The sequence below is a fragment of the Excalfactoria chinensis genome, unplaced genomic scaffold (assembly GCF_039878825.1).
Source record: "Excalfactoria chinensis isolate bCotChi1 unplaced genomic scaffold, bCotChi1.hap2 Scaffold_347, whole genome shotgun sequence".
NCBI classification, from domain to species: Eukaryota; Metazoa; Chordata; class Aves; order Galliformes; family Phasianidae; genus Excalfactoria; species Excalfactoria chinensis.
The window spans coordinates 1-70,213 of record NW_027315635.1 but is presented as its reverse complement, the minus strand read 5'-3'; the positions used below and the strand labels follow the sequence as shown (position 1 = coordinate 70,213).

Sequence of the window (70,213 nt, the reverse complement as noted above, 5' to 3'; positions counted from 1 at the left end):
TGACACTGAATATCCTGGCATGACGGCTGGACATGGACACATTGAGGCCAACCATCTCTTATCCTACACGATGTCCCTTTAGGACACTGCATGTCCCTGCAAGAAGGCTGCCTTGGGGCCACCTTTTGTTGCAAACATTGAGGCCAGCCATTCACCATCTGACACATCATACCTTTGGAACACTGGACATCACTGCAGGAAGGTCTCCTGATGGAGGTCTTTGTCTGGACACACTGAGGCCAACCATTGACCATCTGACACTCTGTTCCTTTCTGACATTGCACATCATGGCAGGAAGGCTGGTTCTGCACACATTGAGGCCAACCATCTGTCATCCTACACGATGTCCCTTTGGGACAATAGATGTCCTTGCAAGTAGGTGGACTTGGGGCCACCTTGGTCTGAACACATTGAGGCCAACCATCCACCATCTCACACACTGAACCTTTGGAGCATTGGATATCACTACAGCTGGGTCTCCTGACGGAGGTCTTGATTTGGACACACTGCGGCCAACCATTGACCATCTGACACTCCGTTCCCTTCTGACACTGAATATCCTGGCAGGAGGGCTGGACATGGACACATTGAGGCCAACCATCTCTTATCCTACACGATGTCCCTTTGGGACACTGCATGTCCCTGCAGGAAGGCTGCCTTGGGGCCACCTTGGTCTGAACACACTGAGGCCAACCATCCACCAACTGGCACACTGAATCCTTGGAGCAGTGAACGTCATTGCAGGAGGGTCTCCTAATGGAGGTCTTTGTCTGGACACATTGAGGCCAACCATTGACCATCTGACACTCCGTTCCCTTCTGGCAGTGGATGTCATGGCAGGAAGGCTGGTTTTGGACACACTGAGGCCAACCATCTCTTATCCTACACGATGTCCCTTTGGGACACTGCATGTCCTTGCAGGAAGGCTGCCTTGGGGCCACCTTGGGTTGGACACACTGAGGCCAACCATTGACCATCTCACACACTGAACCTTTGGAACACTGCACATCACTGCAGGAGGGTCTCCTGATGGAGGTCTTTGTCTGAACACACTGAGGCCAACCATTGACCATCTGACACTCTGTTCCCTTCTGACACTGAATATCCTGGCAGGAAGGCTGGTTCTGCACACACTGAGGCCAACCATCACTTATCCTGCATGATGTCCCTTTGGGACAATGGATGTCCTTGCAGGAAGGCTGCCTTGGGGCCACCTTGGCTTGCAAACATTGTGGCCAACCATCCAACATCTCACACACTGAACCTTTGGAACACTGGACATCACTGCATGTGGGTCTCCTGATGGAGGTCTTGATTTGGACACACTGAGGCCAACCATTGACCATCTGACACTCCGTTCCCTTCTGACACTGAACATCATGACATGAGGGTTGGTTATGGACACAATGAGGCCAACCATCTCTTATCCTGCATGATGTCCCTTTGGGACACTGCATGTCCCTGCAAGAAGGCTGCCTTGGTGCTACCTTGGGTTGGACACACTGCGGCCAACCATCCACCATCTCACACACTGTCCCCTTGGAGCAATGAATGTCACTACAGCTGGGTCTCCTGATGGAGGTCTTTGTCAGGACACACTGAGGCCAACCATTGACCATCTGACACTGCGTTCCCTTCTGACACTGAATATCCTGGCATGACGGCTGGTTGTGGACACATTGAGGCCAACCATCTCTCATCCTGCATGATGTCCCTTTGGGACACTGCATGTTCCTGCAGGACGGCTGCCGTGGGGCCACCTTGGGTTGGACACACTGTGGCCAACCATCCACAATCTGACACACTGTCCCCTTGGCACACTGGACATCACTGCAGGAGGGTCTCCTGATGGAGGTCTTTGCCTGGACACACTGAGGCCAACCATTGACCATCTGACACTCCGTTCCCTTCTGACATTGGACATCATGGCAAGAGGGCTGGTTCTGCACACATTGGGGCCACCCATCTCTTATCCTACACGATGTCCCTTTGGGACAATGCATGTCCCTGCAGGAAGGCTGCCTTGGGGCCACGTTGGGTTGGACACACTGCGGCCAACCATCCACCAACTGGCACACTAACTCTTTGGAGCACTGGACATCATTGCAGGAGGGTCTCCTGATGGAGGTCTTTGTCTGGACACACTGAGGCCAACCATTGACCATCTGACACTCCGTTCCCTTCTGGCAGTGGATGTCATGGCAGGAAGGCTGGTTCTGCACACATTGGGGCCAACCATCTCTTATCCTACACGATGTCCCTTTAGGACACTGTATGTCCCTGCAGGAAGGCTGCCTTGGGGCCACCTTGGGTTGGACACATTCCGGCCAGCCATTGACCATCTGACACACTGTCCCCTTGGCACACTGGGCATCAATGCAGGAGGGTCTCCTGATGGAGGTCTTGAGTTGGACACACTGCGGCCAACCATTGACCATCTGACACTCTGTTTCCTTCTGACACTGAATATCCTGGCATGATGGCAGGTTCTGCACACATTGAGGCCAACCATCTCTTATCCTACACGATGTCCCTTTGGGACAATGCATATCCCTGCAAGAAGGCTGCCTTGGGGACACCTTGGGTTGGACACACTGAGGCCAACCATCCACCATCTGACACACTGAACCTTTGGAACACTGGACATCACTGCAGGAGGGTCTCCTGATGGAGGTCTTGATATGGACACACTGTGGCCAACCATTGACCATTTGGCACTCCGTTCCCTTCTGACACTGAACATCATGGCAGGAAGGCTGGTTCTGCACACATTGAGGCCACCCATCTCTTATCCTACACGATGTCCCTTTGGGACAATGGATGTCCTTGCAAGAAGGCTGCCTTGGAGCCACCTTGACCTGGACACACTGAGGCCAACCATCCACCAACTGGCACACTAACTCTTTGGAGCACTGGACATCATTGCAGGAGGGTCTCCTGATGGAGGTCTTGACTTGGACACACTGAGGCCAACCATTGACCATCTGACACTCCGTTCCCTTCTGGCAGTGGATGTCATGGCAGGAAGGCTGGTTATGGACACACTGAGGCCAACCATCTCTTATCCTGCATGATGTCCCTTCAGGACAATGGATGTCCTTGCAGGAAGGCTGCCTTGGGGCCACCTTGGGTTGGACACACTGAGGCCAACCATTCAACATCTCACACACTGTCCCCTTGGCACACTGGACGTCACTGCAGGAGGGTCTCCTGATGGAGGTCTTTGTCTGAACACACTGAGGCCAACCATTGACCATCTGACACTCCGTTCCCTTCTGACATTGAATATCCTGGCATGAGGGTTGGTTATGGACACACTGAGCCCAACCATCTCTTATCCTACATGATGTCCCTTTGGGACAATGGATGTCCTTACAGGAAGGCTGCCTTGGGGCCACCTTGGTCTGAACACACAGTGGCCAACCATCCACCAACTGACACACTGAACCTTTGGAGCATTGGACATCACTGCAGGAGGGTCTCCTGATGGAGGTCTTGAGTTGGACACACTGAGGCCAACCATTGACCATCTGACACTCCGTTCCCTTCTGACATTGAACATCATGACATGAGGGCTGGTTATGGACACACTGAGGCCAACCATCTCTTATCCTACACGATGTCCCTTTGGGACACTGCATGTCCCTGCAGGAAGGCTGCCTTGGGGCCACCTTGGTCTGAACACACTGAGGCCAACCATCCACCATCTGACACTCCGTTCCCTTCTGACACTGAACATCATGACAAGAGGGTTGGTTCTGCACACACTGGGGCCAACCATCTCTTATCCTACACGATGTCCCTTTGGGACACTGCATGTCCTTGCAAGAAGGCTGCCTTGGGGCCACTTTGGGTTGGACACACTGAGGCCAACCATCCAACATCTGACACACTGTCCCCTTGGCACACTGGACATCACTACAGCTGGGTCTCCTGATGGAGGTCTTGATCTGGACACACTGAGTCCAACCATTGACCATCTGACACTCTGTTCCCTTCTGACACTGAACATCATGACATGAGGGTTGGTTATGGACACACTGAGGCCAACCATCTCTCATCCTACAATATGTCCCTTTGGGACAATGCATATCCCTGCAGGACGGCTGCCTTGGGGCCACCTTGGGTTGCAAACATTGAGGCCATCCATCCACCATCTGACACATCATACCTTTGGAACACTGGATGTCATTGCAGGAGGGTCTCCTGATGGAGGTCTTTGTTTGGACACACCGTGGCCAACCATCCACCATCTGACATGTTGTCCCTTTAGAGCACTGGATGTCACTGCAGCTGGGCTGGTCATGGACACACTGGGGATGTCCATCCATCATCTTACACGTGGTCTCTTTAGGACAATGGATGTCACTGCATGATGGTTGCCTTGGGGCCACCTTGAGTTGGACACACCGTGGCCAACCATCCACCATCTGACACGTTGTCCCCTTCTGGCACTGGATGTCACTGCAGCTGGGCTGGTCATGGACACACTGGGGGTGTCCATCCATCATCTTACATGTGGTGCCTTTAGGACAGTGGATGTCACTGCATGAGGGTCTTCTTGGGACCACCTTGATTTGGACGCAACGTGGCCAACCATCCACCATCTGACACATGGTCCCCTTGGAGCACTGGATGTCACTGCAGCTGGGCTGGTTTTGGACACACTGTGGATGTCCATCCATCATCTTACACATGGTCCCTTTAGGACAGTGGATATCACTGCATGATGGTTGTCTTGGGGCCACCTTGATTTGGACACACCGTGGCCAACCATCCACCATGTGACACGTTGTCCCTTTGGAGCACTGGATGTCACTGCAGCTGGGCTGGTCTTGGACACATTGGGGATGTCCATCCATCATCTTACACGTGGTTCCCTTTGGGCAATGGATATCACTGCATGATGGTTGCCTTGGGGCCACCTTGAGTTGGATGCAGCGTGGCCAACCATCCACCATCTGACACGTTGTCCCTTTAGAGCACTGGATGTCACTGCAGCTGGGCTGGTCATGGGCACATTGGGGATGTCCATCCATCATCTTACATGTGGTCCCTTTAGGACAATGGATATCACTGCATGATGGTTGCCTTGGGGCCACCTTGAGTTGGACACACCGTGGCCAACCATCCACCATCTGACACGTTGTCCCCTTGGAGCACTGGATGTCACTGCAGCTGGGCTGGTCATGGGCACACTGTGGATGTCCATCCATCATCTTACACATGGTCCCTTTAGGACAGTGGATGTCACTGCATGAGGGTCTCCTTGGGGCCACCTTGAGTTGGACACACCGTGGCCAACCATCCACCATATGACAGGTTGTCCCTTTGGAGCACTGGATGTCACTGCAGCTGGGCTGGTCATGGACACACTGGGGGTGTCCATCCATCATCTTACATGTGGTGCCTTTAGGACAGTGGATGTCTCTGCATGAGGGTCTTCTTGGATGTACCTTGAGTTGGATGCAGCGTGGCCAACCATCCACCATCTGACACGTGGTCCCTTTAGAGCACTGGATGTCACTGCAGCTGGGCTGGTCATGGGCACATTGGGGATGTCCATCCATCATCTTACATGTGGTCCCTTTAGGACAATGGATATCACTGCATGATGGTTGCCTTGGGGCCACCTTGAGTTGGACACACCGTGGCCAACCATCCACCATCTGACACGTTGTCCCTTTGGAGCACTGGATGTCACTGCAGCTGGGCTGGTCATGGACACACTGGGGGTGTCCATCCATCATCTTACACGTGGTCCCTTTAGGACAATGGATATCACTGCATGAGGGTCTCCTTGGGACCACCTTGAGTTGGACACACCGTGGCCAACCATCCACCATCTGACACGTTGTCCCCTTGGAGCACTGGATGTCACTGCAGCTGGGCTGGTTTTGGACACACTGGGGGTGTCCATCCATCATCTTACACGTGGTTCCCTTTACACAATGGATGTCACTGCATGAAGGTCTTCTTGGATGTACCTTGAGTTGGACACACCGTGGCCAACCATCCACCATCTGACACGTTGTCCCCTTCTGGCACTGGATGTCACTGCAGCTGGGCTGGTCATGGACACACTGTGGATGTCCATCCATCATCTTACACGTGGTCCCTTTAGGACAGTGGATATCACTGCATGATGGTTGTCTTGGGACCACCTTGAGTTGGATGCAGCGTGGCCAACCATCCACCATCTGACACATGGTCCCCTTGGAGCACTGGATGTTGCTGCAGGTCAGAGGTTCGTGGGCACATTTTGGCCTTCCATTGACCATCTTGCACACTGTGCCCGGGGAGCAATGGATGTCCTCACACGACGGCATGGGGCCCACACATTTGGGCCAGCCCTCCAGCATTTTGCACACCATCCCCTTTTGGCAGCGGATGTCCTCGCAGGTGGGATTTTTATGGACACTTGGGGACACGTGGGGAGCCTTGGTGGGTCCACACCACGGCCAGTCGTTGATCATGTGGCACACGGTTCCCTTCTGGCACTGGATGTCATGGCAGGAGGGCGGGTTGTGGACGCAGTGGGGTTGGCCATCGGTCACCTTGCACGAGGTCCCTTTGGGACAGGGGAAATCCTGGCAAGGTTGTCCCTGTGCTGCCTTGCTTTGGACGCACCGTGGCCAACCGTTGACTATTTGGCACTCCGTTCCCTTCTGGCATTGGATGGAGCTGCAGGAGGGAGCGGGTTGGACGCAGTGGGGCCACCCATCTCTCATCTGGCACACGGTCCTTTTGGGGCAGTGCACCCTGCAAGAAGGCTGAGCCGGGGACGTCTTGCTTGGGACACACCGAGGTGAACCCCCTTCCATCTTGCACACCATCCCGGCCTCGCAGGGGACGTTGTTGCACGAGAGAGCTGGCGCCTCCCTGCGGAGCAGCAACTTGTGCACACACTTGGGCCACCCCTCCACCATTTGGCAGCGGGTCCCTTTCTGGCACCGGATCTCCCTGCAGCTTGGCTTGACGTGGACGCAACGCGGCCAGTCGTCCACCATCTTGCACCTAGTGCCCTCCCTGCAGCTGAGGTGACGGCATGAAGGTCTGGGGACACAGCGTGGTTTCCCAGCCACCATCTGGCACCGAGTCCCTTCCTTGCAGGGGAACGTCCTACATGATGGGATGGGGACGCACTGCGGCCACCCGCCCACCATCCTGCACCGCGTCCCGGCCTTGCACTGCAAGTTCTTGCATGAAGGCAATGGGACGCATTTGGGGATCCCATCCACCATCTGGCATCGAGTTCCTTCTCCACAACGGGTGTTCTTGCATGAAGGCAATGGGACGCATTGGGGAGATCCAAGGATCATCTTGCATTCTGTTCCTGCTCTGCAACGGGTGTTCTTGCATGAAGGCAATGGGACGCATTGTGGCCACCCGCCCACCATCCTGCAGGCCGTTCCCGTATCGCAGTGGAAGTTCTTGCATGAAGGCAATGGGATGCATTGTGGCCATCCACCCACCATCTTGCAGGCTGTTCCTGTATCACAGTGGAAGTTCTTGCATGAAGGCAATGGGACGCATTTGGGGATCCCATCCACCATCTGGCATCGAGTTCCTGCTCCACAACGGGTGTTCTTGCATGAAGGCAATGGGATGCATTGGGGTGATCCATGCACCATCTTGCACTCGGTTCCTGCTTCACAGTGGGTGTTCTTGCATGAAGGAAGAGGAACACATTGGGGTGATCCATGGATCATCTTGCACTCGGTTCCTGCTTCACAACGGGTGTTCTTGCATGAAGGCAATGGGACGCATTGGGGAGATCCAAGGATCATCTTGCATTCTGTTCCTGCTCTGCAACGGGTGTTCTTGCATGAAGGCAATGGGATGCATTGTGGCCATCCGCCCACCATCCTGCAGGCTGTTCCCGTATCGCAGTGGAAGTTCTTGCATGAAGGCAATGGGACGCATTTGGGGATCCCATCCACCATCTGGCATCGAGTTCCTGCTCCGCAACGGGTGTTCTTACAGGAAGGCAAAGGGATGCATTGGGGTGATCCATGGATCATCTTGCATTCTGTTCCTGCTTTACAATGGGTGTTCTTGCATGAAGGCAATGGGATGCATTGGGGTGATCCATGGATCATCTTGCATTCTGTTCCCTCATCACAGTGGGTGTTCTTGCAGGAAGGAAGAGGAACACATTGGGGTGATCCATGGATCATCTTGCACTCGGTTCCTTCTCCACAGCGGGTGTTCTTGCATGAAGGCAATGGGACGCATTGGGGAGATCCAAGGATCATCTTGCATTCTGTTCCTGCTCTGCAACGGGTGTTCTTGCATGAAGGCAATGGGATGCATTGGGGTGACCCATGGATCATCTTGCATTCTGTTCCTATTTCACAACGGGTGTTCTTGCATGAAGGCAATGGGATGCACTGGGGTGACCCATGGATCATCTTGCACTCAGTTCCTGCTTCACAACGGGTGTTCTTGCAGGAAGGCAATGGGATGCATTGGGGTGACCCATGGATCATCTTGCATTCTGTTCCCTCATCACAGTGGGTGTTCTTGCATGAAGGAAGAGGAACACATTGGGGTGATCCATGTATCATCTTGCACTCAGTTCCTGCTTCACAACGGGTGTTCTTGCATGAAGGCAATGGGATGCATTGGGGCCATCCGCCCACCATCCTGCAGGCCGTTCCTGTATTGCAGTGGAAGTTCTTGCATGAAGGCAATGGGACGCATTTGGGGATCCCATCCACCATCTGGCATCGTGTTCCTTCTCCACAACGGGTGTTCTTGCATGAAGGCAATGGGACGCATTGGGGAGATCCAAGGATCATCTTGCATTCTGTTCCTGCTCTGCAACGGGTGTTCTTGCATGAAGGCAATGGGATGCATTGTGGCCATCCGCCCACCATCCTGCAGGCTGTTCCCGTATCGCAGTGGAAGTTCTTGCATGAAGGCAATGGGACACATTTGGGGATCCCATCCACCATCTGGCATCGAGTTCCTGCTCCGCAACGGGTGTTCTTACATGAAGGCAATGGGATGCACTGGGGTGTGCCATGGATCATCTTGCATTCTGTTCCTATTTCACAACGGGTGTTCTTGCATGAAGGCAATGGGATGCACTGAGGTGATCCATGCACCATCTTGCATTCTGTTCCTGCTCCACAACGGGTGTTCTTGCATGAAGGCAATGGGATGCATTGGGGTGATCCAAGGATCATCTTGCACTCGGTTCCTGCTTCACAACGGGTGTTCTTGCATGAAGGCAATGGGACACATTGGGGTGACCCATGCACCATCTTGCATTCTGTTCCTGCTCCACAACGGGTGTTCTTGCATGAAGGCAATGGGATGCATTGGGGTGACCCATGGACCATCTTGCATTCTGTTCCTGCTTCACAACGGGTGTTCTTGCATGAAGGAAGAGGAACACATTGGGGTGATCCATGGATCATCTTGCACTCTGTTCCTGCTTTGCAATGGAAATCCTTGCATCAGTACAACAGGACACACGTGGGACATCCCATCCTCCATCCCACTGTGATCCCAAATCACAACCAGCCTTACCATGGGATGGCAATGGGGTGAACTGGGACATCCCACCCACCATCCCATATCACAGCTGGTGTTCCCAAAGGATGGCAATGGGATGAACTGGGACATCCCACCCACCATCCCAAACCAACCCCTTATCACAGCACGTGATCCCAAAGGATGGCAATGGAGTGAATTGGGACATCCCACCCACCATCATATCATATCATCATAGTATCATAGTATCATAGTATCATAGTACCCATAGTATCACCATCCCACACACTGATCCCATTCACAGCTGCTGATCCCATATCACAGCATGTGATCCCAAAGGATGGCAATGGGATGAACTGGGACATCCCATCCTCCTTCCCATCCCAATCCCATATCACAGCTGCTGATCCCAAAGGATGGCAATGGGATGAACTGGGACCTCTCCTCCCTGCCCCCACCCCAACCCCCCACCCCATTCCCATATCCCAATGGATGCCCTTATGGGAATGAAACGTACCACCCCAACATACCCTTTGGGCACGGGAAGTTCTTGCACGAGGGCACCGTGATACATTTGGGTCCATCATCTGTAACCCTACAAACCATTCCAGGTCCACAATGGACCCCGGAGCACAGTTTGGTGTGGGCCTGTGGGTCCGCACCTGGGAACAACAACAGCGGCCTCAATCCCATATCAGACAGCGGAGAATCCCAAACTTTTCCCCTCTCTTCCCTCTAAAAACTCCCATTTCTCCCCTTCGGTGCATAATCCCAAAAGAAATATAGGGCGGGGATTCTCTAGGGGCTTGTATAGGGGTTGGGTTGCTGTGCACCGCTGGGGAAAAAAAGGGATGGTGCAGTTATAGGGGCTGAGTGGTTTTGGGGCTAAAAACAGCGAATCTGGGCACTGGGGATGAAAAGGGAGAACTGTGAGGAAAGGGAGGATGGGATCTGGGGCTGGATATGGTAGATTTGGGGTCAAGAAGGCAAAGCAAGGAAAGGGTGGATGGATTTTGGGGTTATAAATGTTGAATTTGGGATCAAAACGGAAAGGGCGGATGGATTTTGGGGTTGGAAAGGGCAGATTTGGGGCTGAAAAGGAAAGAGTAGATGGGTTTTTGGGTTAGAAATGGCAGATTTGGGGCTGAAAAGGAAAGAGTAGGTGGATTTTGGGGGTCAGAAATGGCAGATTTGGGATCGGAAGCATAAAGCAAGAGAAAGGGTCGATGGATTTTGGGGTTGGAGATGGCGAATTTGGGGTTTAAAGTAGAAAGGAAGAGAAAATATGTATGGATTTTGGGGTTGGAAATGGTGGTTTTGGAGTTGGAAGAGGAAAGTAAGAGATACGAGGAAGGGGTGGATGGATTTTGGGGCTGGAAATGGCAGATTTGGGGCTGGAGGTGGAAAGTGAAGGAAAGGGTGGAAGGATTTTGGGGCTGGAAATGCCGGATATGGGGTTGAAGGGGTGAAAGAAGAGTTGCTGTGAAAGGCTGGATGGGTTTTGGGGTCAGAAATGGCAGATTTGGGGCTGGAGGTGGAAAGGAAGAATCGGAAGGAAAGGCTGGTTGGATTTTGGGGTGGGAAATGTCAGATTTGGGGCTGAAAGGGTAAAGGAAGAGTAGAAGAGAAAGGGTGGGTGGATCTGGAGACTGGAAGTGCAAATAGTGGGGGGATGGAGGTGGAAGGTGGGAGGAGGGAAGTGGGGAAGGAGGACCCTGTAGGGGATAAAGATGGGGAGGGATTGGGGTGGGATTTTGGGTTAAAAACCCAGCAATTTTGGCCCAATGGGACTCACCGCATCGCAGCAGGAACCAAGTCCAGAGGAAAACCAGGCCGTGAAGCACCATCTTCACCACCCCTCAGAGAGGACACTAGGAAGGTTTGGGGTTGGGATGGTTGTTACCCCATTGACCCCACAGAGGGAAGGGCAAGGAAGGGACCCCCCCCCGGCTCCACCCCATTTTGGGTCCATTCCCGCCTTAAATGGGGCATCTGATGGAAGGGATCCCACCCTCCCCCATGGTACCCCATAAACCCTCCATGGGTGGGCAATGGAGCCCATTCTTCTTCACAGAACCCATTCCCACCTATCAGGAGGGAAACCCTACAGCAAGAACCCATCTCGCCCCCATTATGGGGGGGATGAGGGACCACCATACCCAGCGTGCACTACAGACCCCATAACCCCCACCCCAAAAGGAGGGGACCCCAGGGCTCCATCACTCACCATGCCGGAGCTGCAGAGCTCAGCCCTCCTCAGAAGGCTCCCAGTTTTTGTAGCAGCCAAAGGGGGTGGCTCCAGCCAATGGGATGTGGGTTCCACCCCCTTATTCCCACTCCCACCCCCCCCCCCCCCACAATAAGCCACCCCCACTGGTCCCCATGGAGGGGGTGGGTCCTGGGGGCACGTTGGTCTTTGGGGCAGAGATAAGATCTGGGGCTGGGTGGGTTTGGGTCAGAGCTGGCGCCAGTGGGGCGGTTGGGGGGGGGGGGAAGGTGTTGGTGGCTGGTCTGTGGTCTGTCCATCCATCTGTCCATCCATCCGTCCACCCATCCGTCTGTCCATCCATCCGTCTGTCTGTCCATCCATCCGTCTGTATGTCCATCCACCCGTCTGTATGTCCATCCACCCGTCTGCCCATCATGTCCATCTGTCCGTCCGTCCATCCATCCCTTCATCCACCCACCTGACCATCCCCCCATCCCTCCCACAAGCCTTTCCTCTGCTGACCCCTCCGTCCTTATATCCACCCGTCCCACCATCCCCCACCCCATCCCCCCTTCTCCCACCCCCCTCCCATCCACCCCATGACCCCTCCATCCATCTCTCCCCCCTTTTCACTCTCATTCCCTTTGTAGATCCTCTTTGCCACCCATCCCTCCACGCATCTTCCCATCCATTGACCATCACATCTCTCCAGTGACCCCTCACTCCATCTTTCCATCTATCCTTCTCTCTGTCCAATCAGCTCTCCAACAATCCATTCCTCTGCTGACCCCTCTGTCCATCTATTCCTCCATCCACCCTCCTACTCACTGAGCCCTTCTTCCAACCTTCCATCCATCCATCCATCCATCCATCCATCCATCCATCCATCCATCCATCCATCCATCCATCCATCCATCCATCATCCATCCATCCATCCATCATCCATCCATCCATCCATCCATCATCCATCCATCCATCCATCCTCATCCATCCATCCATCCATCATCCATCCATCCATCCATCCATCCATCCATCCTCATCCATCCATCCATCCATCCATCCATCCATCCATCCATCCATCCATCATCCATCCATCCTCATCCAACTTCATCCATCCATCCATCCATTATCCATCCATCCATCCTCATACAACCTCATCCATCCTCATCCATCCTCATCCATCCATCCATCCATCATCCATCCATCATCCATCCATCATCCATCCATCCATCCATCCATCCATCCATCCATCATCCATCCATCATCCATCCATCATCCATCCATCCATCCATCCATCATCCATCCATCCATCCATCCATCCATCCATCCATCCATCCATCCATCCATCCTCATCCATCCTCATCCATCTTCATCCATCCTCATCCATCCATCCCCATCCAACCTCATCCATCCATCCATCCATCCATCCGTCCGTCCGTCCGTCCGTCCGTCCATCCATCCATCCATCCATCCAACCTCATCCATCCATCCATCCCCATCCATCATCCATCCATCATCCATCATCCATCCATCATCCATCCATCCATCCATCCATCCATCCATCCATCCATCCATCCATCCATCCATCCATCATCCATCCATCCATCCTCATCCATCCATCCATCCATCCATCCATCCATCCATCCATCCATCCATCCATCCATCCTCATCCATCCATCCATCCATCCATCCTCATCCATCCATCCATCCATCCATCCATCCATCCATCCATCCATCCATCCTCATCCATCCATCCATCCATCCATCCTCATCCATCCATCCATCCATCCATCCATCCATCCTCATCCATCCATCCATCCATCCATCATCCATCCATCCATCATCCATCCATCCATCCTCATCCATCCATCCATCCATCCATCCTCATCCATCCATCCATCCATCCATCATCCATCCATCCATCATCCATCCATCCATCCTCATCCATCCATCCATCCATCCATCCTCATCCATCCATCCATCCATCCATCCATCCATCCATCCATCCATCCATCCATCCTCATCCATCCATCCATCCATCCATCCTCATCCATCCATCCATCCATCCATCCATCCATCCATCCATCCATCCATCCATCCTCATCCATCCATCCATCCATCCATCCTCATCCATCCATCCATCCATCCATCCATCCATCCATCCATCCATCCTCATCCATCCATCCATCCATCCATCCTCATCCATCCATCCATCCATCCATCCATCCATCCATCCATCCATCCATCCTCATCCATCCATCCATCCATCCATCCTCATCCATCCATCCATCCATCCATCCATCCATCCATCCATCCATCCATCCATCCATCCATCCATCCATCATCCATCCATCCATCCATCCATCCATCCATCATCCATCCATCCATCCATCCATCCATCATTCATCCATCCATCCATCATCCATCCATCATCCATCCATCCCCATCCATCCTCATACAACCTCATCCATCCTCATCCATCCATCCATCATCCATCCATCCATCCATCCATCCATCATCCATCCATCCATCCATCCATCATCCCTCCCTCCCTCCCTCCCTCCCTCCATCCCCTCACCCCAACATCCCCCCCCTCCCTCCCTCCCTCCCTCCCTCTCCCCACCACCCCCTCTCCACTCCCTTCCCTCTCCCTCCACCCCCATCCCCCTCCCCATCCACCCCCATAGACCCCTTTTCTCCCCCTCCCACCCCCCTTCATTTGGCTGGACCCGATGTGGGGCAGGGCCGTGTTTGGGGACGTTTGGGTCCCTCTGCTCTCCTGCTCCAGATAATTGGGGACTCGAGGGAGCCTTTTGTTCTCTGGAACAATAGATATGGAGGAAGGGGGGGGTGGGAGGGGGGGGTGGGGAGAGGACCCAGTTGTAAGGGGGGGGGGGGGGGGGGTCCAAATCTTTATGGGCCTATCAGCTGCATGGCAATGGGGGGAGCCTGGCTGCATCCAGGAAGGACCCCCCCCTCAACCCAAAGGAAACCCCTGAATGACCTCCTCAAGGACCCCCCCCCCCACCCATCACCCCATAGGGACCCATATGTGAGGTCACCCCTTCCTGCTCCCCCTCTTTCCCCCCCCCTCCCCCCCATAATCACACCCATGTGTCACCCCCTCCCCAAATCAATATATCCTTTATGGAAGGGGAGGGTCCTGTCCTCTATCTTCTTCTACCTTTGGGGACCCCAATATGGGGGGAGGTCCTTCCCACCCCCTTTGGGTACCCCCCCCCCCATGTTCCCAAAGGGAAGACCCTCCCCATCCAGAGACATGGGGACCCCCCCCCTCCTCACACCCCCATTCATTCTTAGGACCTAAGAACTGGGGGGGGGGGGGGGAGGGGAGGGGAATGTGATGGGGGGGGGGGAGGGGAGGGGAATGTGATGGGGGGTGGGGAGGGGGTTAAGGACAACCCCCCCCCCCCCCTCCCACCCCCCCTCCCACTCCCCAAGGTGTCCCCAAGAGTCTATGGGTCAGCCCCACCTTCGTCAGCGTTAATTGCTGTGCAAATGAACAGAGCAGCACCGGGGCATGATGGCCCAGAGATCCCTTAACGAGAGGGGGGTCCAGGTGCTGGGATCCCCCCCCTCCCCTTTATCCCTATAGAGGGGTTGGGGTGTTATGGGGGGGGGGCGTGTAAGGGGAATTTTAGGGGTCCCTGGTGGAGGTTGGGTCTTCATGAAGTGGTTTGGGGGGATCCTGGGGTGATTTGGGGGGGGGGGTCCTGGGGTCATTTTGGGGGGGCTGATGTGGTTTTGGGGGCTCATGGGGAGGGTTGGGGGGTCCTAAAGAGGTTGGGAGGGTTGCTGGGCCTGATGTGGTTATGGGGGTCCTAAAGAGGTTGGGTGGGGGTCCCTGGGATGATCTATGGGGGGTCCTGATGTGGTTTTGGGGGCTCATATGGGGGGGGTTGGGGGGTCCCAAAGAGGTTGGGAGGGTTGCTGGGATGGTTTTGGGGGTCCTGATGTAGTTATGGGGCTCATGGGGAGGGTTGGGGGGTCCTAAAGAGGTTGGTTGGGGGTCCCTGGGATGGTTTTGGGGGTCCTAATGTGGTTCCAGGGGCTCATGGGGGGGGGGGGGGTTGGGGGGTCCTAAAGAGGTTGGGTGGGGGTCCCTGGGATGATCTATGGGGGGTTCTAATATGGTTTTGGGGGCTCATAGGGGGGGGGGGGGGGGTTGGGGGTCCTAAAGAGGTTGGTTGGGGGTCCCTGGGATGGTTTTGGGGGTCCTGATGTGGTTTGGGGGCTCATAGGGGGGGTTGGGGGGTCCTAAAGAGGTTGGGTGGGGGTCCCTGGGATGGGGTCTCTAGGGGGGATGCTGGGGGTCTCAAGGGGGCTTGAGGGGGTCCCAAGGGTGGTTTGGAGGCGGGGGGAGGGGGGGCTTGTTGGGATCTGGGGGCTCTTAAGGGTGGGGGGGGTCAGTGGGGTGTTTGGGGGGGGGGTCCTTGGAGGCAATATCCCCCAAATATCTAAATACCCCCCAAAATACCCCAAATTCCCCCCAAATACCCCAATACCCCCCAAATACCCCAATACCCCCCAATACCCCAATGTGCCCCAAATACCCCAATGTGCCCCAAATACCCCAATACCCCCCAATACCCCAATACCCCCCAATACCCCAATGTGCCCCATATACCCCAATACCCCCCAATACCCCAAATTCCCCCCAAATACCCCAAAGTCACCCCAAATACGCCAATACCCCACAATACCCCAATGTGCCCTAAATACCCCAATGCCCCCTAATACCACAAATACCCCTCAATACCCCAATGTGATTCATATACCACAATACCCCCCAAATACCCCAATAACCCCCAATACCCCAATGTGCCCCATATACCCTAATACCCCCCATTACCCCAATACCCCCAATACCCCAAATACCCCCCAATACCCCAATGTGCCCTAAATACCCCAATACCCCCCAATACCCCAATGCCTCCAAAATACCCCAATACCCCCCAATACCCCAATGTGCCCCAAATACCCCAATACCCCAATACCCCAAATACCCCCCCAAAAACCCCAATACCCCCCAATGTGCCCCAAATACCCCAATACCCCCCAATACCCCAATGCCTCCAAAATACCCCAAATTCCCCCCAAAATATCCCAATACCCCCCAAATACCCCAATTCTCCCCAATACTCCAATACCCCCCAAACACCCCATTGTCCCCAAAACACCCCATTGTCCCCCAAAATACCCCAAAACAGCCCCAATTTGCAATTGCTCTCCCCAGTTTGCAATTGCAACTGAGTTTTCTCTTGCAGCTGCATTCATGTTTGCATTTACTTCTGTGTTTGCAATTGCATTTTCCTTTGCACTCCCGGTTGCATTTGCACTCGGCGTTTGCTTTTGCATTTGCACCGGGGTTGGGGAGAAACCATTGCACTTTTTGCATTTGCACCAGGTTTAAGCATTGCACTTTTTGCATTTGCTCCCTGTGGAAGCATTGCAACCTGTTCTGCTCGGTGTGTCCATTGAACCTGATCCCTCCTCCCACACTTTGCATTTGCATCGCTGCAATGCTTTGCATTTTGCAGCAGGTGGAGGCATTGCACTTTTGCATTTGCTCCAGGGTACAGACGATTGCTCTCCCCCCTCCGTTTGCATTTGCAGCAGGGAGCAGCGTTGCAAGCCGCCTGTTTGCAGCAGGTGGGAGCGTTGCTATGTTTGCTTTTGCAAGGCCTGCATTCTGCTGCCTTCCCCTGCTCAGCCCCAAAAGTTGCACCACAGAGTGGAGCTCAGGTGGAGGTTTTGCACAAAATGCAATAAAATACATATAAAAAATAATAAAATATAAGAAAAAATAATAAAATACAAGAAAAATAATAAAAAAGTGGTTTCTTCCCTTTGCAAAACTTGCATAATAATTTTTTTTAAAAAAAGTTGGTTTTTGCAAAATTTGAAGCAAAAAAGTGGCAGTTTTGCAAAATTTGCAGCAAAAAAGTGGGTTTTTTTGCAAGATTTGCAGCAAAAAAGTGGCAGTTTTGCAAAACTTGCAGCAAAAAAGTGGGTTTTTTTGCAAGATTTGCAGCAAAAAAGTGGCAGTTTTGCAAAACTTGCAGTAAAAAAGTGGGTTTTTTTGCAAGATTTGCAGCAAAAAAGTGGCAGTTTTGCAAAACTTGCAGTAAAAAAGTGGGTTTTTTTTGCAAAATTTGCAGTAAAAAGTGGGGCTTTTGCAAAACTTGCAGCAAAAAAGGTTTTTTTTTTTTTGCAAAATTTGCAGTAAATAAGTGGGTTTTTTGCAAAACTTGCAGCAAAAAAGTCAAAACTTAGCAAAAGTCAAAGCAAAAAAAAAAGTGGGAATTTTGCAAAAATCAAAGCAAAACTCGGGAGCTTTGCAGAAGTTGCAAAGAAAGAAAAAAAAAAAGGATTTTTTTGCAATAATTCCAGCTAAAAGAAAGTGGGAGTTTTACAAAAAGATGCAGCTAAAAAGTGGGAATCTTGCAAAAAGTGTTTTGTTTTGTTTTGTTTTTGCAGAAGAAAGTGGGGAATTTTTTTGCAAAAAAGATGCAACAGAGAAGCAGGATTTTTGCAAGAAGGGACATGCATCAAAAAAGCAGGGTTTTTATTTTTATTTTTTGCAGAAAAATACAGGAAAAAAAGGGGGGAAATAAAACAAAACAAAAGAGGATTTTTGCATGAATTCCAGTTAAAACAAAGTGGGGCTTTTGCAAAAGTCACAGCAAAACAACTTGTATTTCCCCCCCCCCCCCCTTTTGCATCCTCTCCCCGACCCGCCCTGCTCTCATCCTGCTTTGCAACGCAGCAGCTCGGAGAGCCTTGCAAAACGCAAACACATCTCGGGTTGCAAAACCCCTCCGGGCTTTGCTCCAAACACTGTCCGGGAAATGCAAACCCTCCCACGCTTTGCTTCCCGCTCCTTGCTTTGCTTTTTGCAATGGGAGAAGTGAGCTGAATGGAGAAGGAAGGGGGGGGGGGGGACACCCGATCTTGCTTTGCCCTGGGGGTAAACAAACGGAGCAGAGGGGAGCTTTGCACAGGGGAGCTTTGCACAATCAATCCGGGATGCTTCGGTTCAGTTCAGAGCGTGGGGTGGGTTTGCAAAGTGCACGGATGGGGTTGGTTTTTGCTTTTGTTTTGTTTTGTTTTTGCTGGGGAGTTGAAAGGTTCAACTGCTTTGCCCCTTGCACCGGGCCTCGCTTTGCATCGCAGTTCCCTTTTGCTTTGCATGGCTTTCCTCTTGCGCTGTCGCTTTTGCTTTGCATCGCGGTGCACCTTTGCTTTGTATTGCTTTGCATTGCAGTGCCCCTTTGCTTTGCATTGCTTTGAACTGCTTTGCATTGCTTTGCATTGCTTTGCATTGCTTTGCATTGCTTTGCATTGCTTTGCATTGCAGTGCCCCTTCATTGCTTTGCATTGCTTTGCATTGCATTGCTTTGCATTGCTTTGAACTGCTTTGCATTGCTTTGCTTTGCTTTGCATTGCTTTGCTTTGCTTTGCTTTGCTTTGCAGTGCAGCTTTGCTTTGCACTGCTTTGCACTGCATTGTCACTTTGCTTTGCATTGCTTTGCATTGCAGTGCCCCTTTGCATTGCTTTGCATTGCAGTGCCCCTTTGCATTGCTTTGCATTGCAGTGCCCCTCTGCTTTGCATTACTTTGCATTGCTTTGCATTGCAGTGCCCCTCTGCTTTGCATTACTTTGCATTGCTTTGCATTGCAGTGCCCCTCTGCTTTGCATTACTTTGCATTGCTTTGCATTGCAGTGCCCCTTTGCATTGCTTTGCACTGACCCTTCGTTTTGCATTGCAATGTGTTTTGCTTTGCACTGCATTTCCCCCCTTTGCTTTGCATTGCATCGCATTGCACTTCCCCCCCTCTTGCTTTGCACTGCATTTCCCCCCTTTGCTTTGCGTTGCAGCGCCTCTTTTTGGGGTAAAAAACCACCATTTCCCACTTTCTCATCCCCTGAACGGAGCTGATGGTGCAAATCATCCTCTTAAAAGACAGATCTATTAAAATAATGAATAAATTAACAGTTAATTGACGTAATTAAAGAGATACGGATACGTATCTTGGCTCTATAGGGACGAACTGAAGGCGTCGAATGGGGCCGTGATAATAATAAAGGTTTGCATGAATCAATAGGGGAAAAGCAAAGAGCTGGGAAAGATGGGAGCGAAAGGTGAAAAAAAGAGTAAAAAAACACCCAAAAAAAACACCAAAAAAAGGTTAAAATATAAAAATAAAACCGAGTTTTTATTGCTTCGCCCCAGAGCAAAGGCAGCGCCGTTCGTCCAATGGGAATAAAGGGGTTTTTTTTTTGGGGGTGAAAAGAGATGGGATTCGGGTCGGATGGCCTCCATTTCTTCTCATCGGCATCGGTGGGTCCCGCCAGGATGAAATCAGCCCCAAAACTCCCATTTTTCACCTCAATTTGGGGCCGGATCGAGGCCTTCATATCCATTTCAACGGTGCAATTCCGGAGGTCACGTGACCGCCAAAATGGCGGATTGCCGACGGTTTTTTTGGTGGTCACGTGACCTCCCGCCATCACATGGTCCAATCAGGTGACCCCACCATAGGCTATAAAGATAATGAGTGCTAATTGCTGTAGGTGATAATGAGGAGAGACGCGTGGGTTTCCTCTTGCATCCGTCCCCCCATCATGGCGTCCTTATGGGGCAGGATAGACCGGGGCTTCCACTTCCATCCTTATGGGGTTGGGGACCCGGCTGGAAGAGAGGAGATGGGGAGGAAGGGCTGAACCTTATAGGGCCCATATAGGAGCGTGGTTGGATGCCATTGTGTTCTATGGGGTTCCTTCTATCCATATCTATAGGAAAAATGCCTTATAGGGCCCATATAGGAGCGTGGTTGGATGCCATTGTGTTCTATGGGGTTCATTCTACCCACATCTATAGGAAAAGTGCCTTATAGGGCCCAAAATGTGATTTCTGCTCAGGATTGGCCCCATAGCCACCAAGATTGACCCCATAACCACCAGGATTGGCCCCATAGCCTCCAGGATTGGCCTAATATTTGGCAAAAAACCCCTAATATTTGTCAAGATCCCCTAATATTGGGCAAAAAAACGCTAATATTAGGCAAAACCCCCCTAATATTTGTCAAGATCCCCCAATATTGGGCAAAAAAATGCTAATATTAGGCAAAATCCCCCTAATATTTGGCAAAATCCCCCTAATATTTGTCAAGATCCCCCAATATTGGGCAAAAAAAAACCCCTTAATATTAGGCAAAATCTCTGAATATGAGGCAAAATCACCTGATATTTGGTTAAAAAACACCCTGATTTTGGGCAAAATCCACAGATATTGGTCAAACCCCCCTAATATTTGTCAAAATCCCCCAATTTTTGGTCAAAATCTCTTATTATAAGGTAAGATTTCCCTTCCTTTCTCCCGATGAAACGGCCCCATCACCCGCATCACCCCATTGCCTTCCACCTGGTTCCCATTCCCCATTGAATGACCCAGGGGATCTCGTTAAGGGCGATTAATTAACCCCAACCATCCCAACACGGGGCTGTTTCTCAGCGTGGGGGGGAGATGAAAGCAGCAAAGCAAAAATCCACTTACCAGAACAACCTCCTTTTGCTTTTTGGGTCTCAATCGCTGTGGATGAAACCAGACAAGATGGAGGGAGTCCTTTTCCCCCCATTGACCCCATTGAATCCTCTCCCACCCCCTCAACACCCCATAGATATTTTCCCTATCACCCAGGGGTTAAAATCAACCAAAACCAGCCCGTTTTTCCTCCATCTTTCCTCACCATCCTGTAAAATCCTTGGCTTTCCACGCGTCCACCACCTCGGCGATGCTCTGAGCCGCGCGGCCATTGGGCAACATCAAGTCATCCTCCGTGTCCCCATTGAAGTTACCGCACGGGGCACAGAGTTTGTTGACCAGGGAGGCCTTGACAGTCAACGTCACCTCCCCAATGGGGCTGAATTGCACCTCCAAGCCTGAAGTGTGGGAGATGGTGACGTTCCCTGCTGTTTTATCGATGGAAACGGCTTCGGATATCGGGGTTGGGAGGCGGGTAAAGAGACCGTTCACCTGAATGGGTGGAAAAGAGCAAAAATCGGTCAAAATAGAACCCAAAAAAAAGGCAATAGAAGCCAAAAAAGTGCATCTTGAAGTCACTCAATGAAGTACGTTCGGCTGCGGCATGACCCTATGGGTGACCATTGGTGTGACCCTACAGTATTGGCATGACCCTATGGGCAACCATTGGCTTGACCCTATGAGCGACCATTGGCATGACCCTATGGGTGACCATTGGCATGACCCTATGAGCAACCATTGGCATGATCCTATGGGTGACCATTGCCTTGACCCTATGGATGACCATTGGCATGACCCTATGGATGACCATTGACTTGACCCTATGGATGACCATTGGCATGACCATATGGGCAACCATTGGTATGACCCTATGGTTGACCATTGGCATGACCCTATGGATGACCATTGGCTTGACCCTATGAGCGACCATTGACATGACCCTATGGGTGACCATTGACATGACCCTATGGGTGACCATTGGCATGACCCTATGAGCAACCATTGGCATGACCCTATGGGCGACCATTGGCATGATCCTATGGATGACCATTCACATGATTCTATGGATGACCATTGCCATGACCCTATGGACGACCATTGGCATGACCCTATGGGAGACCAGTTTAAGTCTAATGGGGAGGATCTTGGGTGACATTTGGCCCTAGAAGGGCTCTTAGGGAGCTGCTTCCCTTCCAACCAGCTCAATGTAGACATCTACAAGCTCTATCCTAAAAGGAGACCTTCAACCTCTACCCCAAAGGGAGACCTTCAACTTCTCAAAAGACCTCCATCCTCATCCTGAAGGAATGATTTCTACCCAAAATCTCCAGTTTTGCACCCAAAAGACAAGCAACCTTATATGAACAAGAGAACAGAGCCCCCCACCCCCATCCCACACACCCCCTCCCCAAATTTTGCTCCTTAAACTTAGGCCCCATCCGTTGTGGGTCAGGCCTGAGCTCACCCAAACCTCCATGTTGCTATTGATGGTGATGAAAGCTTCCCTGAAGAAGACAAAGGCAGCCACAGCAGCTGGAACCCCATCGTCCCGACACTCGCTGACCTCCACCACCACCTTGAACCAATGGGCCGACCTCTCGTCGCAGAGGGCGGCCATTTTGTAGGTGCCGCTATGGGGCAGTTTTCCTCCCACCCCGTCAAATGTGGTCATGGAGGCTCCAGGGGAGATCTGACAGCGTCCCTCCTCCTTCAGGCACCGCTGTGTCCCATCCCGAGCCACGCAGACCTCATTGGGGGGACAACGGGTGGGCTGGCAGCTGAGTCCTTGCAATGGGTGGCAGTGGCATCTCATGGTGCAGTTATTGGAGGTGATGGTCTCGCCCGCCTGCAAAGGGAGAACTCTGAGGTTAATTTGTCCTTTGTCCCTAATTGTGAAAAGGGGAAAGAAGTCCCAGGTGCAGGTAGAGGTGTTCAACCTCTACCCCAAAAGGAGAACCTTCAGTCTATGCCCCAAAAGGAGAACCTTCGATCTATGCCCTAAAATGAGACCTGCAACCTCTACCCCAAAAGGAGAACCTTCAATCTATGCCCCAAAAGGAGACCTTCAACCTCTACCCTAAAATGAGACCTTCAATCTATGCCCCAAAAGGAGACCTTCAGTCTATGCCCCAAAATGAGACCTTCAACCTCTACCCCAAAAGGAGACCTTCGATCTCTACCCCAAAATGAGACCTTCAATCTATGCCCCAAAATGAGACCTTCAACCTCTACCCCAAAAGGAGACCTTCAACCTCTACCCCAAAAGGAGACCTTCAATCTCTACCCCAAGAGGAGACCTTTAATCTCTAACCCAAGACAGGACAACACACCCCATTAAAACGCTGAGCCCCCAAACCCAATCTGGGACATCATTCATTGAACACCAAGTCCCCAAACCCACTACATCAATACAAGACAACCTTCACCATCCACAACCAACCCCCCCCTACCCCAAAATAGACGGGACGACCCCCCCACCCTATATATATCTCTGACTCCTCCTCCACCCCCAAAAACCTTTCGGGTCAACCTCACCTTGAGGTACCTCCCCTGATGGACACATCCACATTGCTCCAGGGACACACAAGAGCTGCCATCGAAGAGGAACCCATCATCACATTGACAGCCCTCAAAGCACGGCCAGCTGCACGGGGTGGGCACGGAGAGGCTGGCACAGGTGAAGTCGCAGGTGCGGGTGCAGAGCTCGTAGTGGCTGTGGGGTGGGCAGGAAAGAGCTGGGAAAGAGGGGGGAAAATGGGTTTTTTAATGGTGAAACCCCATTTGGGTGATGGGGAACCCCCCCAGATTGAGAGCCATGGGGTAGGGATGGGAAAGAGGGGGGAAAATGGTTTTTTTAATGGTGAAACCCCATTTGGGTGATGGGGAACCCCCCAGTTTGAGAATCATGGGGTAGGGCTGGGAAAGAGGGGGGAAAATTGGTTTTTTAATGGTGAAACCCCATTTGGGTGATGGGGAACCCCCCCAGTTTGAGAGGCATGGGGTAGGGATGGGAAAGAGGGGGGAAAATGGGTTTTTTAATGGTGAGACCCCATTTGGGTGATGGGGAACCCCCCCAGTTTGAGAGCCATGGGGTAGGGATGGGAAAGAGGGGGGGAAAATGGGTTTGGTTTTAATGGTGAAACCCCATTTGGGTGATGGGGAACCCCCCCAGTTTGAGAGCCACGGGCTCAGGTATGTGGTGGGTTTGGGGATAATCTTGTGGATTTTGGGATAATCTCGTGGATTTTGGGATAATCGCGTGGATTTTGAGGATGATTTAAGGGCAAAGAAGCGAGGCATGATTTGATGCTGACAATTCACGCCACATCTTGGTCCAAACATCCAATATTTGCCCCCAAAACAGCGACGACAACAACACAAAAGGCCCCCACTTGTAAAATGTTACTGCAGGGAAAGATGGATCAAGAGGAAAAACGGGACCTCGGCGTTTCTCCGGGGGGTGTTTTGGGGATATTTTGGACCACTTACGGCAAAAGTCCGCCGTCCTCCATCTTCCAATCTCAGCACCAGCAGCTTGGCAAGCAGCAGCGTAAGCTTGCAGGCTGTGGCACAGAGCATCCCGTGCCCCATTGGCTGCACAAACATCATGGAGGCAATGCTGGAAATACTGCACCGGGTTCACCCATTGGTGGCACGACCCGAACGGCCCCGTTGGGTGGCTGATGATGCCGCATTCATCCCCGCTGCCATAGGGAGCAATGGCAGCAGCATCGCACGAAGGACACGGCTTCCCATCGCAGCCTTCGGTGCAGCCACCATCAGCTGAAGGTGTTTTCCAAGAGGTGACAAATTCCTCCGTGCTTTTAGCAGGGGATCCGTCGGGGAGCAGGAAATCATCACCAGGATCCCCATTAAAGTTGCCCCCCAAGCCACACACGCGGCCCCGGTATGCATTGGGGATAGTGACCAGCAAATAGGTGGCTGCGTTGTAGAGCAGACGGAGGCCTGAGGTGGTTTGCAGGACGAGGTTGGTCCCCTCTTGCCCAATGTGGAGCTTTTGGTCTTCCAGCACCAGCGGCAACGTGAAATGCTCACCGTCCACCTGGAGAGTGTGATTTGTGCAAGGGTTTGTGCACCCCAATGGCAGCGGTGCACGGTTTGCATGCACATGTTGCAATGCTGCAAGCTTTGCACGCCCCAAGATGCGATGGGGAGGTTCTGCGTGCATGCCTACATGCAGCAGGGGGGTGCTCTTTGCAAGCACCAGGGGAGTTTTGCACTCATGCATGCACCTGGAGATGTATTGCAAGCACGGATGCAGCAGAGAGATTCTACATGCACACATGCATGCATGAGGGGTCGCTTTTTGCAAGCATGGGTGCAACAGAGAGATTCTACATGCACACATGCATGCATGAGGGGTCGCTTTTTGCAAGCATGGGTGCAACAGAGATTCTACATGCACACATGCATGCAACAGGAAGGCACTTTTTGCAAAACCTGGATGCAATCCAGGAGGCTTGCATGCATGCATGCATGCACGCACGCACGCACACACCAGGAGACTTTTTGCAAGCATGGGTGCAACAAAGAGATTCGACATGCACACACGACATGCAGCAGGGGATGCTCTTTGCGAGCACCAGGGTATTGTTGCACAGGTGCAATGCAGCCCTTTGCCCCGAGCATTGCTCCTGACTCACCATCACCTCCCAGCGCCGCCCTTGCTCCATGCTGACCGCGTGCCCATAGACGCTCACCGTCACCTTCTTCACCAGCGCCACGTCGCCCTGCCCCCCACCATCATGCTCCAGCAGCACCGAGAAGTTGGCCAAGCCACGCTGAGGTCTGCAGACCTTGGCCAGCACGTAGCTGCAAGAACCCCGCAGGTCGAAGGCTCGACCGTCAAAGGTCACATAATGGGGGTCCCCAGACACCACCAAGCGCCCGTAGCCGGCAGGGTGACAACCCAGCACCCCATCCTGCACCCTGCACTCCTCGTGGGCGCCGCAGGACGCTGCCCTGCACTCCGTCACCCCTCCGGCTTTGCAAACGCATCGCTCCTGGCACGAGGGGTAGAACTCCGCTCCCTTCTTGTAATAGAGGCCGCCGTGTTCGCAGCCGCAGTCGGAAGCCGGGACGCATTCGGAGCCGCTCAGGATGAAGCCGACGTCGCAGAAGCAGCCCTCGGTGCATGGGGCTGATGGGCAGCCTTCAGGGAGGGCATGGGGTCGGCAGGTGGGAGGGCAGGCAGCACCGCAGAGCTCGTAGTGAGCGTGGGGTGGGCAGACGGGGGCTGCGGGGGGAAGGGAAAAGGGGGGGCAAAAAAAGGGAGGGGAGGTGAGTTATAGGGGAAAAGGAGGGGGTTGTTGGGGAGGAGAAAGGGGAGGAGGGGGGAGAAGAAGGGGAGGAGGAAAAGGGATTGTGAGGAAGTGGGGGAAATAAGGGGGTCTGTGGGGAAAAGGAAAGTGGGAAAATAGAAGGGAAAAGGAGAGGAAAGTGGGAAAAAATAAAGGAAAAGGAGAGGAAAGTGGGAAAATAGAAGGGAAAAGGAGAGGAAAGTGGGAAAAAATAAGGGAAAAGGAGAGGAAAGTGGGAAAATAGAAGGGAAAAGGAGAGGAAAGTGGGAAAAAATAAGGGAAAAGGAGAGGAAAGTGGGAAAATAGAAGGGAAAAGGAGAGGAAAGTGGGAAAAAATAAAGGAAAAGGAGAGGAAAGTGGGAAAATAGAAGGGAAAAGGAGAGGAAAGTGGGAAAAAATAAAGGAAAAGGAGAGGAAAGTGGGAAAAAATAAAAGGAGAGGAAAGTGGGAAAATAGAAGGGAAAAGGAGAGGAAAGTGGGAAAAAATAAAGGAAAAGGAGAGGAAAGTGGGAAAAAATAAAGGAAAAGGAGAGGAAAGTGGGAAAATAGAAGGGAAAAGGAGAGGAAAGTGGGAAAATAGAAGGGAAAAGGAGAGGAAAGTGGGAAAAAATAAGGGAAAAGGAGAGGAAAAGGGGAATTGTGGAGAGAAAGAGGGGGAAAGTGTGGAACTGAGGGGAAAAAGGAGAGAAAAAGGGGGGATTGTGGAGAAGATACGGAGAAAAAAGAAGGCGTTTTCAAGAAGAGGACATAAGAATAAGGGAATTCGCAAGGAAAAATAGGATTAAGAGGGAACTGTCGAGGTGAAGTAGGAAAGGAGGGGATAGGGCAGATCAGTGGGGAAGTAAACCCGATTTTAGGGGCACTTTGGGATCCCATAACCCTTCACTTGAGCCCCAAGAAGGCATAAAAGGAGAGGATAGGACAATTCAACTCGATTTTAGGGGCACTTTGGGATCGCGTAGCCCAGGGGATGGCGTTGAGCTCAAACCCTTTAATTACTGCCCCTAAAAAGGGTCAGGGGTGGGAAAATCCCAACACTCACCACAGAAGGACGACGTCCTCCACTGCCCCACGGCAGCCCCGTTGCTTTGGCACTCCGTCATATAAGCAGCCACCGCTTTGCAGATGACGTCCCTCCGTCCTTTGTACTGACATGCATCGAAAGCACAGTCCTCCAGGAACGGCCCTGGGTCAACAACACGGTGACAGTCCCTGAAGGGTCCCCTGCTGGCCCCAATGACCCCACAATACTCATCACTACGGTAGGGTCTCTTCTGCTCTTCGCCGCACGTTGGGCAATCCCCAACGCAACGCGCCGAGCAACCGGGGACATCCTTGACCTTCCAGCTGTCGGCAAAGCTGATTTCATCTTCCATTTGCTTCCCGTCGTGGGAAATAAAGTCATCTCCGGGGTCGCCGTTGGCGTTGCCACAAAGGCCGCAGATGGAACCAGCGTAAGTGTCGGGGGCGATGACGCGGGCGTAGCTGTACCAATCAAAGCTGACCCGTAAACCGAAGGAGGTGCGGATGAAACCGTGGACGCCGCTGTGGTAGAGCTCATAACGGTCCTTGCGGGTGAATGGGAGCTCCACGAAGGCCCCGTTGAGCTGGGGGGGGGGGGTGGTAAAAGGGGAGTGAAGGGAGAGGATCATAGGGGAGGTCGGGGGGTCGGGAGTGAGGATTATGGGGGAGGTTGAGTTGGGGGAATGGGTTGACAAAAGGGTTGGGGGTTTCTGTGGGTTGGGTGGGTTTTGGGGGGGCTCTTCCAGAGTGTTTTGGAGGTGGAATGTTGATGGGAAAACAGGGTTTGGGGCGATGTTTTGGGAATCCTTTGCACCAGGAGGGTCTTATGGCCAATGAAGGTGGATTAAGACTTGGGGTCTTTGGTGGGGAGGGTTTGTATGGGTCGGTCTCTTTGGAAACATTTTGGAGATGGAAAATTGTTGGGAAAAAGGCAATTTGGGGGCAGTTCTTTGGTAATCCTTTGCACCAGGGTCGTGGTTTGGGTTAAGGTTAGGGTTAGGGTTAGGGTTAGGTTTAGGGTGTCCTCAGGGCCCACCTACCTTCACCTTCCGCGGGTGCTCCTGGCTCATGCTGATGACATCCCCATACACCTCCATGGTGACGGTCTTGGTGAAGGAAACTGCTTTGCTTCCCCTGTTGTTGTTCTCCACGGTGACGTTGAAGGGGACGAGAGTGGGGTCGGATGAGCAGAGGGCAGCAAACTGGTAGATGCAGGTCCCTTGGAAGTCATACTTTCTCCCATCAAAGGTGGTGTAATGAGGGTCGCCCGTCCCGATGCAGGTGAAGGTTTTGGTTGCTCGGCGGCGTGGGGGGCTTCTGTCCACTGTGCATTTCTCATTGGGTGCACAGGACTGTTTGCCATCCGTTTGGCTCCCTGGATTCAGGTAATGTGGGTTTGGGGGGCGGTTTGGGACAAGAAAAAAGGCCAACACAACCCTTCACATCTGATGGAGAATCAATTGGTTCCTACGAGCAGCTCAGAGTCTCCAAAATACCCCATAGGGGCAACTCTTGGGAAAAAAATCTATGTTATTCTGCATGTTATGGACATCTGAAGTCAAACAATGTGGATTTTGGGGCAGTTTGGCACAAAAAGACCAGCACAAACCTTCACCGGCCATGGAGATGTTGGCTCAGTTGATATCTGGGCCAATCTGGGAACCCCAAAATGCCCCATAGGGGCAACTCTTGGGAAAAACTCAACGTTATTCTGCATGTTATGGACATCTGAAGTCAAACAATGTGGATTTTGGGGCAGTTTGGCACAAAAAGACCAACACAACTCCTTCCCAACACAACACGTTGGCTTGGTCAATGCCTACAAGCAACGAGTCGGCACAAAACCCCTTTTTCCTCCCCCAAAATGCTCCAGAACCACCCATTGAAGCTCACCTTGTCCCCTCGTGTCCTCCACCGTGTCCTGCAGTGTTTCTTCCTCCCTCCAATCCTCCTGGCATGAAGGATCTCTCCAGCTCTCAGCCCAATCCGTCGCGTCGGCGGCCACGCTGCCATCGGGACGCTTCATCTCATCCTCCCCATCCTCATTGAAGTTCCCACAGAGCCCACAGGTGGCCCCGAAATAACTGCTGGGCACAGCCACCATGATGGCCCAGTCCTCATCGTAGGTCACCTGCAGCCCAAAATCTGTTTGCAGGACGATCCTGCCTTCGTTTTGGGAGATCTGGACTTTTCCATTCTGCAGGTTGGCCGGCAGGGCGGTGGGTTGGTTGTTGACCTCAAAACGAAGGAGGAAAAACTTCATTTCAGCTTTTTTTCTCTTAACCAAAAGTATTCGGTGCCAAAAATCATCAGTTTTCGGTTCTTCCCCGAAGAAGCCCCAAACCAACCCCAAAGCTTCCATAGAAATAAGGGAAAGAAATGAAGCAGCCCACAGGAAAGCATGGAGAAACCTCGTCTCACCCCAGAAAACCGGCCTTTCTTCTTCCTTTTCTTCTTCCCTTCCTTTTCCTTTCCTTTTTCTTCCTTTTCATTTTCTTTTTCCTTTTCTCTTCCTTTTCTCTTTCTCTTTTCCTTCTCCTTTTCGCTTTCCCTTCCCCTTTTTTTCTTTATCTTTTCATTTTCTCTCTCTCTTTTCATTTTCTTTTCCTCTTCCTCTTCCTTTTCCTTTCTCTTTCCCTTTTTCATCCCCTTTCCCTTTTCCTTTTCCTTTCTCTTTCCCTTTCTCATCCCCTTTCCCTTTCTCTTTCCCTTTCCCTTTCCCTTTCTCTTTTCCTTTTCCTTTTCCTTTTCCTTTTCCTTTTCCTTTTCCTTTTCCTTTCCCTTTCCCTTTTCCCCTTTTCCTCCCCCTTTCCCTCTTCCTTTCCCTTTCCTCCTTCTCTTCTTTACTTTTTCTCTTTCCTTTTCCCCTTTTCTATCCTTTTCCTTTTCTCTTTTTCTATTTCTTCTTTTAGTCTTTTCTCTTTTCTCTTCCCCTCTCCCTTTCCTTTCCATTTATTTTTATAACTCCTCCTTTTCCCATTCCTTTTCCTTTCCTTACATCTATTTCCACCCCACGACCCCCGATTGGCACAGTTCCCTCCCGAAATACCCCCACACCACTCAGAGAAACCCACCTGGATTCTGCCACCCTCTCCCATTTGGATGGAGACGTTGTACCCGTGCACCAAGACGTTGGTCAGCCGCTCTTTGAGATCTCCTTCGCTCTTCTTCTCCTCCACCACGAAAGGAACGAGGGTGGGATCGGCACCGCAATACTTGGCAATGGTGTAGGTGCAACCACCCCGGATATCCACATCCATCCCATCAAAGGTGTGATATTGCAGGGACCGTGACCCCATGCACGTCCCCATGTAGTCGTGGACACACAGTGCTTCCCCCTTCTCCATTCTGCAGCTTTCCTTCGCACGGCATTGCGTGGTCCGGCACGGATCTAAGAGAAATCATGCACCATTCGTGGCCAGACCCATTGGTCTGACACATGCAGCCCTGGGGGAATGGGTTGTTTGGAGGGGGATGGGTTATTTGGGGGGGGGGATGGACTGGGGGTTGAACTAGAAGATCTCTAGAGTTCCCTTCCAACCCTTACAGTTCTGTGATTGATTGGAGGGGGGATGCATTTATTTATCATAAATCCCCTCCTAAACCTGCTGGTTATCCCCTCTCAGAGCTACCGGCCCTTGTAATACGTGAGAAAACCCAAATTTCAGCACTTTTTAGCTTACTTTTGCAGATGCTGCAGGGATGGAAAGGGAACGCCGGAGACACCCGGCTCAGAGAAATCCATTTTGATGTGGTTTCGCCCTGTGCCACCGCCCCATTTCTGACACAGATGGGAAAGGAGAAGTGGGGCTGGGTGTGGGGCACTCACCACTATCACACACTGCCATCAGCCCATAGGATTTCTGCTCCCGGATCCCCATGCTGAGCACCCCGAAAGGGGACGTCTTGTGCTCCAATGTATGGACGGCAAACTGACTACCCAAGCTTTGCCTTGCCCACGAATATTCCGTGCCCAGGATGGGCACCCACATGGTATTTCCTAAGGGTGTTTTGTTGAGCATTATCCCAGCCACCTCTGAGGTCTTGGCTATCAGCAGGACGTAATTCTCATAACCCTCCAAAGCGAAGACGTTGTGGGAGAGACAATAGTCGGAGACATCTGGGATGGTCATAAAAAACGGGTCGTAAGTGATGGAGTCTTTGTTCCCTCCATCACCAAAATAAATGACCTGGATGCCAGCATTGGCAGAGAGGTACAACGTATTCGGGGCTTGGAGTCCATAGAGAGTTGAACGACCGGCCCGAAGATCCCGAGTAGATTTGCTCATCCCATGTTGAGATTCCACCTGTGTGCGTTGGGACGTGGAGACATAGACTATGTCAGACTGAGTGTCAAAAGGCAACGGAGGCACGATGAAGGTGCTGCCCCAGCTGGAAACAGGTTGGAGCTGCTCTACTAAATGGTCACATTGGGTGAGTCTTGCCACGCATGTGTGGCCGGTGAAGACGGCCACTGGTTTTTGTGCCACGACGCGGGTACCAGACATATCTGCTGGGCTTTGGAGCTGGGCTGCTTGGAAAGGCTTGAGTTGAATGGGGAGCACGGAGCCACGAGGGTAGGATTGGCCTTGGTAGGTCACCGTGCCTTTCAGGTGCAGCTCAACAGTGGTGGGTTCGTCCCACGCAACCACCGTGAATTCACCGTAGCGGTCGGTGCCGACGTTGGGTGTCACGATCTGGTACTCAGTGCCCCAGCTGTGCAAAGGGTAGACCACGGTGGAATCCACCGAGGTGGGTTTCTCATTGATGGCCACCAAGGAGATGGGGTTGTTGGCCTTCACCACCACTGTGTTCTCAAAGGTTTTGCTCCCCACCATCTCCGCTTGGGGTGGGATCTTCACCAGGACGGTTTGGCCCGTGGTCACTTGCACCGTCATCCTCAAGCCTGGTTTCTTCATGGAGATAGTGACGGATGTGAAGGGAGAATAACCTCTGATCAGCAGCTTGAAGTCGCTGTTGAGGGTCTGCTGCAAGCCGTTCTGCATGAAGGACACCACAAACTCTTTGCCCAGGTGGTGTGGGGCCGACACGGCAACGTTGGGGTAATGAAGGACGCCTGTGGAAGTGCAGGGCAGGGGGAGATTTGCCATCAGATCAGCTGTGGTGACCTGAGATGGGGACTCAGAGTCAAGCTGGCCTTCAGGCAGAACCTGGTTTGATCTCGATTGGGTAGAGGGTCAATTTGGAGGGATATCGGGTGGGAGAAGTGTTGGTTTGGGGGGATCAGATCATTGGATTTGATGGGTCCTCAATATTTGGAGGGATATCCCATAGGAGAAATGTTGGTTTTGGGGGGATCAGATCATTGGATTTGATGGGTCCTCAATATTTGGAGGGATATCCCATAGGAGAAATGTTGGTTTTGGGGGGATCAGATCATTGGATTTGATGGGTCCTCAATATTTGGAGGGATATCCCATAGGAGAAATGTTGGTTTTGGGGGGATCAGATCATTGGATTTGATGGGTCCTCAATATTTGGAGGGATATCCCATAGGAGAAATGTTGGTTTTGGGGGGATCAGATCATTGGATTTGATGGGTTATGGGTTATGACCAGTTATGGAGCAGCCCTCCAACCCCACTTAACTCACCCCATAAGACAACGGTCCATCCCCATAGAATTACATGGGATTTTCTCCATCCTGGGCTGTCAGCCATGGGTTCTTCAGCTGTAGAAGGTCAGAAATCATTGCAAACCACCAAAAGCTTCCCAACCTAAAACTCACCTTTCTGTGCAGCCCCAAAGGCTGGGATTTATTGCACTTTTCTCTTTTTTAAGTGTATTTTTTGGCAAATCAGTCAATTATACCACAAAAATGTGTTGTTTGGGTTTCCCTTCCTTTCCCCTTCCCTTTCCCTTTCCCTTCCCTTCCCTTCCCTTCCCTTCCCTTCCCTTCCCTTCCTTACCCTTCCTTCCCCTTCCTTCCCTTTCCCCTTCTCCTTTCCTTCTCCTCTTCTTCCTCTTCCTCTCCCCTTCCCCTTCCCTTTCCCCTTCCTCTCTCCTCCCCTTCCTCTTCTCCTTCCCCCCCCTCTCTTATTCCCAGATCCCCAGAACCTGCTTTTCTTTGACACTTCCATGTACCCCCCCCCCCCCAATTTGAACCCCCCTCCCCCCCTTATTTCACATCTCCATGGAATCTGACCCAATTCAGCACAGTTTCTCCCAAAATTCAAACCCAGCTTTGAGAACTTGTTTGGTTCCCCCCCCTGCCCCCCTTATCTCCCTCTTCTCTTTTTCACTCCTTCCCCCTTTCCTCACTTTCCTCCCTTTTCCCTTTCATCCTTTCCCTCCCCTCTTCTCTTTCCCACCTTTTTCCCTTTTCACCTTCCTCTTTTTCCCTTTTCCTCTTCATCCTTTTCCCCCTTTCCTTCCTTTATTTTCTTTCCCCCTTTCCCCCCTTTTTTCCCTCCCCCCCTTTTCCCTTCTCTCCTTTCCCCCCTTTCCCATCTCTCTCTCTCCTTTTCCTTCCCCCATTTTTCCTTTTTCCCCCCTTTTCCCCCTTCATCCCTTTCCTCACTTCCTCTTCCCTTTCTTTTTCCTTTCCTTATATTCCTCCCCCCCTTTATCCTTTTCCCTTTTTCCTCGTTCTTCCTTTTCCCTTCCCTTCTTTTCCTTCCCTTTCCCTTCCCTTCTTTTCCTTCTCTTCCTCCCTCCTTCCCCCCCCCCCCAACATTCACTTTTTCCCTTTCAAATTAAACCACTTTGACCATTTTTCCCCACCTTTTCCCATCTTCTCTCCCCTTCCCATCATCATCCCCCCCCCAATTTCCCTTTCATTCATTTTAACTCTTCCTTTCATTTCCCCTTTTTTCTCCTTTTTCCCCCCCAAAAAAATCATTCTGGGGCCGTTTTAATTCAATTCCAGCCAAGGATGCAGTGATGCAGGACATCCCATAGAAATCCCTGCTGCGTTTTCTGCTCCGACAGCAAACAGATGAAATATCAAACAGAGCATCTTACCCGATCCCGAATCTTACCCGGGTCCACCCCCAAAATGCTCCTTTTTGTCCCCAAATCCTGACAGCGAATGACAAAAGTAACCCGGGGAAAAAGGGTAAAAGAAAACAAAAGGGCAAACGACCCCCAGGGAACGTCCCCACCCAGAGGTTTGACATCATGCTTGGCGAGAAGGGAGGTGGAAAGCTGGGAAGGATGCGGGTTGGATGGGAAGCTGCAGATTGATGTAATTGTACCCAAAAATACGTATATATACACACAGAATAGTAAGTGGTGATAACAATAACAACAGCAGGAGCCTGATTTGATAAAGAAAGAAGGTGGGGGGGGAGAGAAGTATTTTTTTGGCTTAAACTGCCCCAAAATTGGAAGCAGACTTACGATGAAGTGAGAAATGGGCGATAAAAATGAGACAGTGCAGAAAAATGGGCTGAAAAAAGAGGAAAATAAAACAATTTGAAAAAGGGAAGGGTGGGAGGAGGGAATTTCTGCACAAATCCCTTCGGGAGGGTGATGAACTGGGGGAGAATTTGGGGTTATTTAGGGGGAATTTGGTGTTTTCTTGCACACGTGTTGTGCGCAGGTGTGTTGCACGGCCACGTGCTCACAGCTCACATCCACAAACCCACTTTTATGGGGGGAAAAATCCCGTTTTATTGGCCTCCCGCTGATCTGTTTGCCATAAAACGAGGAGTTTTGCCCTAAAATGACTCATGTGGGCTCCCAGACCTGCATGAAAACAACGGGAAAAGGGGAAAACCGAGGCAGAACGTTTGGAAATCTCTTCCTATGGGGATTCTTGGGGATTTCTGCCACTCGCAGACGCTGCTCAGAAATGTCAGTTTTGGTGTTTTCATCCTTTTTCGTTATTTTTATTTTTCCCCTCAAATCTCATTATTTCTTTTCTTTTCTTTTTCTCTTTTTAAATTTTCCTCAAATTTCCTTTTCCTTCCTAATTTTCCTTCATCTTTCCTTTCCTTTCCTTCCCTTTCCTTCCCTTTCCTTCCCTTCCCTTTTCCTTTTTCTTTTCCTTAAATTTCTCTTTTTTTTTTCTTACATTTTCCCTTTTTTTTCTGCTTATTTTCTCCCCAGGCAGGAAACCCCTGGAGATCAGAATTCACCCCCCTCCAGAGCACACAAAACCCTTGAACTTATGCATAAAAACGATGGAAAACACACCAGAAACAGCACAGAGAACCAAAAAAAAAAAAAAAAAAAAAACCACCAAAAAAACCAAAAACACAAATTTTGGGGGTGAAAGGGCAGAAATCGGTTCAAATAAACCCTAAACATCCCCCCCAGTGCGCACAGAGGGCTGAGAAATGGAGGGGACACCGGAGCCACGATGCCTCAGCTTCAGCTTTATTGCTCTGGCAGAGGTTGATTTGAAGGGGTGTCCATAAGGGATGGGGGCCAATGGGGGTCTGCGATGCGTCGACTTGATCCTCAAGATCAAACCCAAGGCATGGGGAAAAAGGGGGCAGAGCCAAAACCGTTCCTTCACGTCTTCCTTTTTTGGGGCCGTTTGGGGCCGTTTTGGGGGTTGTTTTCTCCCTCTGAAATACAACTCACAGCCAGCACCTCTTGTCGGCAGCAGAGTTGGGTTTCTCGGTGGGGACCCCGGTCACCTTGAAGTCATCCACCTGGAAGACCCAACGTCCCGGCACGTTGACGTTGGAGGTCTTGGTGATGTTGATGACGGCTTCGGTGCGGGAGCCGGGGATGTTGTAGTAGTTGGTTTCATCCCCGCTGTTGAAGCCGGCCTGTAAAAGAGGGCAATGTGGGGGATTTAAGGCCTGATATCTATAGGATAATCTCCAACCGTGGCATCGTGACCCCCAAAATATAGTAGCATAGATTCACCAAGGTTGGAGAAGACCTTCAAAGATCATCCAGTTCAGTTGCAAGCCAACATCCTCCCTTTCCCTTTCCCTTTCCCTTTCCCTTCCCCTTTCCCTTCCCCTTTCCCTTTCCCTTCCCCTTTCCCTTCCCCTTTCCTTCCCTCTCCTCCCCTTTTCCCCTTCCCTTCCCTCCCCTTTTCCCCTTCCCTCTCCCAAAGGAGTCCCAGGGCTGTCTCCTACTTTTGGTATAGACCACAAAGCCATTGCAGGTCAACCTCTGGTAGAAGACGCATCAACCTCCTCCTGCTGTTGACTCCGATGGTCCCCCAGGGAGCTTTATGGGCTGTCCTCCCTCTACTGAACCTCATATCGATCCCATACAGCCTTACAGCTCAACCTCCCCCCTCAATTCCCCTTAATCCCATTCCCCTTCAGCTCCACCTACGTGAGCCGGGGTGCCTCCAAGGCCAGTTTTGGGGTCACCGCCGCTCGCTACCCCCGTGGTCCATTGGATGTCCTTGTAGTTGAGGATGACGAAGGACGTGTCGGCGCTGGTGGTGAGGGTGGCCTGGAAGGTGTTCCCCTAAGGGAAACAAAAGTAGATAAAATGGCATCATCCGTGAGCATTCCAGTGCTCTACCAAAGCATTCCTCTGCAAGGGGTTGGCCAGAGGGATGGTATAGTGTGAAAAATAGGGTTTCTACCCAGGAAAAAAAGGTCAAAAATGATCGGGGGGGGTAAAAGGTTTTGGGGACGATAACTGTGTGTCAGCAGCCAGACGATGGCTGGGGAGGCCTGTGTAGGTGTGCAGGGCTGGGAGGTAGAATGAAGGGCATGGAGAAAATGGCCTTGCCTCAAGGATTGTGAAGGGAAATGAAAGGGTGGGTTGGGAAGGCCAACGGGTGGGACAAGAAAGCCAACAAAAAGCATTATGGAGCAAAAAATAATAGTCATTAATAATAGGCCACGGGGTCCAACAAGTGGATCATAAGGCCAGAGCCTGAGTTGTGAAGGCTGAGAAATGGGTCAGAAAGAGAGAAAAAGGTGTCGACATGGGAGTTTCAAGGGCAATGAGTGGGTCAGAGGCCCCACCAGTAGGTTGTGAAGGCAAATGGTTGGATATTGAGGCGAACCAGTAGGTTATGAAGGCCAATGGGTGGATCTTGAGGCCTATGGGTGGATCTTGAGGCCAACCAGTAGGTTATGAAGGCCTATGGGTGGATCTTGAGGCCTATGGGTGGATTCTGAGGCCAACCAGTAGGTTGTGAAGGCCAATGGGTGGATACTGAGGCCAACCAGTAGGTTATGAAGGCCTATGGGTGGATCTTGAGGCCAATGGGTAGACCTTGAGGTCAACAGGTGGGCCACAGGGCCGCTAAACGAGGCAGGAAGGCCAGCATAAAGGTTAGAAGACCAACAGATGGGCTGTAAAGGCCAGCAGGCCGAGCTCTCCCAGCAGAGCTCTGGTTTAGGCTCATCCCTGTCCCCTGCCATCAAAACTGATGGCCGGGATCAGTTGCTTTTTGTCCACGTGACCTCATCTTTGGGGTCTCTACAACGCAGCTGACCTTGTTGCTTTTGGAGTCGTAATAGGCCACGTGGTCCCAGGTGGCCACGAAAGCCCACGTGGCGGTGAAGGGGATAGAGGGGAAATACTGGTTGATGTTTTGGGTGATGAGTTGGAGCAGCTCCGGGTCGGTGGTCTGACGGTAGAAGATCTCCCCACCGAGCACGTTGTCCACGTCGCCCCAATAGGGTGCCACAAAGGGACGCCCGTCGGCGAGGGGGAAGGGGTCGGGGGTGTATTGTTTGACCTGGGTGTCGAAGGAGATGACGCCGTTGTTGTTCACCTGCAAAAGGCAACGGGTTGCTGTAGAGCTCTACAGGTCAGGAGCTCTACAGGTAGAGCTCTACAGCCCAGCACGGGGTCGACTCCTTGGCTTGGTCACGAGTCAACCCAAGTCTTCTCTATGACTCCATGAAGAGCCAGATACATCCATGAATAAGGTTCTATGTGTAGAGTTCTGGTGTATATCTATAATAATATATAATATAATAATATCTATATATCTATAAGTATAGATTTGGGTGGACAAGTTCAGGTGTGCTCCGTCCCACCTCCCCCTTTGTATTGAATGAATGGGGGGCTAAATGCTCCCAATCCAGCCACATGAATCTATATCTATACTTATAGATATACTTATAGATATAGATATACTTATAGATATAGATATACTTATAGATATAGATATACTTATAGATATAGATATACTTATAGATATAGATATACTTATAGATATAGATATACTTATAGATATAGATATACTTATAGATATAGATTCATGTGGCTGGATTGGGAGCATTTAGCCCCCCATTCATTCAATACAAAGGGGGAGGTGGGACGGAGCACACCTGAACTTGTCCACCCACCTCCCATCTGTTGTGCTGGAAGAGTGAGGTCCCCCCCCCCCCAAAGACCCCCATCCTGACCCCCACAAGGACGCTTTGATTCGCCATAGGAAAAACAAAAGAAGCTCGATAGGGAAACTGAGTCAATCCCACGCAAAGGTCGATTTTTGGGGCAAAATAGATTGAAAGAGGGAGTGGGAAACAAAAAAAAGAGGGGAAAGATGGGAAATGGGGAGAGGTGCAAAGGATGTGAAGTTGTGTCTCACGTACGTAAAGGGTTCGGTATTCTTTGCCATAGAAAGTGAAGGGCACGGAGAGGGGCAGCCTCTTGGATGTCCCGTCATCCAGTTTGGGGTTTTTACGGTCACCCTGGTCCAGGCCATAGGGATAAAGCAAGGAGGCTGCAGAAAGGAAGAGGGGGGAGGTGTTAGGGGAACCCCCCATAGCTCAGCAAACAGACCCGGTGTGTGTTTTTGGGGTGAAACCCATCAAGTTTGGGATTCCTTCTTATGTGTCTATGAGGAAGATCCGAAGCAGAGCAGAAATAAGCCTGATTTTGGGTGGGAATATCATTTATTAGGGCAAAACCAATGGCCCAGGTGCCCATTGGGTTCCCATATCTCTACCTGGAAGACCCAAATCAGGGGGAAATAACCCCAATTTTGGGTAGGAAAACCATTTATTTGGGCAAAACCAATGGCCCAGGTGCCCATTGGGTTCCCATATCTCTACCTGGAAGACCCGAACAAGGGGGAAATAACCCCAATTTTTGGTAGGAAAACCATTTATTAGGGCAAAACCAATGGTGCAGGTACTGACTAGATTCCCATATCTCTACCTGGAAGACCCAAACTAGGGGGAAATAACCCCAATTTTGGGTGGGAATATCATTTATTAGGGTAAAACTAATGACCCAGGTACTCACTGTATTCCCATATCTCTACCTGGAAGACCCGAACAAGGGGGAAATTGCCCCAATTTTGGGTGGGAAAACCATTTATTAGGGCAAAACCCAATGGTGCAGGTACCGACCTTCGGGTGTTGGGTGGACGTTGGTCACCACTCCTGCAGAGGAGAGAAAGGGAAACATCAATTGCTGAGCAATAATCAGCCCCGTTTCCTTCAGCCCTCACCCACCTGACACGAGGAGGAGGAAAGCGAAGGAGGATTTCATCTCAATTCCTGCAAAAATGGTTAAAAAGGTCAAAAAAAAACACTATACATTTTCTTCGAGCAACAAGAACCAACCGCCGCGTGCACGTTTTCCATCCATTTTAAGTCTTATTTTCATCCTATTTTGCCCCATTTTGGAGGATGGGATTCAACACCCCCCCAGGAGCAAAAACTGCTATAAATCAATAGGGATCTTTTTTTGGGGGAGAAAAGGTGCAAAATCAGTCATTGAGCTGTGATAAAAAAAGGCAATAATCATCAAAGAGCTGAGGGAGGAAAGAGGATCCGCGGCGCCGTTTGGGGTGATTTAAGGTGAATTTGTGCAAAAAATACACCCCCAAAACACATTAAATCTGGACCAAAAGGAGCCTTTTTTGCCCCAAATCTGCTTGTTAATTTTTCCCCTATTTTTGCTCATTTTCTCGTGGTTTTTTTTTTGGCTCAATCCTTGCGATTTAAAGGGGGGGGAAATTCTTACCTTGCCCTCCAGGTTCGGTCCCAATTTCACCTTAAAATGGCCCAAAAATGAAGCACGGATGTGAGCTCAGCTGCAAAGAAATGGGGCTCCCGACCCACCCCTCAGCCTCCTTATAACGCTTAAAAATATATATATAAATATTTGCTCTTTTTTTTGGTTAAAAAAAAGAAGAAAAGACAAAAAGCAGAAACGCGATGAATTGTGCTGACCCGGCTTTGGCCTGAAGTTGAAATCCCCATATGGGAAATCAAAGGGGGAAACAAAAAAAAAAGGGTGAATTTGGGGTCGTGGAGATGTTTTGGTTTCTGTAGAAATCCAGATGGGGTTTTGGGTGAAAATCCAGCCAAAAAAGAACAAAATCCCACCAAAAATAAAGGAGAAAAATCACCACGTTTCTATTGGAGAGATGATAATGGAGCTGATGGGGCCAAAGCATTGCAAATGGGGGGGGGGGGACATAGGGGGGGATATAAGGGGGGGATGTTAATGGGGGGACATAAGGGGGGATGTTAATAAGGGGGGACATAAGGGGGGATTATAAGGGGGGGACATAAGGGGGGACATAAGGGGGGGACATAAGGGGGGGACATAAGGGGGGGACATAAGGGGGGGACATAAGGGGGGGGACATAAGGGAGGGGACATAAGGGGGGATGTTAATAAGGGGGGACATAAGGGGGGATGTTAATAAGGGGGGGATTATAAGGGGGGGATGTTAATAAGGGGGGGATATAAGGGGGGATGTTAATGGGGGGGATATAAGGGGGGGATGTTAATGAGGGGGATATAAGGGGGGATGTTAATGGGGGGACATAAGGGGGGATGTTAATAAGGGGGATATAAGGGAGGATGTTAATAAGGGGATATAAGGGGGTATTATATGGGGGGGGATGTTAATGGGGGGGATATAAGGGGGGATGTTAATAAGGGGGATATAAGGGGGGATGTTAATGAGGGGGATATAAGGGGGGATGTTAATGGGGGGACATAAGGGGGGATGTTAATAAGGGGGATATAAGGGAGGATGTTAATAAGGGGATATAAGGGGGTATTATATGGGGGGGGATGTTAATGGGGGGGATATAAGGGGGGATGTTAATAAGGGGGATATAAGGGGGGATGTTAATGAGGGGGATATAAGGGGGGATGTTAATGAGGGGGATATAAGGGGGGATGTTAATGGGGGGACATAAGGGGGGATGTTAATAAGGGGGATATAAGGGAGGATGTTAATAAGGGGATATAAGGGGGGATTATATGGGGGGGGATGTTAATGGGGGGGATATAAGGGGGGATGTTAATGGGGGGGATATAAGGGGGGATGTTAATAAGGGGGATATAAGGGGGGATGTTAATGGGGGGTGGATATAAGGGGGGGGATGCTAATGGGGAGGGATATAAGGGGTCATGTTAATGGGAGGGATATAAGGGGGGATGTTAATGGGGGGAGATATAAGGGGGGATGATCCATTGCAACATACCCTATAGATCTGCCCCCATTGCAACATGCCCTATAGATCTGCCCCCATTGCAACATACCCTATAGATCTGCACCCATTGCAACATACCCTATAGATCTGCACCCATTGCAACCTCACCTGCATCTCTGCCCCCATTGCAACACACCCTATAGATCTGCACCCATTGCAATCTCACCTGCACATCTGCACCCATTGCAATGTCACGTGCTGGTCTGTACCTATTGCAATCTCATCTGCCCCCATTGCAACATACCCTATAGATCTGCCCCCATTGCAACATACCCTATAGATCTGCATCCATTGCAACCTCACCTGCACATCTGCCCCCATTGCAACATACCCTATAGATCTGCACCCATTGCAATCTCACCTGCATCTCTGCCCCCATTGCAACATACCCTATAGATCTGCCCCCATTGCAATCTCACCTGCAGATCTGCACCCACTGCAATGTGATGTGCTGGTCTGCACCTATTGCAATCTCACCTGCATCTCTGCCCCCATTGCAACATACCCTATAGATCTGCCCCCATTGCAACATACCCTATAGATCTGCCCCCATTGCAACCTTACCTGCATCTCTGCCCCCATTGCAACATACCCTATAGATCTGCCCCCATTGCAACCTCACCTGCACATCTGCCCCCATTGCAACATACCCTATAGATCTGCCCCCATTGCAACCTCACCTGCACATCTGCCCCCATTGCAATCTCAGTTGCATCTCTGCACCCATTGCAACATACCCTATAGATCTGCCCCCATTGCAACATACCCCACACTTTCACCCCCCTCACCCCCCCAATTCAAGCCGTTGTTTTTGCTCTGAGGCTCCAATATAGGAAGGCAAACAGCTGCATTTTGTCCCTTTTTGGCTCCCCTCCTTCTTCCTCTCATCCCAATTCTTCGGAACCCTGGAGCTGTTTTGCAACTTGACCTCCTCGTGTCCCCCCCCCCCCCTCCCCCCAATAGGGTTCATCACCTCCTGCCCTCATCCTCACCCCCCCCCTTTGCCATCAAATCCTCCTGATTCAGCCCAAAATCAGTCCCCATTTTTACACACGTTTTCAGTGCCAACCCCTTTCTCCTCTTTCCCTGGGGGAGGAAATTCTTGGGTATAAAAAGGGCAGATTTAGGGGCTGGTTGTTCATTTCCCCCCCCCCCCATCCCTATTCAATCACCACCCCAACCCCCTTCTCTCCTCCCTGGGCTTTAGCAAAGGGGCTGCTTGGAGGAACAGAAGGTTGGTGGTAAGCGATGGATTTTTAAGGGGATTTGGGGCTTTTTTGGGGGCGGTTCCAAAGGGCTTTTTTTGCTCGTCTTTTAGGGTCAGGTGGGATCTCAGCGTGTGCCCCCACACCTGGGCATAACGAGGTCTATGGGGTGTGTATAAGGGGGTGGTTCATCCAGCCATATAATAGAGGATCCAGCTGGGTTCAATTGAGCTCGAAATGGGTCAAAAAGGGTTTTCTGCCCCAAATACATCCATGTTTATGAGGTCTATGGGGTGTGTATAAGGGGGTGGTTCATCCAGCCATATAATAGAGGATCCAGCTGGGTTCAATTGAGCTTGAAATGGGTCAAAAGGGGTTTTCTGCCCCAAATACATCCAGGTTTATGAGGTCTATGGGGTGTGTATAAGGGGGACGTTCATCCAGCCATATAACAGAGGATCCGGCTGGGTTCAATTGAGCCCGAAATGGGTCAAAAGGGGTTTTCTGCCCCAAATACATCCAGGTTGAACCCCCATCTCTATCAGTGGGGTTTGGGGTTAGATGGGTGATAAACCCCAAAGATCTGAGCCACTTTACCCTAAATATGTGGGGTATTAAGGCCAGCAGGTATGGGGGGATATGGGATGGGATATGGGATGGGATATGGGATGGGATATGGGATGGGATATGGGATGGGATATGGGATGGGATATGGGATGGGATATGGGATGGGATATGGGATGGGATATGGGATGGGATATGGGATGGGATATGGGATGGGATATGGGATGGGATATAGGGGGATATGGGGTGGGATATGGGAGGATATGGGGGGATATGGGGTGGGATATGGGAGGATATGGGGGGATATGGGGGGGAAGGAGACACTTGTCCCTAATAATATAGGGTCCTAAAGACCCCAAATCTGAAACCCAAACTAAACCCAAAGGGATGGATGGGGGTGGTGGAGCTGCAATGGGTCCAAATATGGGGTTTTCAACCCAAAAGATATGGGCTATGAAACCCTAAAGATTTGGGGTGCCAGATTCTGGGGATTTTTAGGGTGTTTTACCCCAAACTTATGGGGTGTTGAACCCTATAGAAAGGGGGCCCTAAACACTCAAATTATGGGGTGAATCCCTCCGAATTATGGGTTGTGTAACCCTAAATATGGGGTTTTCAACCCAAAAAATATGGGGTCTGAAACCCTAAAGATTTGGGGTGCCAGATTCTGAAGATTTTAGGGTGTTTTACCCCAAATTATGGGGTGTTGAACCCTACAAAGAGGGGGACCTTAATACTCAAATTATGGGGTGAGCCCCCCCAAATTATGGTGTGTGAAACCCCAAATATGGGGTTTTCAACCCAAAAGATATGGGGTATGAAATCCTAAAGATTTGGGGATCTGGACCCAAAAGTTGCACAAAATCCCTTTTTTCCCTTAAAATCTGAGTGATTTTGGGGTCGGTTCATCCAAGGGTGGACTCATTATAGGATATTTGTGGGGGGGGGTGGGATTGTTTGGGGTGAATTGATGGGATAACGGGATGAATTTTGGGGTGAATTTGAGCCAAAATGGGACCTTCCAGACCTCCCTCAATGGTCCCCGTTGTTATTTTTCCACTAAAAAATGCATTTTTTAACCGATTTTGACCCTTTTTTGCTTTGTAGGGTTGAAGATGGGGGCAATGTGGCACGTCCTGTTGGGGTTGGCCCTGAGTTGCAGTGAGTGATAGTGGTTCTATTGGGGGGGGCAGAAATGGGTGGCACCCCTTCCCACCCTTCTTTTTCCCCTTCGCCCCCCTTTTGTCCCCCCCCCCCCCTTTCGTCCCCCTTCCTCTTCCTCCTCTCCTCCCCCCACTCTTCCTCTTCTTCCTCCTCTCCCCCCCACTCTTCCTCTTGCTCTTCCTCTTGCTCTTCCTCTTGCTCTTCCTCTTGCTCTTCCTCTTGCTCTTCCTCTTGCTCTTCCTCTTGCTCTTCCTCTTGCTCTTCCTCTTGCTCTTCCTCTTGCTCTTCCTCTTGCTCTCCCCCCCCTCTTCCTCTTGCTCTTCCTCTTGTTCTCCCCCCCTCCCTTCCTCTCTTCCTCCTCCTCTCCTCCCCCACTCTTCCTCCTCCTCTCCCCTCCTCTCTTCCTCTTCCTCTCCCCTTCTTTCTTCCTCCTCTCCCCCCCACTCTCCCCCCCACTCTTCCTCTTGCTCTTCCTCTTCCTCTTCCTCCTCCTCTCCTCCCCACTCTTCCTCTTCCTCCACTTTTCTTCCTCCTCTCCCCTCCTCTCTTCCTCTTCCTCTCCCCCCCGCTCTTCCTCTTCCTCTTCCTCCTCTCCCCCCCGCTCTTCCTCTTCCTCCTCCTCTCCTCCCCACTCTTCCTCTTCCTCCTTCTCTTCCCCCCCCCAGCTCTCCCTCCCCTTTCCCCCCCATTTATCACTTTTCTCCCCCTCTTTTTCTCTCCTCCTTCCCAGCCCTCACCTCCGCCATGTTCCGCGGCAAGGAGTTCCTGGTTGCTTTCCTTCAGAACAGCGACGAAGCCGTGCGCCCCAACCTCCTCCTCTTCCTCACCTCCTATTCCAGCTCCACCCAAGTCACCCTGACCGCCTCCGACGGGACCTTCGATGAAACCTTCATCATCAGGGAGGTCCAAACCATCTCCGTTTCCATTCCCGGAGCTTTGGAGTTGGTCAACAAGAGGATCTCCCAGAAGAGTCTATTGGTGACGTCTACCAAAGACGTCTCCGTCGTCGTCTCCAGCTCCAAAACCTACAGCATCGGTGCCACCGCGGTGTTGCCCACGGCCATGTTGGGCACTGAATACTTCGTGGTGACCCCCAACGACGCGGACAATATGGGCTTGAAGGAATTTGCCGTGGTGGCCGGCAAGGAACCATCCATCGTTTCCATCAAGGTGAAAGGGAAGATTTATTTCCAAAGGAGGATCTATAGATCCGGCTCTACTCTTTCCATCCCTTTGAGTCCCTATCAGAGCTTGCAGCTCCAAAGCGAGGACGACCTGTCGGGGACCAAAGTGACATCGGACCACGCCGTGGCCGTGCTCAGCGGTCACACCTGCGCCAAGATACGCAGCGGTTGTGACTACGTGGTGGAGCAGCTCCTCCCCGTCAGCGCTTGGGGGAAAACCTACATTGTGCCCCCCAACCCCCTGCAGAAAGCCCACGATCTGGTCTACGTCGTAGCAGCCAAAGCTGCCTCCATCTCCTACTATGAAGGCAACGAGGCCTCCGCGAAGAACATGGAGGCCGGGGAAGTCGGAGTCTTCAAGACGAAGCCGAATTCTCCTTTCTATGTGAATTCTACGGCCGCGATTCAGGTGGTTTTCTTCTTCACCGGCTCCAAGGGGTATTTTGTATGGGAAGACCCCTTCTTGCTCAACATCCCACCCGTCTCATCCTACTGCGCCTCGTACCGCTTCACTGGGTTGAACACCTACAACTACGTCCTCCTCGTGGCCAAAACCTCTGGCATCATCAACGCCTTCACACAAAAGAAAGCAACCAATGGGGAATGGAGGGGAATCCCAGGCACCGAGTTCTCTTGGTCCATGCAGAGCTTGAGTGGTTCGGAGGGCAGGTGGAGCTCCGGGCATAAAGAGGAGACGTTTGGGCTGCTGGGATTTGGCTTTCAGAAGTACGCGGGTTATGGGTTTGCTGGGCTGTGCGCCACACGTAAGTAGGGTCAGAGTGGGGTGGGGTTGAGGGGGTTGGGGGTGGTGGGTTGTGAAGTGGGATGGGGGGGTCGGTGGGGTCAGGGGATGGGGTTGGGGTGGGTTGGTGGGGTTTTATGGGGTGTAGGATCACAGGATGGGGTTGGTAGGACCACAGAATGGGGTTGGTGGGGTTTTATGGGGTTGGTAGGACCACAGAATGGGGTTGGTGGGGTTTTATGGGGTGTAGGATCATAGGATGGGGTTGGTGGGGTTTTATGGGGTGTAGGATCATAGGATGGGGTTGGTGGGGTTTTATGGGGTGTAGGATCATAGGATGGGGTTGGTGGGGTTTTATGGGGTGTAGGATCATAGGATGGGGTTGGTGGGGTCACAGGATGGGGTTGGTGGGGTTTTATGGGTTGTAGGGTCACAGGATGGGGTTGGTGGGGTTTTATGGGGTGTAGGATCATAGGATGGGGTTGGTGGGGTTTTATGGGGTGTAGGATCATAGAATGGAGTTGGTGGGGTTTTATGGGGTGTAGGATCATAGGATGGGGTTGATGGGGTCACAGAATGGGGTTGGTGGGGTATTATGGGGTGTAGGATCATAGGATGGGGTTGGTGGGGTTTTATGGGGTGTAGGATCATAGGATGGGGTTGGTGGGGTTTTATGGGGTGTAGGATCATAGGATGGGGTTGATGGGGTCAAAGGATGGGGTTGGTGGGGTTTTATGGGGTGTAGGATCATAGGATGGGGTTGGTGGGGTTTTATGGGGTGTAGGATCTTAGGATGGGGTTGGTGGGGTCACAGGATGGTGTTGATGGGGTTTTATGGGGTGTGGGATCATAGGATGGGGTTGGTGGGGTTGCAGGATGGGATCCGTGTGGGTTGGTGGTGTTTTATATCTTAAAGGATCCTTTCTTTTATACCCAATCCTTTGCTCTAGCAGTGAGGGCACATTGAGGGCCTCGTTTTGTTCCCCATCACCCCCCTTTATCTTCTTTCTCACCAGCTTCTTCCACTCTTTCCTGCTCCGACATCTCCTGCCGGGAGCAGGAACGGTGCGAGATGGTGGAAGGAGAACCCACCTGCATCCAAGAGACCTTCTCCACCTGTTGGGTCATCGGTGGGCCCCACTATAAGACCTTCGATGGGAAAACCTTTGATTTCATGGGCACCTGCACCTACACGTTGAGCAAGACCTGCAACCCGGCCACCAACCTGCCCTCCTTCAACGTCCAGGTTAAAAACAGCCAGAGGGGCAACTCCAAATCCCCCTACATCGATGTCGTGACCGTCCGGGTTTATAACGTCACGGTCACCGTCGTCAGGTCTGAGGATGGACTCGTGAGGGTACGTGAGGGGTCTCCCATCGGGGACGTGCTGTTGGTGGCAATGAGGTGGGGTTGGCCCGTTGGGTTTCTGTATGGGAGAGCAGGAGGGGAATGTGGGGGTGCTGAGGGGGAAAGGGGGGTTGTGAGGGTCTGTTGGGTGGGTTTGGGGTGGGTGGGAGGGTGGGAGGGAGGGGAGTGGGGTGGTTGGTTGAGTGGGTGGGTTTTGGGGGGTGGTTGGATGGGGGTTTTTGGGGGTGGTTGGGTGTTTTTTGGGGGTGGTTGGGTCTTTTTTGGGGGTGGTTGGTTGGATTTGTTGGGGTGGTTTGTTGGGTTTTTTGGGGGTGGTTGGATGGGTGGTTTTGGGGGGTGGTTTGTTGGGTGTTTTTTGGGGTGGTTGAATGCAATTTTTGGGGGTTTGATGGGGTTTTTTGGGGGGTGGTTGGATGGGGTTTTTGGGGTGGTTTGGGTTTTTTTTGGGGGTGGTTGGATGAGGTTTTTTGGGGGTGGTTGGCTGGGTTTTTTGGGGGTGGTTGGGTGTTTTTTGGGGTGGTTGGATGGGGTTTTTTGGGGTGGTTTGTTGGGTTTTTTGGGGGTGGTTGGGTGTTTTTTGGGGGTGGTTTGTTGGGTGTTTTTTGGGGTTTTTGATGGTGTTTTTTGGGGTGCTTGGATGGGGTTTTTTGGGGTGGTTGGATGGGGTTTGGGGGGCAGTTGGGTGGGGGTTTTTTGGGTGGTTGGTTGGGTGTTTCTTTGGGTGATTGGCTGGCTGATTTGATGGTGGTTGGGTGGGTTCTTTGGGGGTTTCTTTCTTTGGGTGTTTCTTTGGGTGTTTCTTTGGGTGTTTCTTTGGGTGTTTCTTTGGGTGTTCCGATGTTCTTTGGGTTGTTGTGTTGGATGACTGGCTGGACGGTTGGGTGGTCGATTTGGTGCTTGTTTGGGTGTTTTTTGGGGCTGATGGTTGTGTGGCTGATTGCTTTTTGTGTGTTTATTTCCTCCCTGCCAAGTTAGAGGCTTGCAGCTCGCAGGAAGACCCCTCAATAGAAAGCAACAAACCCAACCTTTGCGTTGCCTTGCATTCCATTCCATTTCCATTCCATTTCCATTCCATTTCCATTCCATTTCCATTCCATTTCCATTCCATTTCCATTCAATTTCTCCCACCCCCCCCTTCTTTCTCACCTTCCTTTCCCCCCCTACCAGGTGAACAACCGCCGCACTCACCTCCCCATCTCCCTGGCCCAAGGGAAGCTCCAGCTCTATCAGAAAGGCAGTTTTGTCCTGATCCAAACCGACTTCATGCTGAAGGTGTTGTACAACTGGGACGGACACTTGATGGTGAAGATCCCCAGCGTCCACTCGGGCAGAGTCTGCGGGATGTGCGGGAACAGCAACGGGGATCCCCAAGACGATGCTCTTTTACCTGATGGCACCTTGGCACAGAACGCCGTGGTGCTGGGGCAGGTCTGGAAGGTTCTTGGTGATGATATGACCTGCTTGGATAGCTGTAGAGGTGAATGCAAGCGTTGCTCGTGGAGGGAGACAGCAAAGTATAACACGGAGAAGTTCTGCGGGTTGCTCAACCAAAGGCCGGGGCCGTTCCAAAGCTGCCACGATACGATCAACACGGATATCTACGTTAAAAACTGCATCTCTGACCTCTGCAGCTACGAAGGGCTCCAGGTGGTTCTGTGCCAAGCTCTGACCGCCTATGCGGAAAGCTGCAGGGAGGAGGGAGTCGCGGTGGATGACTGGAAGACGTCAGCGCGTTGTTGTGAGTAGGAGATTCTTTGGGGGGTTACGGGGCCACCTTGAGCCCTATAAGGTGGGATTAAGGTGGGAATGGGGAGAGAAAGGGGTGAAAATTGGGAGGGTAAAGTCAACGGTGGTGGTTGTCGCCGTTGCTTTGGTGAATGAGGTTTGGGGATGGGGTTGCACTGAGGTTTGGGGATGGGGTTGCGCTGAAGTGCGCCTTGAGTCGTGGGACCCGAGCGAGGAGAATTTAAGGGTAGAAAAGGCAAAATGGGGAAGGAAGTCTAAAAAAGCGTCGTGTAAGGCTGCAGGAAATGCAGGGATCCTGGAAGTTGGTGGGTGCAGGAAGTCCTGGAAGTGCATAGATACGAGCAAAAGTCAATGGATGTGTCCGTTCCGTGCAGAAAGTGCAGGATGCCCACGGGTGATACCAAGAATTAATGGGAAGAAATGCAGAATATGCACGGAAAATCACACAAGGATGCTCCCATCTCAGCTTCACGCTTTCTTATCCCCCCCCCTAATGAACCAGGACCCCATTGCAGCCCCTTAAAATGAACCAGGACCCCATTGCAGCCCCTTAAAATGAACCAGGACCCCATTGCAGCCCCTTAAAATGAACCAGGACCCCATTGCAGCCCTTAAAATGAACCGTGGCCCCATTGCAGCCCCTTAAAATGAACCAGGACCCCATTGCAGCCCCTTAAAATGAACCAGGACCTCATTGCAGCCCCTTAAAAATGAACCAGGACCCCATTGCAGCCCCTTAAAATGAACCAGGACCCCATTGCAGCCCCTAAAAATGAACCAGGACCCCATTGCAGCCCCTAAAAATGCATCAGGACCTCATTGCAGCCCTTTAAAATGCACTAGGACCCCATTGCAGCCCCTAATATCCCATCCGTTTCCACAGCTCCCTCCTGCCCAGCCAACAGCAACCACACGTCGTGCGGGACCTCCTGCCCCACAACCTGCAACGACGCAGCCATCCCATCCTCCTGCAGCACCTCGACCTGCACGGAGGGCTGTAGATGCACCGAGGGCTTCGTGTTGGATGCTGGTAAATGCATCCCCCCGTCCGAGTGCGGATGCGTCTTTGGTGATCACCTCTATGGACTCGGGGAGGAGTTTTGGGGCGACGATGGCTGCACCCAACGTTGCATCTGTGAGGAGGGGAAGAAGAGGGCGGTGTGTCACCAAAGCAGCTGTAAAGCCAAGGAGGAATGTGGGGTGAAAAACGGCATCCGGGGGTGCTACCCTATGAGTTATGGGGTCTGCGGGGCGGTGGGCAGCACGTACTACAAGAGCTTCGATGGCGAATGGTTCAGCTTCCAAGGCACGTGCCTTTATCAGCTGGTTGGGGTGTGCAAGAAGAGCAAAGGGCTGGTGGACTTCCAGGTGTTGGTGCAGAACGGCCTCAAGGATGGTGGGTCTCCATCCTTCATCGCGCTCGTCAGGGTTAAACTCTATGGGAAGACCATCACCATGGAGGACCCCAATAAAATCACCGTGAGTTCACCCCAATTTCTCCTTCCCCACCCCCCAAATCCCACTTTCTTACCCCAATCCCATCCCCTCAACCCAACCCCTATGGGAAGACCCATCACCATAGAGGACCCCAATAAAATCACCCCAATTTCTCTTTTTCCCACCCCCAAAATCCCACTTTTTGGGTGGTTTAGGTCCATATTTTATGTTTTAGACCCAAATCTTGAATTCTCTAAGTCCAAATTTTATATTTCGGGTCCAATTTTGGATGTTTCTGTCCCATTTTGGATGATTTATGTTCATATTTTAGATGCTTTAGGTCCTAATTTGGATGCTTGGATTCCAATTTTTGATGCTTTTGATGCTATTTTATTTTATTTTTATTTTATTCGACTTTATTTTATTCTGTTCTACTCTATTCTACTCTATTCTACTCTATTCTACTCTATTCTACTCTATTCTACTCTATTCTACTCTATTCTACTCTACTCTACTCTACTCTACTCTACTCTATTCTACTCTATTCTACTCTACTCTATTCTACTCTACTCTACTCTACTCTACTCTACTCTACTCTACTCTACTCTACTCTACTCTACTCTATTCTACTCTACTCTATTCTACTCTACTCTACTCTACTCTACTCTACTCTATTCCATTTTGTGTTTCTTTTTGCACTTTCCCACCCAGGTCAACGACCGACCCATCAACCTCCCCTACTCCCACCATGGGAAGCTCCTGATCTATAGAGGTGGACGGGACGTCGTGATCGAGACCGATTTTGGCCTCACCGTCACCTACGATCGACGCGGCAACGTCGGCGTGTCGGTGCCCTCCACTTACCAGGACGCCCTGTGTGGGCTCTGTGGGAACTTCAATGGGGACACCAAGGATGAGATGATGACGAAGGACGGCCGTGTCGCATCCCATCCCAACGCCTTCGGGCGCAGTTGGATGGTGGTGGACGTGCCGGGTTGCGTAGAGCTATCCAGAAGGGAATGTCCCAACTCAATGGCCAACGTTGAGCAACAAGAGCTTTGTGGGATCATCTCCAGGACGGACGGACCTTTCCGAGGGTGTCACACGATGGTTGAACCCTCAAAACACGTCCAGAATTGCCAGCATGATTTGTGCCTTTATCCGGAGCGGGAAGAGCTGCTGTGCCAACACATCGCACGCTACGTCGACCTCTGCCAAGCTGCTGGAGCGAACATCGAGGAATGGAGGGCCAATGACTTCTGCAGTGAGTTGGGTCGGCTTTAGGGTTTGTTTTGGTTTATGGAAGGTTTTGAGGCCCCCTTCTTTTGGGATGGACCCACATGGGGATGGAGCAGAGGGAGGAATGGCCTCGCTCAGTGCTTTATCCTGCCCTAGAATCCCGTTGTTCCCATTTATGGCCGGCGAGACAGAGCCTCAGTTTCCCTTCCACTGAATGACAAAACTCACCTGGTTGTGATGATGGTTGTTTAGTCCCTATAAGCACCATTTGATTTGCACTGGGACAATTAAGAACAGAAGATGATTGCCCTGCTTAGGGGTCAGATAGCATCAAATGAACCCAAAAGGTCTGGATCAGGGGGAACTGGAAGATGGTTGGGAATATGGTAGTGACGGAGGGAAGGTTCTCATTCGGCCCTGAGGGTTTTTTGGGGGAAAAAGAGGTGATTTGGGGGTTTTAGGGGGAAAATCTGCCTTCAGAAGGGAAAAAAACTCTTCATTGGGGGGAAAACTGGCCTAAATTTTGGGGGAAGGGGATGGAGAATCTACTTGATGGGGAGAAATAAAGCTGCATTGAGGAGAAATAGCAGCTATATTTGGGGAGAAAGAAATCCGTATTTGGGGGAGGGGGAAGAAAGGAATGAACATTTTTGGGGGGAAATTGTCTAAATTTAGTAAAAATATTGACGTATCTGGGGAATCAGTTTGGATATGGGGAGGGAGACTGCAGATATGGGGGGGAAATATCCACGTTGGGGGGGAAATATCCACGTTGGGGGGGAAATATCCACGTTGGGGGGAGAAATATCCACGTTGGGAGATATAACCTCCATTTGGGGCAAGAGGGCCTCCATTTTTGGGGGGAAATGTCTCTATTTTGGGAAAAAAAACATCTCTTATGTGTGGAAAACCAACGTTTGGAGAGAGGGAATGATCTCCCAATGGGAGGAAAGGAAGAAAAAGGCGAATTAAACCCTACTTTGGGGCACAGCTGTCCTCAATGCCGACTCCCATCATTGCTAACCACCCCATTACCCCATTACACAGGGATTTCCTGCCCGGCCCACAGCCACTATGAGCTGTGCTCAATGGATTGCAGCCAGACCTGCAGCAGCATCTTCACCCCATTGCGTTGTACCCAGAGGTGCCGGGAGGGCTGCGTGTGCGACGAGGGCTTCGTGTTTAGCGGCGATGAATGCATCCCTATGGGCCGCTGTGGTTGCTTCTATCACGGTTCCTATTACAAAGTGGAAGAGATCTTCCACCCTACCCAGACGGAGGAATGCGAGTGCCAAGCTGGAGGGGTGGTGGTCTGCCATGAAAACCATGACGTTCCCAATTGCTCGGTGGTCAATGGGGATCCCAATGGGGGTCTCCAATGCCCAACCAGCGCCCTTGGGAGCTGCGTGGTCACCGGAGACCGCAGCTATTTGTCCTTCGATGGGACGGCGTTTGACATCCCTGGTTCTTGTTCCTACATCCTCACTGAGAGCTGCGACGACGACGACGACGTCGAACATTTTGTGGTGAAAATCAAGAAGGATTCCAGGCAGAAAAAGAAGGTTTCCGGCATCGAAGCATTGTCTGTAGAAGTCTATGGACTCACCTTGACCCTGGAGAGAGGGAAAAGGGGGACGGTCACGGTAAGGTGGCACCTGGTGGTGGTGAAATGGGTGACACGACGTCAGGGACCACGTCCTTGTTTGGTTCTGCTTCTTGTTTGGCCTTTTCCTGGTTGATGATATAGAGCCGTAGACTTTGGGGGTCGTCTTGACCCCAGGATGGTCCCACTGGGGCCAGATTGAGGATCTACCTCTTTTTTTTTGGGTGTAAATATGATGTAAAAATGGTGGGTTTTAGTTCACGGAGCAAAGAGCTCCATCCTTATCCCCAAGACAAAGCCACGTTCGTTCCCATCGCCTCTCCAGTTGCAAACTGGGAGCCACCCCTTCAACGAGAATAGGGTAGGAGGGTGTTGTTGTCTTTGGGTAGGAGGGATGTTGTTGCATACACCTCCATACACCTCCAAGACAAACCCTTTTTATCCCCATTTCCCCTCCTACCTGCCAAATGGGAGCCTCCAAGTGGTCAAAGCCATGGCTGGAAGGTGCCTCTCCCAGCACTTTTTTGCACACATCTCCAAGAGAAAGCCACGTTCTCCCCCATTTCCCCTCCCAGTTGCAAACTGGGAGCCATTCATTCACCCAGATCACGGTCGGCAGGCGTCTCCTCCAACATCTCCTGCACCTCCCTCCATCAAAGTGCCACTTTAACCCTCGTTTCCCCTCTTACTTGCAAGCAGCTCATCCAAATCTTGGGTGGAAGCTGCATCTCCTCCAATGTTTTCCTCTCCCGCCTCCATTTCCTGAGGCTCAAAGTGGGTTTCTCCCCCTCTCTGTACCAGGTGGACTCCATATCCCACCGCCTCCCAACCATCCTGAACCAGGGGCAGGTCCGGGTGTACCAACACGGGGCAGGAATCCATCTTCAGACCGACTTCGGCCTCGTCGTCCGCTACGACCTCCACCATCACGTCCATGTTACGGCCCCGCAGGGTTACCAGGGCCATCTATGTGGGCTTTGTGGCAACAACAACGGCCAAAGAGAGGACGATTTCCTCTTCCCCGATGGCCACCCGGCTCCCAATGCCACCGCGTTTGGTTCTGCATGGAAAATACCCAACGTGGTTTGCCAGGAGAAATGTCCCCACCGCGACTGCCCCGTTTGCGACGAAGAAAAGAAGAAGGTCTTCCAACAACCCAACTACTGCGGCGTCCTCACCGACCCCCACGGCCCCTTCTCCTCCTGCTTCCACACCCTCGATCCGACCCTATTTATGGATGCCTGCACCCGAGACCTCTGCCTGACTGAAGGGAGCAGCGACGTCCTGTGTCGGAGCATCCAGAGCTACGTGTCCTCTTGCCAAGCTGCCGGTGTCACCATGGAGGCGTGGAGGAAACCATCCTTCTGTCGTAAGCTGGGGATGATAAAAGATGGGAGGGGGGTCTTCTTTTTGGTGTGAAAAAGGGGGATATATGGGGCAGGATGAGGGCAGGATGAGTGTGGGGGCGTCCTCTGTGTGTGGGGTGGCATGAATGTTGGGGTGGGAGAAGGAGAGGGGGTGGGTTTTTCATGGGGGTGAATGGGAAAGGGCAACACAAACAACAGTGGGGTCAGCTTCCATCCCTCATTGGGGACCAATGGGAGCAGCCAACCCAACGGGGTGGGTTTTTCCTTCCATATGGAGGCAAAGGGAAAGAGCAATGTGAGCGCCAACAGGGCAGATGATGGTTCTTGTTGAGGATGGATGGGAGAAGCCAACCCAGGTGCCAAAGGGGAGGATTTTCCGTCAGCCTCAGGCTGAAGTTCTGGGCTGCCCTTCATTGAATCCTCCCTTCATTGAGCCCTCCTTCATTGAGCCCCCATCATTGAGTCCTCCCTTCATTGAGTCCCCCCTTCATTGAGCCCCCTTCATTGAGCCCCCCTTCATTGAGTCCCCCCTTCATTGAGTCCCCCATCATTGAGTCCCCCATCATTGAGTCCCCCCTTCATTGAGTCCCCCCTTCATTGAGTCCCCCCTTCCTTGAGTCAAGACCCCTTCCTTGAGTCCCCCCTTCCTTGAGTCCCCCCTTCCTTGAGTCCCCCCCTTCATTGAGCCCCCCCTTCATTGAGCCCCCCCTTCATTGAGCCCCCCCTTCATTGAGCCCCCCCTTCATTGAGTCCCCATCATTGAGTCCCCATCATTGAGTCCCCATCATTGAGTCCCCATCATTGAGCCTCCATCATTGACACCCACCCTTTTCTTTCCAGCCCCGAGCTGCCCAGCAAACAGCAGCTATTCCCTTTGCTCCAACCTCTGCACCAACAGCTGTGCGGGTCCTGCTGGTGCTTCCAGCTGCCCCCAGACCTGCTCTGAAGGCTGCAGCTGCAACGAAGGCTTCGTCTTTGATGGGGAGGGCTGCGTCCCCAAGGAGGAATGTGGCTGCTTTGAGGATGGGGTCTATTACAAGGTATTTGCCTCTCGATTCTGGGGTGGGCTTTGGGGGTCTTCTGGTTGCTTTCTCCCCACGTTCAGAGCTGCACCATGAGAGCAAGGACTTCTCCCCCCCTCCCCCCTTTGCTTTCTCCTCTCCCCTTCCCCTTTGCTTTCCTTTCCCTTCTCCCCTTCCCCTTCCTTTCCCCTTTCCCCTCTCCCCTTCCCTCTTTGCTTTCCCTCTCCCTTCCCCCCTTTGCTTCCCCCTCTCCCTTCCCCTTTCCTTTCCCCTCTCCCTTCTCCCCTTCCCCTTTGCTTCCCCCTCTCTTCCTTTCCTTTCCCCTCTCCCCTCTCCCTTCCCCTTTCCCTTTTCCCTTCCCCTTTCCCTTTTCCCTTCCCCTTTCCCTTTTCCCTTCCCCTTTCCCTTTTCCCTTCCCCTTTCCCTTTTCCCTTCCCCTTTCCCTTTTCCCTTCCCCTTTCCCTTTTCCCTTCCCCTTTCCCTTTTCCCTTCCCCTTTCCCTTTTCCCTTCCCCTTTCCCTTTTCCCTTCCCCTTTCCCTTTTCCCTTCCCCTTTCCCTTTTCCCTTCCCCTTTCCCTTTTCCCTTCCCCTTTCCCTTTTCCCTTCCCCTTTCCCTTTTCCCTTCCCCTTTCCCTTTTCCCTTTTCCTTTTCCCTCTCCCCTTCCCCTTTCCTTTCCCCTCTCCCCTCCCCCCTTTGCTTTCCCCTCTCCCCTTCCCCTTTCCTTTCCCCTCTCCCCTTCCCCTTTCCTTTCCCCTCTCCTTTTCCCCTTTCCTTTTCCCTCTCCCCTTCCCCTTCCCCTTTCCTTTCCCCTCTCCCCTTCCCCTCCCAACCCCTCACCCTCTCTTCGCCCCCTTCAGCCCCACGAGTGGGTCCTGAGGTCGAGCTGCCAGCAGCGCTGTACCTGCATCCCGGGCCGAGGTTTGGATTGCAGCAGCCACGAATGCACCGACGATGAGAGCTGTGAAATCCGGGATGGGGTCATGGGCTGCATCAACCAGAGTAAGGCTGGGGGGGGGGGAAATAGTGGGGGGGGAAAAAAGGGGGGCCTTCTTCCTCTTCTTCCCCTTTGTTATCTTCCTTCCTTCCTTCCTTCCTTCCTTCCTTCCTTCCTTCCTTCCTTCCTTCCTTCCTTCCTTCCTTCCTTCCTTCCTTCCTTCCTTCCTTCCTTCCTTCCTTCCTTCCTTCCTTCCTTCCTTCCTTCCTTCCTCCCTTCCTCCCTTCCTCCCTTCCTCCCTTCCTCCCTTCCTCCCTTCCTCCCTTCCTCCCTTCCTCCCTTCCTCCCTTCCTCCCTTCCTCCCTTCCTCCCTTCCTCCCTTCCTCCCTTCCTCCCTTCCTCCCTTCCTCCCTTCCTCCCTTCCTCCCTCCCTCCCTCCCTCCCTCCCTCCCTCCCTCCCTCCCTCCCTCCCTCCCTCCCTTCCTCCCTTCCTCCCTTCCTCCCTTCCTCCCTTCCTCCCATCGTTCCCCCTTCCATCCCTGCCTCCCTCCCTTCCATCCTTCCATCTTCCCCCTTCCATCCCCCCCATCCTTCCACCCCCCATCATCCCCCCTATCCATCCTTCCCCCCTCATCCTTTCCCTCCCACCTTATCCCCCTATCCTTCCTTCCCCCCCTTCCTCCCCCTCCCCATAATTCCCCCTCTCCATCCCCCCCCATCCCCCTTCCATCCTCCCCCCCAATCCTTCCCTTCCTCCCTCCCTTCCTTCCATCCTCCCATCCTTCCACCCCCCCATCCTCTCCCCTATCCTTCCTCTCCCCTATCCTTCCTTCCCCCCTATCCTTCCTTCCCCCCTTCCTTCCCCCCTTCCTTCCCCCCTTCCTCCCTCCACCCCCCATCGTCCCCCCTATCCATCCTTCCCCCCCCCTTCCTCCCCCCTCCCCATAATTCCCCCTCTCCATCCCTCCCCCCCATCCCCCTTCCATCCTTCCCCCCAATCCTTCCCTCCCTCCCTCCCTCCCTCCCATCCTCCCATCGTTCCCCCTATCCATCTTCCCCCTTCCATCCCCCCCATCCTTCTCCCCATCCTTCCACCCCCCATCGTCCCCCCTCCCCATAATTCCCCCCCTCCATTCCTCCCTCCCATCCCCCTTCCATCCTCCCCTCCCAATCCATCCCCCCCTTATACATGTTCCTTCTCCTTGCAGACCCCTGCAAAGCCCTCCGTTGCCGTCCAAGGGAGAGATGCCACCTGGAGAACGGCCACGCCGAATGCGTCCCTTCCTTGGTGGCTTCATGTTGGGCCTGGGGGGACCCTCATTACCGCACCTTCGACGGGCTGGATTTCGACTTCGAAGGCACCTGCACTTACACCATGGCCGAGTTCTGCGGGAACGACCCCAAATTGGAGCCTTTTAAAGTGGAGGGAAAGAATCAGATCCGGGCCGGGGTGAAATCCGTCTCTTACGTCAGCTTGGTCAACGTGGAGGTCTACGGCCATCGGGTCTCCGTCCATTGGAGGGAAGTGGGGCAAAGTCAGGGTGAGTTTGGGTTGAAATGGGTACTATGATACTATGATACTATGATACTATGATACTATGATACTATGATACTATGATACTATGATACTATGATACTATGATACTATGATACTATGATACTATGATACTATGATACTATGATACTATGATACTATGATACTATGATACGGAAGGATTTGGCCTGAAATGGGCAGAGTTTGGCCTGAAATGGGCAGGATTTGGGCTAAAATGGGCAGGATTTGGGCTAAAATGGGCAGGATTTGGGCTAAAATGGGCAGGATTTGGGCTAAAATGGGCAGGGTTTGGCCTGAAATGGAAGGATTAGCTTGGTCAACGTGGAGGTCTACGGCCATCGGATCTCCGTCCATTGGAGGGAAGTGGGCAAAGTCAGGGTGAGTTTGGGTTGAAATGGAAGGATTTGGGGCTAAAATGGGCAGAGTATGGCCTGAAATGGAAGGATTTGGGCTAAAATGGAAGGATTTGGGCTTAAATGGGCAGGGTTTGGTGTAAAATGGAAGGATTTGGGCTAAAATGAGCAGAATTTGGCCTAAAATGGAAGGATTTGGGCATAAAATGGAAGGACTGGGGCTAAAATGGAAGGATTTGGGCTTAAATGGGCAGAGTTTGGTGCAAACCAGGCTGAGTTTCTGCACAGAGCTGCATAAAGCAAAGCGTGGTGCAGGAGCAAAGCAATTGCATGCAACGGCATGCAACAGAATGCAGCAGAATGCAACTGCATGCAACAGCATGCAACGGCAAGCAACGGCATGCAACGGCATGCAACTGCGTGCAACGGCATGCAACTGCGTGCAATGGCATGCAACAGCATGCAACAGCATGCAACGGCATGCAACTGTGTGCAATGGCATGCAACTGCGTGCAATGGCATGCAACTGCGTGCAATGGCATGCAACGGCGTGCAACGGCGTGCAACTGCATGCAACGGCATGCAAAGCAGCTGCAACAACTGCTGCTCCTGACGCAGGTGGACGGCGTGCTGACCCTCCTGCCAGCCTTCCTGCAGGACAGCAAGGTGCAGCTCTTCCAAAGCGGGATGTCGGCTGTGCTGCAAACCCAGTTCGGGCTGCGGGTCACCTACGATTGGAACTGGCACCTGACGGTGGATCTGCCCAGCAGTTACTCGGAGCAAACGTGCGGCCTCTGCGGGGACTTCAACATGGATCCCAAGGATGACATCCCAGGGCTGCATGGGAATGGGTCCGTATCTGCTGATAAGGCCCATATCTGCTGATAATAGGCCCATATCTGCTGATAATAGGCCCATATCTGCTGATAATAGGCCCATATCTGTTGATAATAGGCCCATATCTGCTGATAATAGGCCCATATCTGCTGATAATAGGCCCATATCTGTTGATAATAGGCCCATATCTGCTGATAATAGGCCCGTATCTGCTGATAATAGGCCCGTATCTGCTGATAATGGGCCCGTATCTGCTGATAATGGGCCCGTATCTGCTGATAATGGGCCCGTATCTGCTGATAATGGGCCCGTATCTGCTGATAATGGGTCTGTATCTGCTGGTAATGGGCCCGTATCTGCTGATAATGGGCCCGTATCTGCTGATAATAGGCCCGTATCTGCTGATAAGGCCGTATCTACTGATAATAGGCCCATATCTGCTGATAATAGGTCCATATCTGTTGATAATAGGCCCATACCTGCTGATAAGTCCATATCTGCTGCTGATAATAGGCCCGTATCTGCTGATAATAGGCCCGTATCTACTGATAATGGGCCCATATCTGCTGATAAGTCCGTATCTACTGATAATAAGGCCATATCTGCTGATAATAAGCCCATAACTGGTAATAATAGGCCCATATCTACTGATAATAGGTCGATATCTGCTGATAAGGCCATATCTGCTGATAATAGCTCCATATCTGCTGATAATAGGCCCGTATCTGCTGATAATAGGCCCGTATCTGCTGATAATAGGCCCGTATCTGCTGATAATAGGTCCATATCTGCTGATAATAGGTCCATATCTGCTGATAATAGGTCCATATCTGCTGATAATAGGCCCATATCTGCTGATAATAGGCCCGTATCTACTGATAAGGCCGTATCTGCTGATAATAGGCCCATATCTACTGATACGGCTGTATCTGTTGATAATAGGCCCATACCTGCTGATTAGTCCATATCTGCTGCTGATAATAGGCCCGTATCTGCTGATAATAGGCCCGTATCTACTGATAATGGGCCCATATCTGCTGATAAGTCCGTATCTACTGATAATAAGGCCATATCTGCTGATAATAAGCCCATAACTGGTAATAATAGGCCCATATCTACTGATAATAGGTCAATATCTGCTGATAAGGCCATATCTGCTGATAATAGGCCCGCATCTGCTGATAATAGGCCCATATCTACTGGTAAGGCCGTTTCTGCTGCTGATAAGGCCATATCTGCTGATAATAGCCCCATATCTGCTGATAATAGGCCCATATCTACTGATAATAGCCTCATATCTGCTGCTGATAATAGGCCCATATCTGCTGCTGATAAGGCCCGTATCTGTTGATAATAGGCCCATATCTACTGATAAGGCCATATCTGCTGATAATGGCCCCATATCTACTGATAAGGCCCATATCTGCTGATAATAGACCCATATCTGCTGATAAGGCCATATCTGCCCCATATTTGCTGTTAATAGGCCCATATCTGCTGATAATAGCCCCATATCTACTGATAAGGCCTGTATCTGTTGATAATAGGCCCGTATCTGCTGATAATAGGCCCATATCTGTTGATAATAGGCCCGTATCTGTTGATAATAGGCCCATATCTGTTGATAATAGGCCCGTATCTGCTGATAATAGGCCCGTCTCATCCTCCATCATCACCTCCTGGGCCTCCACGTGGAAGGTCCCCGACGAGGACCCGTTCTGTTGGGATCATTGCGATGGCGAATGTCCCGTCTGCCCGGAGGAGCAAAGGGAGCTTTACTCCGGCATCCAGCACTGCGGGCTGATCAAAAAGAGCTTCCAAGGACCCTTCAAAGCTTGTCACCCCCTGGTCGACCCCAACGAGTTCTTCCGCAATTGCCTTTACGACGTTTGCATGAGCGACGGAGCAAAGAAAATCCTTTGCAAGACCTTGGAGACCTACGCGTCCACCTGCAGGAAGCACGGGGCCGCCGTGCACGACTGGAGGACGCCGTCGGGGTGCTGTGAGCAATGGGGTCTTGCTTTGCTTTTGCTATGCTTTTGCTTTTGCTTTTGGTCTTGCATTGGGTCTTGCATTGGGTCTTGCATTGGGTCTTGCATTGGGTCTTGCATTGGGTCTTGCATTGGGTCTTGCATTGGGTCTTGCAGTGGGTCTTGCAGTGGGTCTTGCATTGGGTCTTGCATTGGGTCTTGCTTGGGTCTTGCTTTGCTTTTGCTTGGATTTTGCTGTTTCTTTTGCTTGGGTTTTGCTGTGCTTTTGCTTGGGTTTTGCTGTGCTTTTGCTGTGCTTTTGCTGTGCTTTTGCTGTGCTTTTGCTGTGCTTTTGCTGTGCTTTTGCTGTGCTTTTGCTGTGCTTTTGCTGTGCTTTTGCTTGGGTTTTGCTGTGCTTTTGCTTGGGTTTTGCTGTGCTTTTGCTTGGGTTTTGCTGTGCTTTTGCTATGCTTTTGCTTGGGTTTTGCTTTTGGTTTTGCTTGGGTCTTGCATTGGGTCTTGCATTGGGTCTTGCTTGGTCTTGCTTGGGTCTTGCTTGGGTCTTGCTTGGGTCTTGCTTGGGTCTTGCTTGGGTCTTGCTTGGGTCTTGCTTGGGTCTTGCTTTTGCTTTGCTTTTGCTTGCTTTTGCTTTGCTTTTGCTTTGCTTTTGCTGTGGGGTTTTGCAAAACGGGGGTAGTTTCAGAGCAGGGTGATGCATGCAAGGCTCTCGGTGGAACAAATGGGCTTTGGGTGCATGCAAAATGCTCCCTGTGTTTGCATGTAGCTCCGGGGTGTTGCTTGCAAAATGCTCCTTGTGTTTGCATGGGGGAGGGGGAGGAGGGTTGGTGTAGCTCAGGGGTGTTGCATGCAAAATGCTCCATGCATTTGCACGGTGCAACACCTCAAGGGCAGATATTGCACCACGCAACCACACTGAACATTTTTGCATCCATTCTTGGGATGTTGCATGCAAAATGCTTCATGCATTTGCACAGTGCAAGACTTGAAGGGCAGATATTGCACCACGCAACCGCACCAAGCACTTTTGCATCCATTCTTGGGACGTTGCATGCAAAATGCTCCATGCATTTGCACAGTGCAACACCTCAAGGGCAGATATTGCACCACACAACCACACCAAGCACTTTTGCATCCATCCTAGGGGACGTTGCATGCAAAATGCTTCATGCATTTGCACAGTGCAAGACTTGAAGGGCAGATATTGCACCACGCAACCGCACGGAGCACTTTGCATGCAAAACCCACACCGCATTCAATTCCTCCACATGCAAACCCTTTGCAACCCTGCCTCGTTTTTGCTCCCTTTTGCACACACACACACATATACATCCCTCTTTCCTCTCCTCTTGCAGCACTGACCTGCCCTGAGCACAGCCACCACGAACCCTGCGGCAGCGCCTGCCCTGCAACCTGCACCGACCCCGACGCCCCTAAATCTTGCAACCAACCCTGCGTGGAAAGCTGTGTTTGCAACCCGGGTTACGTCCTGAGCGCTGCTCAATGCGTGCCATCTCCAGCTGCGGTTGCAACCACGACGGTCTCTATCACCCTCCGGGTGAAGAGTTTTGGGCCGACGACTCGTGTCGCTCGCGCTGCCGCTGCGACGCCGAGCTGGGGTGGTGGTTTGCAAAGAGAGCAGCTGCAAAGCAGGAGAGCAATGCGGCCTGGTGAGGGGCGTCAGGCAATGCGTGGCTGCAGGGAAGACCGTCTGCGTGGCCACCGGGGACCCCCATTACACCACCTTCGACGGGCTCCGTTACGACTTCATGGGGACCTGCGTCTATCAGTTTGCTGCCCTCTGCTCGGCCGACCCCACGCTGGTCCCTTTCAGTGTCACCGTGGAGAACAACAACAGGGGCAGCCGAGTGGTTTCCTACACCAAAGAGGTCACCTTGAAGGTCTACAACGTCACCCTCAGCCTCAGCCAGGCGCAGCCCAAGAAGCTGAAGGTATTGTTGGGGTGGGGGGGGGAGAAGAAGGGGGGGGTGGGCTTGAAGTTTCCTTCAGGGGAGACTGGTTGGGGTTGCAACCTCATGTTGCGTGACGTCTGGGTGGGTTGCAAGGACTTTGTGAGGCACCTGGATGGGTTGCAACCTCGTTGCATGACGTCTGGGTGGGTTGCAACCTCGTTGCATGATGTCTGGGTGGGTTTGCAACCTCGTTGCATGACGTCTGGGTGGGTTGCAAGGTCTTTCTGAGGCACCTGGATGAGTTGCAAGGTCTTTGTGTGGAGCCTGGATGGTTGCAAGGCCTTTGTGAGGAACCTGGATGGGTTGCAACCTCGTTGCATGACATCTGGATGGGTTGCAAGGTCTTTCTGAGGCATCTGGATGGGTTGCAAGGTCTTTGTGAGGAACCTGGATGGGTTGCAACCTCGTGTTGCGTGACGTCTGGGTGGGTTGCAACCTCGTTGCATGACGTCTGGTTGGGTTGCAAGGTCTTTGTGAAGCATCTGGTTGGGTTGCAAGGTCTTTCTGAGGCATCTGGTTGGGTCACAAGGCCTTTGTGAGAAGCCTGGATGGGTTGCAAGGTCTTTTTGAAGCACCTGGTTGGGTTGCAAGGCCATTTTGAGGCATCTGGATGGGCTGCAACCTCATTGCATGACATCTGGATGGGTCACAAAGCTCTTAGTGAGGCACCTACTTGCATTTAGAGCCCATTGCATGACATTGGGGTGTGCTGCAGCCTCATTGCATGACATCTACTTGCATTTAGAGCCCATTGCATGACATCTGGATGGGTTGCAACCTCATTGCATGACATCTGGGTGTGCTGCAAGCTCTTAGTGAGGCACCTACTTGCATTTAGAGCCCATTGCATGACATTGGGGTGTGCTGCAGCCTCATTGCATGACATCTTGATGGGTCCACAAGCTCTTAGTGAGGCACCTACTTGCATTTAGAGCCCATTGCATGACATCTGGATGGGTTGCAACCTCATTGCATGACATCTGGATGGGTTGCAACCTCATTGCATGACATCTGGATGGGTTGCAACCTCATTGCATGACATATTGATGGGCTGCAACCTCATTGCATGACATCTGGATGGGTCACAAGCTCTTAGTGAGGCACCTACTTGCATTTAGAGCCCATTGCATGACATGTTGATGGGTTGCAGCCTCATTGCATGACATCTGGATGGGTCCCTCACCTCCTTCACCCCTCTTGCAGGTGAACGGCATCCTGGTGGATCTCCCTTTCCGCCCCCCCCGACCAGCAGCTCCACGCTTACACCAGCGGCCCCCACGCCTTCCTCCAAACCGACTTCGGCCTCACCGTCACCTTCGATTGGTACAGCTACGCCCGGGTCATCCTCCCCACCACCTACAGCCGCTCCGTCTGCGGTCTATGCGGCAACGCGGATGGCAACCCGGCCGACGACTTCATGTTCCCCAATGGCCAACCGGCCCCGGATGCAGACAGCTTTGCAAACTCTTGGAAGGTGGCCGACGTCCCCGGTTGCAACTCGACCTGCAGCGGGGATTGCGACGCGTGCAGCGAGAAGGAGAAGCGCATCTACCGCGGCGACAAGCACTGCGGGCTGCTGGTGAAGCAAGGGGGGCCCTTTGCAAACTGCCATGCTGTGGTGGACCCCGGGCCCGTACTTTGAGGACTGCCTCTTCGATGCATGCCTCTATAAGGGCCACCAGGAGGTGGTTTGCAGCTCTGTTGCTGCCTATGTGGAAGCCTGTCAGAGGCAGAGGGTCAGCATCGAGCCTTGGCGCACCTCGGCCTTCTGCAGTGAGTTGGGGGGATGCCGTGCATGGAGGGCTTTGGGTTTGCTTGGGAGGGCTTTGGGTTTGCATGGAGGGCTCTGGGTTTGCATGGAGGGCTCTGGTTTGCTTGGGAGGGCTTTGGGTTTGCATGGGGGGCTCTGGGTTTGCATGGAGGGCTTTGGGTTTGCATGGAGGGCTTTGGGTTTGCATGGGGGGGCTCTGGGTTTGCATGGGAGGGCTTTGGATTTGCATGGAGGGCTTTGCATGCATGCAGGAGATGTTTCCAGCTTGCACAGGACGGCTTTAGTTTGCATGGAGGGCTTTGGGTTTGCATGGAGGGCTTTGGGTTTGCTTGGAGGGCTTTGGGTTTGCTTGGAGGCACTAGGGCTCTTGCAGGAGCTGCAGGACATGTTTGCAATTGCACCGTGGCTTTGCAACTGCAGGAAGCTTTTGCAGTTGCATTGTGGCATTGCTCTTGCGGGAGCTGCAGGACATGTTTGCAATTGCACCGTGTCTTTGCAACTGCAGGAAGCTTTTGCAGTTGCATTGTGGCATTGCTCTTGCGGGAGCTGCAGGACACGTTTGCAATTGCACCGTGTCTTTGCAACTGCAGGAAGCTTTTGCAGTCGCGCTGCCATTTTGCACACGCAGGAAGGCTCTGCGCCTTGCAGTCGCTGCACCTTCCTGCTTTGCACTCAGCAGTTGCTGCATGCACACGCAGATCCCCATGCAACTTTGCAACCCTCTCCCCCCCTTTTGCAGGCCCCGTGTGCCCCCCTCAGCAGCACTACGAGCTCTGCGGCCTGGCCTGCCCCTCCAAGCTGCTCCAACCAGGAGCAAGATGACGGTTGCGACCCTTCCTCCCCGTGCACCGAAGGTTGTTTTTGCAACCCTGGCTTCTTGCAAAGCGGCGACGGCTGCGTCCCGGCTCCGCAATGCGGTTGCACGCACCAGGGCCGCTATTTGCAACGGGGTGAGGTGTTTTACCCCTGCGAGCGTTGCAGCCAGCGCTGCGTTTGCAAAGGGAACGGCGAGTTGCAATGCGAGCCGGCCCGGCTGCGGTGCAAACGAAGCGTGCACGGTGCAGGATGGGGGTGAGGGGTTGCTACCCCGGGATGGCTGCGGCCGCTGCGAGGTGTTGGGAGCTGCAACGTTGAGGACGTTCGATGGAGTGATGCTGCATTTTGCTGGGACCTGCACTTACGCGTTGGCTGCAGCTGGAGAGGAGGAGGAAGAGGAGGAGGAAGGAAAGGGGCTGCAGCCGTTCCTGGTGCGGGTGCAGAAGGAGATGAATGCAGCAGAGCCGCTGGTGAAGCAGCTGCTGGTCACGGTGCATGGCGTCACCATCAGCTTGCAGCGGGGCGTGCAAGGGGAGGTGAAGGTGAGTGCTGGGGGTGCAGCGGGGCTCTGCTTTGGCAAGCTGGCTTCGGGGTGCAAACTCGCTTCAGCAGGGCATGCAGACCACGTTTTCTTGCTGCAAAGGTGAATGTGCAGCCCCCGTTCTGCATGCAAAACCAGGCTGGGATGCAAAGCAAGAAGACCCCGTTTGTTGCTGCAAAGGTGCACGTGCAGCCCCCGTTCTGCATGCAAAACCAGGCTGGGGTGCAAAGCAAGAAGACCCCGTTTCTTGCTGCAAAGGTGCACGTGCACCCTCTGTTCTGCATGCAAAGTCAGGCTGGGGTCCAAAGCAAGCAGACCCCATTTCTTGCTGCAAAGGTGCACGTGCAGCCCCCATTCTGCATGCAAAACCAGGCTGGGGTGCAAAGCAACACATGCAGCCCCAATTTCGGACAGCAAAACAACCCATTCAACCCTAACCCTGCATGCAAAGCCATCCTGGGGCACAAAGCAACGCATGCAACCCTAACCTTGCATGCAAAACCATCCTGGTGCACAAAGCAACCCATGCAACCTCTGTTCTTCATTGCAACCCCAATTAGGGGGATGCAAACCTGCACAGCAACCCAATTTTGCACCCCCCTTTTTGCAGGTGGACGGTGAGCGTCACCTCCTGCCCATAACAAAGCAATGCATGCAACCCTAACCCTGCATGCAAAGCCATCCTGGTGCACAAAGCAACGCATGCAACCTCTACTCTGCATTGCAACCCATGCAACCCTAACCCTGCATGCAAGCCATCCTGGGGCACAAAGCAACCCATGCAACCCCAGTCTTGGATAGCAAAGCAATGCATGCAGCCCCAGTTCTGCATGCAAAGCCATCTTGTGGAGCATGCAGCCCTGATTTTGGACAGCAAAGCAACCCATGCAACCCTAACCCTGCATGCAAAGCCATCCTGGAGCACAAAGCAACGCATGCAACCTCTACATTGCAGCCCATTTCGGGAGGGCAGAAAGCAACCCATGCAACCCTAACCCTGCATGCAAAGCCATCCTGGTGCACAAAGCAACGCATGCAACCCTCACCTTGCATGCAAAGCCCTCCTGGGGCATAAAGTAATGCATGCAACCCTAACCCAGCATGCAAAGCCATCCTGATGCACAAAGCAACGCATGCAACCCTAACCCTGCATGCAAAGCCCTCTTGGGGCATAAAGCAACGCATGCAAACCCTAACCCTGCATGCAAAGCCATCCTGGGGCACAAAGCAACCCATGCAACCCCAGTCTTGGATAGCAAAGCAATGCATGCAGCCCCAGTTCTGCATGCAAAGCCATCTTGTGGAGCATGCAGCCCTGATTTTGGACAGCAAAGCAACCCATGCAACCCTAACCCTGCATGCAAAGCCATCCTGGAGCACAAAGCAACGCATGCAACCTCTACATTGCAGCCCATTTCGGGAGGGCAGAAAGCAACCCATGCAACCCTAACCCTGAATGCAAAGCCATCCTGGGGCACAAAGCAACGCTTGCAACCTCTATTCTGCATTGCAGCCCCAGTTTGGAAGGGGCACAAAGCAACCCATGCAAACCCTAACCTTGCATGCAAAGCCATCCTGGTGCACAAAGCAATCCATGCAACCTCTGTTCTTCATTGCAACCCCAATTAGGGGGATGCAAACCTGCATTGCAACCCCGATTTGGGGTTGCAGATCAACCCAATTTTGCACCCCTCTTTTTGCAGGTGGACGGCGTGTGTCACCTCCTGCCCATAGCAAAGCAATGCATGCAACCCTAACCCCGCATGCAAAGCCCTCTTGGGGCATAAAGCAACGCATGCAACCCTAACCCTGCATGCAAAGCAACCCATGCAACCTCTACTCTTCATTGCAGCCCCAATTAGGGGGATGCAACCTGCAGATCAACCCAATTTTGCAGCCCCAGTTCTGCATGCAAAGCCATCCTGGAGCACAAAGCAACCCATGCAACCTCTGTTCTTCATTGCAACCCCAATTAGGGGGATGCAAACCTGCAGATCAACCCAATTTTGCACCCTTCTTTTGCAGGTGGACGGGCGTGCGTCACCTCCTGCCCGTGTCGGTGTCGTCGGGTGCAGTGCTGGTGAGCCAGGAGGGGATGCACCGGGTGCTGAAAGCAAAGATGGGGCTGAAGCTGTTGTACGACGGAGCCAGCTACGTGCTGCTGACGGTGCCAGCAGTTACCGAAGCCACACGAGGGGCCTCTGCTCTGATTTCAATGGGGACGGAGCCGACGATGAGACGGAGCCTCAACAGCTGGGGGAGAAATGGGGGATCCCCACTCAAGGGTGCAGCCATGGGGAGCCCTGGGTGCCTTGTGCCAATGGGGAGGAGAGAGGATGTGAAGTGATGGAGGATCCCAAGGGGCCGTTCGGGGGGTGTCATGGAGCCGTGAGAGCTGAGGATTATGTGGAGAGCTGCAGGAGGGAGACGTGTGGAGAGGGGGTGAGTGGGGGGAGATGGGGGGGGATAGGTGGGATAATGGGGGGCAATGGGGGGGGATAGGGGGTGATAAGGGGAATTGGGGTGGTGAATGGGGGGGGATGGGGGGGATAATGGGGATGGGGGGAGGATAATGGGGATGGAAGGGGATGGGGGGATGGGAGGGATAATGGGGATGGGGGGCAATGGGGGGGGAATAGGGGGTGATAGGGGGATGGGGGGGGAGGGAATAGGGGGCGATAGGGGGATGGGGGGGATGGGGGGGGATAATGGGGATGGGGGGGGATAATGGGGATTGGGGGGGATGGGGGGGGATGGGGGGGGATAATTGGGAATGGGGGGGGGATGGGGGGGGATAATGGGAATGA

At 52.2% G+C, this 70,213-nt stretch overlaps 3 protein-coding genes across 3 annotated transcripts; 1 reads left to right on the top strand and 2 right to left on the bottom strand.

The window, feature by feature from the left end:
- Positions 1-20,247: 20,247 nt before the first annotated feature.
- On the bottom strand, positions 20,248-32,737 carry LOC140264930 (IgGFc-binding protein-like). The gene is made up of 12 exons (XM_072360835.1): positions 31,456-32,737; positions 30,701-31,017; positions 29,520-29,862; positions 28,667-29,001; positions 27,646-28,210; positions 25,953-26,539; positions 24,772-25,345; positions 23,818-24,017; positions 22,748-23,128; positions 21,488-21,774; positions 21,295-21,330; positions 20,248-20,430 (listed from the first exon to the last, which is right to left on the bottom strand). Exons 1-11 carry the CDS (start codon positions 32,735-32,737, stop codon positions 21,324-21,326), a joined length of 4,878 nt encoding a protein of 1,625 aa, XP_072216936.1. The 3' UTR covers positions 20,248-20,430; positions 21,295-21,323.
- A 3,224-nt stretch (positions 32,738-35,961) lies between these two features.
- On the bottom strand, positions 35,962-40,634 carry LOC140264931 (sushi, nidogen and EGF-like domain-containing protein 1). Its single transcript, XM_072360836.1, has 7 exons — positions 40,508-40,634; positions 39,994-40,038; positions 39,889-39,921; positions 39,127-39,257; positions 38,016-38,297; positions 36,893-37,030; positions 35,962-36,369 (listed from the first exon to the last, which is right to left on the bottom strand). Exons 2-7 carry the CDS (start codon positions 40,028-40,030, stop codon positions 36,175-36,177), a joined length of 816 nt encoding a protein of 271 aa, XP_072216937.1. The 5' UTR covers positions 40,031-40,038; positions 40,508-40,634; the 3' UTR covers positions 35,962-36,174.
- A 4,238-nt stretch (positions 40,635-44,872) lies between these two features.
- Positions 44,873-69,136, top strand: LOC140264932 (IgGFc-binding protein-like). Its single transcript, XM_072360838.1, has 18 exons — positions 44,873-44,926; positions 45,660-46,877; positions 47,872-48,212; positions 49,391-49,961; positions 50,853-51,448; positions 52,118-52,670; positions 53,693-54,288; positions 55,050-55,617; positions 56,456-56,655; positions 57,496-57,637; positions 58,781-59,061; positions 59,455-59,505; positions 60,099-60,331; positions 61,970-62,319; positions 63,661-64,257; positions 65,482-66,051; positions 66,789-67,407; positions 69,110-69,136. The coding sequence occupies exons 1-16, from the start codon at positions 44,881-44,883 to the stop codon at positions 65,859-65,861; spliced, it is 6,723 nt and encodes a 2,240-aa protein (XP_072216939.1). The 5' UTR covers positions 44,873-44,880; the 3' UTR covers positions 65,862-66,051; positions 66,789-67,407; positions 69,110-69,136.
- Positions 69,137-70,213: the final 1,077 nt, after the last annotated feature.

Excerpts from the sequence above, each read along its gene's own strand:
- LOC140264931 (XM_072360836.1), bottom strand. The coding sequence starts at position 40,030 with ATGAAATCCTCCTTCGCTTTCCTCCTCCTCGTGTCAG. Across the intron at positions 39,922-39,993 it reads TTTCCTCCTCCTCGTGTCAG|GAGTGGTGACCAACGTCCAC; the intron begins GTGGGTGAGGGC and ends TCTCCTCTGCAG. Across the intron at positions 36,370-36,892 it reads TTGGAGGCACCCCGGCTCAC|GCCGGCTTCAACAGCGGGGA; the intron begins GTAGGTGGAGCT and ends CCTCTTTTACAG.
- LOC140264930 (XM_072360835.1), bottom strand. The coding sequence starts at position 32,737 with ATGGCAAATCTCCCCCTGCCCTGCACTTCCACAGGCGTCCTTCATTAC. Across the intron at positions 26,540-27,645 it reads GAGGACGTCGTCCTTCTGTG|CCCCCGTCTGCCCACCCCAC; the intron begins GTGAGTGTTGGG and ends TTCCCCCCGCAG. Across the intron at positions 25,346-25,952 it reads AGCAAGGGCGGCGCTGGGAG|GTGGACGGTGAGCATTTCAC; the intron begins GTGATGGTGAGT and ends CACACTCTCCAG.
- LOC140264932 (XM_072360838.1), top strand. The coding sequence starts at position 44,881 with ATGGGGGCAATGTGGCACGTCCTGTTGGGGTTGGCCCTGAGTTGCA. Across the intron at positions 52,671-53,692 it reads GAGGGCCAATGACTTCTGCA|GGATTTCCTGCCCGGCCCAC; the intron begins GTGAGTTGGGTC and ends CCCATTACACAG. Across the intron at positions 55,618-56,455 it reads GAGGAAACCATCCTTCTGTC|CCCCGAGCTGCCCAGCAAAC; the intron begins GTAAGCTGGGGA and ends TTTTCTTTCCAG.